Below are 72,089 nucleotides of genomic sequence, written 5' to 3'. Positions count from 1 at the left end.
CTCTCTATCCCTTTCTCCTTTTCTCCCACTCTCCCTCCTCTTTCCCTCTTCCTCCCTCCTCTCTCTCTCACACACAAACACTTTCCCCTCCCTCTTTCTCTCTCCCTCCTCCTTCCTCTCTCTCTCACACACAAACACTTTCCCCTCCCTCTTTCTCTCTCTCCTCCTCCCTTTCCCTCCCTCCCTTTCTCACCCGTACAAACACTCTACCTCTCTCCCTCTCTCCCTCCCTCCTTCCCTCTCTCTTCCCCTCTTCCTCCCCCTCTCTCCCTCTCTCTCTCCCCATCTCTCCCTCCTTCCCTCTCTCCCCGTCTCCCTCCCTCTTTCTCTCTCCCCCTCTCTCTTCCCCTCTCTCCCTCCCTCCTTCCGTCTCTCTCTCACCCTCTCTCTTTTCCTCCCTCCCTGTCTCTCCCTCACACACAGTCTCTACCCCTCCCTCCCTTCCCTCTCTCTCCTTTCATTGTGGTTTTTTTCCTGTCCATCAGTTGATCTGAAAACATGGAGATTTCTTCATTCTTTTGCTTTCTCTTGGCTCGTCTGCTAGCAAAGATTAAGAATGTTTACCAGCCCACTAATAGGGTATTGTGTCACCCTTGGAGAGCAAACAAATGAAGAACTGGGCAACGGGAAAATACGTAACCAACTTGGCTTCTAGTGAAAAGCTATTTTGAGAAACAATTCTTGAATTACTTTCATTTGAGAGAGCCGTATAGAATTCAAGAGGTGAGGCCGCTACTCCTCTTCAACCGGCGTGCTTTTTCCTGGCTTTTCGTGAACAAAGTTAGTATACGCGATTTCTATACAGCCATCTTGAAATCCTAACGCAGGGCCCGAGTTTTCACATTTATTTGCTCCCTGCTGTTGGAAAGCTGTTGGGTTGAGTTCTTACCTAAGAAGGAAGGTAAAAAAATGCATTTTTCAAGTCATGTCATCTAGGGAAGTAGGACAATTTTCTAGGAAGTAAGACAATTTCTTCCTTCACAGGTAGAAAAGTAGATTTTTCCAGAAAAGTAGATTTCTGGGTGTGGGACATTTTCTGATGCATGTTATACTTTCTCTGACGTTTGATCTAATGACTCCTTTCTCACTGCATGTCTTTCTCCCTTCAGGTTATCAGTAGAAATGTTTATAACTGTTCTTCATGGAGGTAAGTCAGCTCTCTCTGTTTTGCTTCTTTTATATTCTGTTTATGAATATAACAGAATATATTCTGCCTCTGGTTGAAGACATCAGTAGTTTTCCTAAAATTGCTCAGGTAGGTCTCGACTTACAACGATAACTGAGACAAGAATTGTGGTTGTGAATTGTGCCAGTCATTAAGCAGGTGACCAAGGGACTGCACCAGTGGTAAAATTTGTTACTACCAGTTCTGTGGGCGTGGCTTGGTGTGTGTGTGTGTGGGGGTAATGTGACTGGGTGGGCGTGGCCAACTTCTTTTTTGTTTGCTTTTAAAAGCATTTTTTCTACAACCTCTCCGGCCAAAGAGGTTGTAAAAAAAATGCTTTTAAAAGGCTCTGACGATCCCAGCTGAGTTGCCTGCTCGTCAGAGGCTTTTCTTTTCTTTTAGAAGCAATTTTTTTTTTTTTTGGCTTTTAACACATTGCAATTAACACATTGCTTCAGGAATCATCAGATTTATTGAGGTTCACAATACTGTTTTTTGACTGCGATAAAGGGCCTCTTGTGGGTCAACAGGCTAATGCAGTCTGTTATTAACACAGCTGCCTGCAATTACAATTACTGCAGGTTCGAGTCCCACCAGGCCCAAGGTTGACTCAGCCTTCCATCCTTTATAAGGTAGGTAAAATGAGGACCCAGATTGTTGGGGGGGCAATAAGTTGGCTTTGTAAATATACAAATAGAATGAGACTATTGCCTTACACAATGTAAGCCGCCCTGAGTCTTCGGAGAAGGGCGGGATATAAATTCAAAACAAAAAAGGCTTTGAATTGATTTGATTTGGGGTTCACCCAGTGGTGAAATCCAATTTTTTTTTTACTATCGGTTCCGTGGGTGTGGCTTGGTGGGCGTGGCAGGAGAAGGATACTGCAAAATCTCCATTTCCACCCCATTCAGGGGCCAGCCAGAGGTGGTATTTGCCGGTTCTTCAAACTATTCAAAATTTTCATCACCGGTTCTCCGAACTGCTCAAAATTTCCGCTACCAGTTCTCCAGGACCTGTCAGAACCTGCTGGATATCACCCCTGGGTTCACCCTTCACTGCACATACTGCAAAATTTGATTGCTGTTCATTGTGGTTGCTTGCCATTTGGGTTGATGTCCATTCTGCAGTTGGAGAAATGCGGCAATCTTTGTTGTTGTTTTTTTTCCTTCCTTCCTTCCTTCCTTCCTTCCTTCCTTCCTTCCTTCCTTCCTTCCTTCCTTCCTTCCTTCCTTCCTTCCTTCCTTCCTTCCTTCCTTCCTAGAACACAAAGCCGATCTTTTTAATATACACTGCAAAGTCCAGATCTTGCTAGATGGCATGAAACTCCGCTGTGGATACGAAGGTAAAGGTGACACAGCTATGAATTAATAGACCTCATCATCTAAAAATCGGGTTTGCATTTAAACCCAATTTCCGTAATAATGAGCTCATTTGAATTCACCATACATTTGCCTGTTGGGTAAAGATAAACAGGGACGTGCATGAAATAACGATTGACATATTTCTGAGGAAAGAACAAGGAAAATAGAAGTCCCCTGTAATTCTACCAATGTGCACTGATTTTGAACCTTATTTATCTTGGTCGGAAAGAATAAGAAGTCTATGAGGTCAGGGAACAATTTAAATAAGCCACTTAACATGTCGGTAAATTCTGAATTTCAGAGGAAATAGAGTTAGCTGATGAGAGCGGCCAAGTCAAGAATTTACTTCAAAACAAATATCACTATGCAACGGAACTTCTGGGAGAACGAGAGACGTACATACTGCTTCGTGTCACAAGTAAGAAACTTGGTTTGAATTTCTGCAGACTCCAAAGACAGTCTGGTGCACATGCCAAGTTGAAGACAAATTGCTTTGTTTCTCCAGAACTTTTATTTTTTATTTTATTTATTTTATTTTGTCACAACAATATATGTAGGTATCATACAAAAAGATTATATAGTAAATAAACACATATATGAGTAAATATAAGGAGGTATAAGCATATATATAGGAAGAAGAAAAGAAAAACAATAGGACAGGAACGGTAGGCACGTTTGTGCTCTTATGCACGCCCCTTATGGTCCTCTTAGGAATGGGGTGAGGTCAATAGTAGAAAGTTTTTGGATAAAACTTTTAGGATTATGGGAAGAGACCACAGAGTCAGGTAAAGTATTCCAAGCACTGATGATTCTGTTACAGAAGTCATATTTTCTGCAATCTAGATTAAAGCGGTTGACATTAAGTTTAAATCTATTAGTTGCTCTAGTATTATTGCAATTAAAGCTGAAGTAGTCTTTAACAGGAAGGTCATTACAATAGATGATTCTGTGAGTTAAACTTAGGTCTTGTCGAAGGCGATGGAGTTCCAAGTTTTCTAAGCCTAGGATTTCAAGTCTGGTGGGATAGGGTATTTTATTGTTTTCAGAGGAATGGAGAACTCTTCTTGTAAAATATTTCTGGACACGTTCAATTGTATTAATTAATCCTAAAACCAAGAACATACCATATTTTTTGTTCAGAATAATTGCATGTGGATTAGATTCACTAGAACTGCGATGGGGAACCCATGGCATGCGTGCCCAAGGTGGCACACAGAGCCATCTTTCCGGGCACATGAGCCGTCACCCAACTCACCTGCAGCTGTGCAGGCACACGCACCCCAGCTGGTGTCCGGGCCTCTAGTGTACATGCGCACAACTCAGGGGACCCAGCTGGTCTTCTGAGCTCTCCTGCACATGCGCACGCATTTGCTTGTGCACAGCACTTGCATGGGTAGATGGCATTTGAACATGTGCATGGCATACATGAAGACTGTTCGCATGCGCAGATGGTTCTGTCCCCCCACCTCACATAGGAAGACACACGAGCAAACGATGTCTACCAGTAATTTATTTTTACAAGCTGACCTGAATCCCTTTAGCAGATAAAAGTGCTGGCAGCTACTTTTCAAATGCCTGCCAAGTTTCTTATCACCTCTAGAAACAGGAGTCAGCATATCTGTAGTCCGTTGCTAGAGCAACCAAGAGTTCAAAGAGTAGTCAGAAGTCATTCACAAAGTCCAAGCCTTAATTCCGAAAAATATCCCATCTGAAACTCACGATATGCAGTTTTTGTCCGTTACAGAGCCTGCAGGGCAACCCCACCCACTTTTATCCCCTGTGGGGTGTGGCTCAGTGACTCAGCAATCTCTGGTCCTTCCACACCTCTTTGTTTACTGTACATGACTCTCCCTCCGATGCTGCCTGGGATCAATCCAAGATTGATTTTCATCACTCCCTATTAGTGGGTGCTCCGACATGCCTTCCTCCTGGCCTTCAGCTGGAACTTGAGGCATTGCCAGAAAGGAGGGTCCTGGAGAGGGAGGCCTTGTCAGCTCCTCCCCATCACTGTCAGAGTCATCTTCCTCCATGAGGACAGGCTCGGGAGCCAGAGTCACAACAGTGCAATTGTATGCGCAGCACAAGGGGGGCGCACATGAAAGCCGTGCGCATGCACAGATGGTGCGATTGAACACACAGCGCAGGGGGAAGAGCTGCGCATTAGCACGGATAGCACACGCGCACGCAAAGCGTGCAAAACGTGTATCTGTTTGGCACTTGGTGAATAAAAGCTCCATCACCACTGCACTAGAACAGGGGTCTCCAACCTTGGTCCCTTTAAGACTTGTGGACTTCAACTCCCAGAGTCCCTCATCCAGCAAAGCTGGCTGAGGGACTCTGGGAGTTGAAGTCCACAAGTCTTAAAGGGACCAAGGTTGGAGACCCTTAAACTAGAACATAGAATCAATAGCACTGGAAGAGTCTTTGAGTCCAGTGGTCACCAACTGGTGGTCTGTGGACCACTGGTGGTCCACGCGAAAATTTTGGTGGTCCACAGAAAGATTATTTGCATTTTTTATATTGCCCTAAATACTATTTATCTTTTTAAAAAATTCATCTTAGTGGTCCGCAGGATTTAAAGAGAAGAAAATTGTAGAAGGAACTACATAATGAAAATTTCATTAGCGCTTTAGGGATTATCTTTGAAGGAAGTAGGCAACCGGATTTAAAACACTGGATGTATTCAGATAAGATATTTGCCATCTGGAAAAAAAAAATCACATTCCGAAATAACTTTCAGTTTAAGGAGAAAGTCCTGATTAGTACACCTTATTCTGATTACTAGATTACAGTTGTTTCCATCTTCACGTTAATTGCTTTCTTACCACAGATGGAGAAAAACCTTCGGAGATTGAATTTAGGCCACTGTTGAAGGATGAGCACATCATTAACCCAAAGTTTCTAGGTCAGTAAACAATTTAGTTTCCATTTGTCAGTAAGACCAAAAATTATCTTGAAAATAAAACAGGGAGAGAAGAAAAAACTGGATTTCACTTGAATATTTTACGGATGAGATGTGTTGGAAAATACATATATATTTTATAGATGTATTCATATATATATATATATATTTCATGTTGTTTATTATTTTTGTAAAAATTCAAACCAATGAACAAACAAACATAATATTCTTTTCTTTTTTTCTGTTTTCGCCATAACAACAACCCTGTTGGGTGGGTTGGGGTGAGAGAAAATGACTGGCCCAAAGTCACCCAGCAGGTGCTCCCTAAGGCGGGATTAGAACTCAAGGCCTCCTGGTGATTGGCCCAAATTCACCCAATCAGCTTTCACGCCTAAGGCGGGACTAGAACCAGTGGTGAAATCCAATTTTTTTTACTGCTGGTTCTGTGGGCGTGGCTTGGTGGGCGTAGCTTGGTGGGCGTAGCTTGGTGGGCATGGCAGGGGAAGGATACTGCAAAATCTCCATTCCCACTCCACTCCAGGGGAAGAATATTGCAAAATCTCCATTCCCTCCCCACTCCAAGGGAAGGATATTGCAAAATCTCCATTCCTGACCCACTCAAGGGGAAGGATATTGCAAAATCTCCATTGCTTCCCCACTCTGGGGCTAGCCAGAGATGGTATTTGCCAGTTCTCCAAACGACTCAAAATTTCCGCTACCGGTTCTCTGAACTGCTCAAAATTTCCGCTACCGGTTCTCTGAACTGCTCAAAATTTCCGCTACCGGTTCTCCAGAACCTGTCAGAACCTGCTGGATTTCACCCCCGACTAGAACTCACAATCTCCTTGCTTATATCAACAGCCTCTGGTGGCTCAGACTGGTAAGACAGTCTATTATTAACAGCAGCTACTTGCAATTACTGCAGGTTCAAGTCCCACCAGGCCCAAGGTTGACTCAGCCTTCCATCCTTTATAAGGTAGGTAAAATGAGGACCCAGATTGTTGGGGGCAATAAATTGACTTTGTATATAATATACAAATGGATGAAGACTATTGCTTGACATAGTATAAGCCGCCCTGAGTCTTCGGAGAAGGGCGGGATATAAATGCAAATAATAATAATAATAAAAAACGGCCTGTGAACACCGTTATTCTAATTTTAAGCATTTTTGTAAATAAACTGTTGTCCTGAAACTGAATTTTAGGTAAATAATTACCATTCCCGCAATTAAGCTATTGGTTGTATTTCCCAGTGGAAAAAGCTAGGTTAATTCGGGTGAGCTAATCATGCCTTTCTTCTACATAAAGCAAAACTAGGAAGTTGCCAAGAGCACAAGGGACCCTCGCCAAGGATGAAATCCAGAAGGATTCACCGGAAATCAACCTTGGATATTCCCACTGCTGAAGGTAAGCTTGTTGTTATGAAAATAAAAAAAAGAGAGAAGTTTGGTTCATTAAACATTTTGTGATGCTTTCCCATGTAACCATATAAACAAAAAGATTTGTCTTCTGAAGCGGCTTAAATCTTATTTGGGGAAGTGTGCTTGTTAAGAGAGATCTTGTACCTTATCCACTTTCAACAAACCAAGTGTTGTGTCTGCGCCCCCCGAGCCGGGCCTCCTGCCAGAAAGTGACTTGGAAAGTGAGGGGAAGGGCTGTCAGGACTTATCTCGGGGAGCACCGGCTTCCCTGGCTCAGCTCTAGGAGCCAGAGGCAGGCCAGATGGAGGAGATAACGAGGCCTCCATCCCCTGACTCTTCCCTCTCCCCAGGCCACGCCAGCAGACCCAGCTGATGGCAATCAGGCCTGGCTGGACCCTAGGTTTCATAGGCAGGAGAGGCAGGAACAACAGAAGCAGGAGTGGGGCAGGCCTAGGAAGTGCTGAGTCATGGAGCCACACCTCACAGGATATAAAACCAGCGAGGGCTGCTATGCCTCTTCGTAGCAGGCAAAATCAACTGCTTAACTAAGAGCTGAAGTACTGTTTGTTCCTGGGTGACTCATCGGCAGTCACTTGGCATACACTCGCTAGTTTGCTGCCAGAGCTGATAGTGCCAGCTAATTAACATTGCTCGGATGGAGGCAAGGGGGGACAGAACACCAAGATACTTAGCGATGCTCCAGGATTAATACTTCCAAAATCTGATTGTTGATTCTTGGGAATCTCCAAGGCAGCTAACATAAAACGACGTTTAACAAGATTAAACGTCATCTAGACTTTTTATATTTTAACACATCAGATCAAGGGTGTCAAACTCAATTTCATTTAAGGCTGCATCAGGGTTTTGTTTGACCTCGGGGGGGGGGGGCAGGGTGTGTGTGGCCAGTTTGATGTCACTCATGTCGGGGGTACCTGTGGTGGCCTGAGCTCTCTGCCAGCAAAAATGGGCTCCTGGGCTCTGTTTTCGGCTGTGACAGCTTCCTGCAACCATCTGCCAGTGAAAACAGAGCTCGGGAGGGCTGTCCGCAGCAGTGGTCGGTTTCAAAAATTTTTACTATCGGTTCTGTGGGTGTGGCTTGGTGGGTGTGGCATGGCTTGGTGGGCATGGCACGGCATGGAAAGGATACTGCAAAATCCTCATTTCTTCTCAATCAGCTGGGACTCAGGAGGCAGAGAATAGATGAGGGCAGGGCCAGACAGAATTTTTACTACCGGTTCTTCTAACTACTCAAAATTTCCGCTACTGGTTCTCCAGATCTGGTCAGAACCTGCTGAAACCCACCTCTGGTCCACGACCCTCTTGAACTCCATTTTTGCTGGCAGAGGCACCGCGGACTGGTCCTTTGCTGTTTTCAGGGCAGCCCCGCGGGCCAAATCTGGCCCCTGGGCCTTGAGTTTGATGCCCCTGCATAAGATAGTTCCCATCCTATTCCCGCCAAGACCTAGTTTTCTATGTTATGTTCAGATAATATAAAGCACCAGTATTTTGCCATCCAGGAAAACACTTATTCAAGTAATCCAGAAGCAAAAATTCTCAAGTCAGATGAGAAATAACCATCTGAGGACATTACCTAGTTGGATAATGAACCATCTGCAAGAAAACCATCAAGCTCAGGACCTCACAGTTCAACCCTGAGCTACAAAAATTATATTTTGTTGGTTATAAATTGTATCTTTGATGGCTTCCCAAACATTGTAAACCAGCCCTTGTTTGCAGCCTGACATATTTTGATTTTTGTAGTGGCCCATTTCACTTACACGACTCGGGACAATCCGCAAGTTCCATCCATGTTTGATTTCTCATTGTTTCTTTCCACTGCAGGCATAAGAAACGCTTCACCCCATGGCAGTAGAACCAATGCTTCTCCAAAACAGAGCAAGAAAAACTGACTGGGTGGGTGAATTCATAACCCCTGCTATGTTTTTTTGTGTGGATTAGATGTGGATTAAATGTGAATTAGAGCTACTCTTCCTTCTTGCCAAACTAAAATTGCAGCATGGTAAGAGTCTGTAGGGATTCTCCATCATCCAGGTCGTGGTTGTCCCAAAGGTGCTTTTTCAGGAGGCAACTGGACTTCCTTGCTTTTTCTCTGAAGACCTTTCACTTCTCATCCAAGAAGCTTCTTCGGCTCTGACTGGATGGTGGGGAATGGAAGGATTTCTATTCCTGGCAGACAGCTGGTCATTTGAATCCTTAGTTGCAATGTATGGCTGTGAAGGTTGGACCATAAGAAAGGCTGATTGCCAAAGAATTGAGGCCTTTGAACTCTGGTGCTGGAGAAGACTCCTGCGAGTCCCTTGGACTGCAAGGCAATCCAACCAGTCAGTCCTAGAGGAGATCAACCCTGACTGCTCTTTAGAAGGCCAGATCCTGAAGATGAAACTGAAATACTTTGGCCACCTAATGAGAAAGAAGGACTCGCTGGAGAAGAGATGCTGGGAAAGATTGAGGGCAAAAGAAAAAGAAGGGGATGACAGAGAACGAGGTGGCTGGATGGAGTAACTGAAGCAGTAGGCATGAGTTTAAATGGACTCCAGAGGATGGTAGATGACAGGAAGGCCTGGAGGAATGTTGTCCATGGGGTCGCGATGGGTCGGACACGACTTCACAACTAACAACAACAAAGAAGGTCATTGAAGCACTTGGAGGTTTATGGTAAGAGTCCTGCTGGAGTCACAAATGTGTTGAAACTCAAATCCAAATTTCATAATAAACTTCACTACAGACAAGAATGCCTAAAACCGAAGCCCTAGACTCTCCGGGGTGTCTCTGTGTGTTTGTGAATGCAAATGTATGGTGCAGATGGGTCAAAATTAATTAACTAGAGAGATGCTGGCAAAAGTTAAATACACTCTCTTGGTCTTTCTCTCTTAAAATACAGTGGTTTCTTGTTTCCCTTTTTCTGCCGAAGCTTTTAAAGAATTGAACGAACATCTTGATTCATAATGAAAGTAACCTTTAGCAATATTTATTATTCAAGGATCAGCATGTCTGCCGTCATATCAATAACAAGACAGAGTTGAGTCGAGTCGAGTCGAGTCGAATAGAATATAATAGAATAGAATAGAATAGATATTGGAATGAAGAATAGAATAGAATAGAATAGAATAGAATAGATATTGGAATGAAGAATAGGATAGGATAGGATAGAATAGAATAGAATAGAATAGAATAGAATAGAATAGAATAGAATAGAATAGAATAGAATAGAGTAGAGTAGAATAGAGTAGAGTAGAGTAGAGTAGAGTAGAATAGAATAGAATAGAATAGAATAGAATGAATAGAATAGAATGCAGAATAAAAATAGGATAGAATAGAATAGAATAGAATAGAATAGAATAGAATAGAATAGAATAGAATAGAATAGAATAGAATAGAATAGGAGTATTGGAAGGAAGGATAGGATAGGATAGGATAGGATAGGATAGGATAGGATAATAGAGTTGGAAGGGACCTTGGAGGTCTTCTAGTCCAACCCCCTGCTCAGGCAGGAAACCCTATACCATTTCAGACAAATGATTGCCCAATCTCTTTTTAAAAACTTCCAGTGTTGGAGAATTCACAACCTCTGGAGGGAAGTTGTTCCACTAACTCCTTAGTTCCAGGTTGCTTCTCTCCTTGATTAGTTTCCACCCGTTGCTTCTTGTCCTGCCCTCAGGTGCTTTGGGGAGTAGCTTGAACTCCCTCTTCTATGTGGCAGCCCCTGAGATATCGGAACTTATCTGCTGAATTTTCTTGCATTCTCATGGGGAAAATATGTGAGCCAGGAAACTAACGAGCATTCTATAATCGGACTTTACCGTAATCATCATCAACATCAATTAATTCAACGATGTTATTATCTGCTTTATGCGTCATCCATTTGGCATCTTTGAGTTTCATGTTCTTCTATATACTTTGGTGTTGCAGCAGGGTTTCCGTTTTCATTCAATAATTGTTTTGGTATGTCTTCTAAGTGCAGGTAATAAAAACATAACACTGTAAATAAAAAAAGAAGATTTGCATGTGAGCATCTGTATTGCTTCATACGATGCTGAGAATCTAGAATGGATCCATGCTGCCTCTGTAATGGGATGCGGCAATCTTCTTGAAGAACAGAAGAACAGACACAGCCTAGACTAGTGGTATCAAACTGGATTCCATTGAGGGTCGCATCAGGGTTGTGTTTGACCTCGGAGGGGGGGTGTTCAGGGGGCATCGCCAGCTCAGCGTCACTCATGTAAGGGGTGCCTATGGTGGCCTGAGTACTCTGCCAGCAAAAATGGGCTCCCAAACTCCATTTTTGGCTGCACGGCCTCCTGCAACCTTCTACCAGTGAAAATGGAGCTCGGGAGGGCCTCATGCAGCCTTCCCGAGCTTCATTTTTGCTGGCAAAGGCATTGCGAGCTGGTCCTTCGCTGTTTTCAGGGCGGTCCCACAGGCTAGTTCTAAGTACCTCGCAGGTCGGATCGGGCCCCCAGGCTTTGAGTTTGACACGCCTGGCGTAGATAAGGGAAATTTCAGTCCAAAGCAAGAATATAATTTGAGAAAGCATCTCAGACTTGACCTCCCCCAGTTCTAGAGAAGATGAAGGGAACTCCGTCTCCTCCCTGATCTCCGGACCTTTAAACGCGAGCTCAAGACTTTCTTTTTTCACCAAGCGGGGCTGGCCTGATTGATTTTTAGTATGGGGGGGGGTTTTAGCGGGTTTTTAATAGGGTTTTAGTTTTTGAAAAAATTTAGCTAATATTTTAAGTATACAGCGGTTGAATCAGATTTTTAAATTTGTTACAGTATTTTAATTTGTTTAGGATTTCTGTTGTTTTATTGGCTGTACACCGCCCTGAGTCTTCGGAGAAGGGCGGTATAAAGATATGAATAAATAAATAAATAATAAATAAATAAAGAGCCAGTTTGGGCTAGCGCAGTGATGGTGGATGTTTTGAGCACCGAGTGCCCAAACTGGAACGCATGTGCGTGCGTACGAGTACCACACAGCAGCAGAAACCCAAAAACCAGCTGGCTGGTGCCTGCATGCCTGTTTTTGGGGTGTTTTTTAGATCATTTTTTGGGCCAAAAATGGCCAGAGAACAGCTGAAAAACTGCCTGAAATGGCCTGAAAGCAGCTCAGAACAGGCCCTGAAAACAGCGGGGAAAACGGGCTGTTTTTCGGGCCGTTTTCAGGCTGTTTTCCGGCACTCTGGTGCCCGCGAAGACCAGCTGGCAATGGCGCGCGTGCCCACAGAGCAGGCTCTGCGTGGCACCTCGGGCACGCATGCCATAGGTTTGCCATCAAGGGCCTAGTGGTTAAGGCATCCAGCTAGAAACTGTGAGCCAGAGTTCTAATCCTACCTTATGCCATCAAAGCTGGCTCGGTAAGTTTGAGCCAATCACCAGAAGACCGTGAGTTCTAGTTCTGATGAAAGTTGCCTGGGTGACTTTGGGCCAATCAACAGGAGAGTGTGAATTCTAGTTCTGGCTTAGCCATGAAAGCCAGCTTGGTGAGTTTGAACCAATCGCCAGAAGACTGTGAGTTCTAGTTCTACTTTAGACATGAAATCTGGCTGGGCCAATCACTAGGACACTGTGAGTTCTAGTTCTGCTTTAGGCATGAAAGGTGACTGGGTGACTCTGGTCCAGTCATTCTCTCAGCCCAATTCACCTTACAGGGTTGTTGTTATAAGGGAGAGGAAGGAGTATTAGGTATGTTCAGGGCCTCGAGTTATTTGTAAAAATAATAAAGGCGGGATACAAATAAATAAAGAGGAGGGAAGCCCATCCAATTTGCAAGCGTCTGTTACTGTAACCTTATAACAAAAGCAGTTTTAATATTCATAACTTTGGTATTAAGCTCTGGTCAACCTCAGTGACATCACCCTCTGTCACCGGTCATATTTTACAAAGCCAGTGATTAAGTTCAAACACAAAGCCAAAATCAAACCAAACCAGCTCTATTTTAGTTTTGCACCATTATCTGAACGCAGCCATTGTGGGGTATATTATTGCCAACATTTCTAGATTATTTTCTTATACAGTAGTGGCCAAAATTGTGGAAATTTCTGAAGTTTGATGGCTAATAACACCACTTCTTTTTTTGAGTTTGAAGATAATTATATTCCACTGCTGGAATGGCCTGGGAATAGCTTGGACCTTAACCCAATTGAAAACCTATGGAGCCGACTAAAGAAACTTCTTAGTCAGAAGCGACCCAGCAATAAAACACAGTTAATAGAAGCGATCATTCCATCTTGGTTTCACATTATAACAGCAGCAGAATTAAAAAGTCTCGGTTCACTCCATGGGAAGACGTTGTAAGGCCATAATTCATGCTAAAGGTTACCCAACTAAGTATTAACTGACGTAATCATTTTTGTATATCTTGTTTTTTCCTATGGTGATCATTTTTATATATCTCATTTTTTTCTACGTGTTTCACTTTTCTTTGTTATACTGTAACTGCTATTCTAATAGCAAATCCTTCATAAAAGTGATTGCATTACATTCTTGATTAAATTGTCTTTCCATTGATATGTAATTTTATGGTACTACTCCCCAAAAAAGTGGTGTTATGAGCTACTTTTAGAAAATACACTTTTCCTAAAAGGTTTCCACAATTTTGGCCACTACTGAAAGCGAGGAAGAGAATAAATTTGCAGAAGGACCCAAGTTATCTCTCTAATATCTCCAGTCAGAAGGACAAAGTTCAGAGAAAAACATATTTGTCACAGATGTCGGCAAATTGCTGGCCATTAGACTAATCCAGTCTTTCTCAATCGTGGCGCCTTTAAAATGTGCGGACTTCAACTTTCAGAATCCACCAGTCAACATGGTGTCAGGGGGATTCTGGGAACTGAAGTCCAAACATCTTAAAGGAACCAAGATTGAGAAACATTGGATTAGTCAATGCAAATCAAGATGGAAAAACATCTTAGGTGTATGAATATTCAGTGCTAGGAAAGAAAATACATATTTTGGATCTTCATTACCTCCTGAAACCTGAAACCACAGGAGGTTAAGGGTGACCTCTTTCCAGGTGCAGGTCAAACATTGGTCTGGAAACTGGACTTGTTATCATCCATCAAGCAATCTCTAAGAGCAACTGCCAGCAACTATCACCGTAACTTTTGAATGGGGTTATGTCAATGTGTCACGCTTATTCTTCTTAGTTCAGTACAATCGGCTACATGTAGAGACCCCAGATTAAATAGGGTTGTGTTTTTTTTCAGTTTAGGACAGTGGAACAGATTATACTGTGTTTATCCGTGGTTTGTTAAATGTGAGTATTTGTCTACTAAAGGCTTAATTTCCCATAAGGATTACTCTATAAATTGTTTTGGAAAAGCTTGTGTGTGGTTGTAGTAGTTTGCTCTTTTTCCCTTGAGGTGATAACAGTGGTTGTATTCAGCCAGTTTTCAGCCAGTTCAGGCGAACCGGTAGTGGCGACCTGTGGATGAGCCCCTCAGGTCGGAAGGCATCCAATATGCTACTAGGAAAGAGCAGAGGGCTAGGATAGAATAAAAAAGTTGGAAGGGACCTTGGAGGTCTTCTAGTCCAATCCCCTTCTGGAGGCAAGTTGTTCCACTGATGAATTGTTCTAACTGTCAGGAAATTTCTCCTTAATTCTAGGTTGCTTCTCTCCTTGATTAGTTTCCACCCGTTGCTTCTTGTCCTGCCCTCAGGTGCTTTGGAGAATAGCTTGACTCCCTCTTCTTTGGGGCAACCCCTGAGATATTGGAAGACTGCTATCATGTCTCCCCTAGTCCTTCTTTTCATTATTGAAGTAGATAGAAAGTACTAGGCTAGTACTAGTAGCACCAGAAATAACAAAATGACTGGGCCAAAGCCGAAAGCACGCTCAGCTGTGGAGATATCTGGTGGTGAAAGGAAGTCGGATGCTGTAAAGAAGGCCAGATCCTGAAGATGAAACTCAAACACTTTGGCCACCTAATGAGAAGGAAGGACTCACTGGAGAAGAGTCTAATGCTGGGAAAGACTGAGGGCAAAAGAAGAAGGGGATGGCAGAGAACGAGGCTGCTGGATGGAGTCACTGAAGCAGTTGGCGTGAGCTTCAATGGACTCCAGAACAGCGGTCACCAACCGGGGGTACGTGGACCACTGGTGGTCCGTGAGAAAATTTTGGTGGTCCACGGAAAAATTATTTGCATTTTTATATTGCACTAAATCAGGGGTCCTCAAACTATGGCCCCTGGGATGGATATAAGCAATGAACGTTTGTGTTGCTGCAGAGAGTCTCCCCCATCGGGGTCTTTTTGTGTGGGTCGGAGGGGGGCAGAAATTCCAACATGGGGTCCATTTCAGCCTCCTGGTGTGGGGCTTTGGCCAAAGGCTGGAGGGAAGTGCAGCTGGTGGTGAAGAGCCGGAGGGCCTTGTTCCAGTGGGACTGCATCATGGCCTGGAACTGGCTGACCATCTCAACCTGCTGAGCCTCCAGGTGCCAGTTCCTGGCCTTGCACTCCCACAGGTCTTCCCTCTGCTTGGAAAGCCTATGCTCCTAGTCCTCAGTGAGGTGCTTCTGCTGAGCCTCCTTCTCAGATCCAATTTGAACTGATCCAGCTGTCTTGCCAACTCTTTCTGGCTGCTTAGCTCTAACAACTGCTTCCTGCTGGGCCCCTAAGGAGCCCTGGCAGGCAGGCGAGGAGTGGCTGGGAGGGGAGGGGCGAGTAGAGGTTGGTAAGGCGCCCCTTGACTTGAGTGACATCAATTTGGCCACACCCACCCAGTCACATGACTACCTAGCCACGCCCACCCAGCTGGTCATTAGGCAGATCATATCAGTGGTCCGCGGGATTTAAAATTATGAATTTAGTAGGTCCAAAAGGTTGGGGACCCCTGTTCCAGATGTCCTGAAAGAGTGACATGACTGAAAACGTGAAAAATAGCCCCGTGTGTTATATTTAATTAATCAATCAATTACCTTTAAAATTAGGTCCGAAAGATTGGTGACCCCTGCTCCAGAGGCTGGTCTGGGCCAGGACAGCCTGGAGGAACGTTGTCCATGGGGTCGCGATGGTTCGGACACGACTTCGCAACTAACAACAAAATCCAGGTTTTCAATACTGCTTTGATTTTGCTCCAGTGGGTAGCGGGGAGAACTGTCTCTGTTTTGTTCTGATCGGAGCAGATTAAATAAGTCTGCAAGGCCGAGATGAAAGAGAAAAGATAAGGCACATTTTTTCCGATGTGAAATATTTGCAGACGAGTGTGTGTGTGTGTGCGTGAGAAAGAGGACACACGGTGTTTTCCGCTCATTCCTTTCGAAGAATGTGTTTCTATTTTGTTGGCATGGCTTGGGAACAGAAAGGATCAGATCATTTTGAAAACTCTTGTGTTGAGCAATCGCCAAATGTATGTTAAAGGGTACTCCAGAATTAACAATATGGAGTGCAGGAGATATATTCATGAACATGCACCCTAAACATTATTAAGTGGGAGTGATTATTATAGATTTAATAATAATAGTATTAATAAAAATAATAATAATATTATTAATATTATATATTGGGCCTCTGATGGCTCAACGGACTAAGTCTGTCTGTTATTAACACAGCTGCTTGCAATTACTGCAGGTTCAAGCCCCACCAGGCCCAAGGTTGACTCAGCCTTCCATCCTTTATATGGTAGGTAAAATGAGGATCCAGATTGTTGGGGCAATTAAGTTGACTTTGTATATAATATACAAATGGATGAAGACTATTGCTTAACACAGTGTAAGCCACCCTGAGTCTTCGGAGAAGGGCGGGATATAAATGCAAATTTTTAAAAAAAAGCCTTATGCAAACTTGGGCTCAAGGCTATGAAGAGGAATTATTTTATTCTCAAGCTCCTACCTTGCGTGTAGTTAGTTTTGTTTAAGTGACCTTTGGCCTATACAGTAGTGGCCAAAATTGTGGAAACCTTTTGGGAAAAGTTGTATTTTCTAAAACTAGCTGATAACACCACTTTTTTGGGGGGAGTAGTACCATAAAATTATATATCAATGGAAAGACAATTTAATCAAGAATGTAATGCAATCACTTTTATGAAGGATTTGCTATTAGAATTGCAGTTACAGTATAAAGAAGAACAGTGAAACACGTAGAAAAAACGAGATATACAAAAATGATCACCATAGAAAAAAAATGAGATATACAAAAAATATCACCATGTCAGTTAATACTTAGTTGGGTAATCTTTAGCATGAATTACGGCCTTACAATGTCTTCCCATGAAGTGAACCAAGTCTTTTAGTTCTGCAGCTGTTCTAATGTGAAACCAAGATGGAATGATGGCTTCTCTTAACTGGGTTTTATTGCTGGGTCGCTTCTGACTAATAAGATTTCTCCATAGATTTTCAGTTGGGTTAAGGTCAGGGCTATTCCCAGGCCATTCCAGCAATGGAATAGGATTATCTTGAAACTACAAAAAAAGTGGTGTTATTAGCCATCAGAGCTCAAAAATACACTTTTCCCAAAAGGTTTCCACAATTCTGGGCACTACTGTATACCTGGGAATTCAATAGAACAGTAGGATCCTTGGTGTTCTCTGAGCTTGGTTGTTTTCTCGCCGACATTTCATTACCAAACTAGGTAACATCATCAATGTACATCAGATGATGTTACCTAGTTGGATAATGAAACAGCTGCAAGAAAACAACCAAGCTCAGAGAATACCAAGGACCCCACAGTTCAATCCTGACTTACAAATATTCAAGTATTGGTATTGATTGAATAGGTTTTAAAACTAGAAACTGAGCCATGGTGGCGCAATGGTTAGAGTGCGGTACTGCAGGCTACTGCTGCTGACTGCAGGCTGCCTGCAATTTGGCAGTTCGAATCTCACCAGGCTCAGGGTTGACTCAGCCTTCCATCCTTCCGAGGTCGGTGAAATGAGGACCCAGATTGTTGAGGGCAAGAGGCTGACTCTATAAACTGCTTAGAGACGGCTGTAAAGCACTGTAAAGCGGTATATAAGTCTAAGTACTACTGCTATTGCTAGAAGTTGTCTTGATTTGAAGAATTGTCTTCAAGTCCTTTATTAGTTCATCATCTTCTGCAGTAGCCATGCTTCCTTTAATCTCTCATGAAATTACATCTTTCTCAATCTGAGGTCATCTTTATGGTAGAGGACAGGGAGGCTTGGAGGAACGTTGTCCATGGGGTTGCAATGGGTCAGACATGACTTCGTGACTAACAACAACAACAAGATCTATTTCCAAGTGAAGATCTCCAAAATGCTGGTTTCATTGAAATTCCTGCTAATGGTAGCCAATTGTCTTTTTCAGCAAGGAGACCTGATCATGTTTCACCTAACCTGCATAACCGTAAAAACTCGATAGAGGAAACAGAAATAGGACATTGTAAAAAGTGAAAGTGTAGGATGGAAACTTGAGTCACACATAAGCAATAAAATATGCAGAGCAGGTTGGACTGGTTTGGCTGCTGCCAGCGCAGCACAGTACAAATTTAACAAATTTAAAGCACCCGAAGGCCAGGCAAGGAATAATGGATGGAAACTGATCAAGGAGAGATTCAACCTGGAAATAAGGAGGAATTTTCTTGACAGTGAGGAAAAACCAACCAATGGAACAGAAGTTGTGAAAGCTTCATCGCTGGAGGCCAGATCAACCCAAGCATTCCTGCTGTCATTTCCATTTCATTTCAAAATCCCTCCAATCAAACAGTTGTCGATGAGGAAGCTTGGAGACAGCCAACCTTTTCTACAGTGGAGGACATGAGATGAAAAGGATTACGTGGACATCAAGTCTTCGCCTGCTGATCTCTTTCAAGGGGCTTCTGAGCAGCGGTGGAATTCAAATTTTTCTACTACCAGTTCTGTGGGCGTGGCTCGGTGGGTGTGGCGTGGCTCGGTGGGTGTGGCTCGGTGGGCATGGCTGGGGAAGGAGGATACTGCAAAATCTCCATTCCACCCCACTCCAGGGGAAGGATATTACAAAATCCCCATTCTCTCCCCACTCCTGGGGGAAGGATACTGCAAAATCCCCACTCCAGGGGAAGGATATTGCAAAATTCCTGTTCCCTCCCCACTCCTGGGGGAAGGATGCTGCAAAATCCCCATTCCTTTCCCACTCCCGGGGAAGGATATTGCAAAATCTCCATTCCCACCCCACTCTGGCATCAGCCAGAGGTGGTATTTGCCAGTTCTCTGAACTACTCAAAATTTCTGCTACCGGTTCTCCAGAACCTGTCAGAACATGCTGGATTTCACCCCTGCTTCTGAGTTGATGTTGCTATTTTAGACCTTTAATAATAAATCACAGTGGATGTTCAACCTCAGCTGCAAGTTGGAGAGACTGCCAAAGGGCTCTTTTTTTCTTTTTTTTTAAAGCAGCAATGCAACATTAAGGAAAAACAATTAAGCAATCAGGAAAAGAAAACAAGCAATTAGGTCTCCCTCATTTCCTTTGCATCATAAACCACAGAAATTGCTTAGTCCCAAACAGGCTACCTGTGCAGGAATGTCCTTGCACGGGTAGTCCTCAACGTACGACCAATGCAAATCCGCAACGAATGACAATTGAGCCCAGAATTTATGTTGCTAAGCGAAAAAAATCGGGAAGTGAGGTTTGCCCCATCTTACGACCTTTCTTGCCCCAGTTGTTAAGTGAATCATTAAATTAGTAACGGTCATTAAGGGAGTTTGACTTCCCCATGCGACTTTGCTTTGTCAGAAGGTCGCAAAAGGGGATCTCGCATGACCCTGGGACACTGCGACGGTCATAAATATGAGTCAGTTGCCAAGTCCCTTCCAGCCCTGGATTATCTTCTGAAGCTGCATCTAGTGTCAGGTTTCTAGTCCTTCCTTCCTTCCTTCCTTCCTTCCTTCCTTCCTTCCTTCCTTCCTTCCTTCCTTCCTTCCTTCCTTCCTTCTTCCTTCCTTCTTTCTCTCTCTCTCTCTCTCTCTCTCTCTCTGCCCACCCCAAGAACCCCCCATTTTTTGCCTTCGGCTATAATCGTCAGAGCCTTTTTTAAAATCTTTTATATCTCCTACCCTATAACAAGCTTCCCCCTGGACTCCGACAAATACCTGACCTTAGGACCTTCCGCCGCGAACTTAAAACCTACTTATTTCGTCTTGCTGGACTCGCTTAAATTTTAAATTATCAAATTTGATTTTATGGGTTTTAAATTTTTTGTAAATTTTAGAGAGTAATATTTTATCTATAAGTAGCCATATCAAATAGGTTTTTTAAGGGTTGTTTTTAGTTTTGTATTGTTGTTTTCTTTCTGTATTTTATTCTTGGCTGTACACCGCCCTGAGTCCTTCGGGAGAAGGGCGGTCTATTAATAAAAATATTCTATTCTATTCTATTCTATTCTATTCTATTCTATTCTATTCTATTCTATTCTTTTAAAAGCATTTTTTTTTACATCCCCTTCAGCCGAAAAAAGGCTTGGATGATCATGTGGCTCAGCTAGGCACGGGCGGGGGTGGGGGGCAGGATTTTTGCTACCGGTTCTCCGAACCACCCGCCGCCATCGCTACCGGATCGGCTGATCCGGTCCGAACCGGGAGCTTTTCACCCCTGGCACCACATCTATTGATCCAAAGCGGTCAACTGACTCTTCCCGGGGAGCGATTAACTCTGTTGAGCTCCGGCTTTGTATCAGCTTCTGCCAACTGTTAAGGAACCAGATATGACAAAACGCAGACTTTCTATAAAAAGACTTTTATTATCAAACTATATTTGTACACTGCCATCCAATGCGAATTGACACCTGCTTAGTTTTCACTGGGATCGCTGGAGAAGATGCCATTCTCATGCCGAACAACAAAAAATACAACTCTGAAGAAACCTTGTGCAAGTTGAGGGTCTTCCTTTTGGCTGTGAATGGGAAGAACAATCCTTTCGGTTTCTTTCATTCTATATACAAGAGACTTCAGGCTATGTACATATTCAACACTTAAAGGATCGGGAAATTAAAGCAGGAAGTATTCAAGTTAGTAATCCCAGGTTAATTCTTTTACAGTCCCGTGGTCCTTCTTCTTCTTCTTTTCTTTCTTTCTTTTTCTTTCTTTCCCTCTAGGGAGACGGTCCTGCTAACCATTGATATTGCACAAACACAACTTCGAAGGAGCGGCCCAAAAATGGCCAGTGACTATGGCGTCCATCGCTTTCAGTAGTACATGTTTTTATCCCACCAGCCTGTAGTCAAAGGAGAAAAAAAAACAACAGAAAGAAATAAACATTTTTTTAAATAAACAGGTTAGCTGGCATAATGAAGGCTACTAATAGGAGAAAATATGCAGAGCTCAGATTAGCTGATGGGGTCTTTGGTGCTTTGATTGTTTTCTTGCAGATGTTTCATGACCCGACTAGGTAACTTCATCAGTGCTAGGCGAGAGTGGGGTTTGCTCTTCGCGTATATTCAAAGATGATGTTACCTAGTTGGGTCATGAAACATTTGCAAGAAAGCAACCAAGCTCAGAGAGAACCAAGGATCCTGCTATGGAACAGATTGTTCTGACCTAGGCTTCCCAAGAGCCTGAAGTAGACTCCTTGTCCCGACAAAAAACCCTTTTTAGTAAGTTACTGTGAATTCCTCCCATTCACAACCAGCAAAGTCTTTCAAGGGAGAATTTACAGTCACAGACCTTATCGGGCTTGGAGAGCTGCCAGGCAGATATCTTCAGAACTTGGCAAGGAGTCTCGGAGAGTCACAAACCAATTAAGCGAACTAATTGTCTCCTGCAAATACCCCTCCCCTTTTGCTCCTCTTTTATTCCCTATGGGAGGGGCCATTCATCATCCACCTGTGGCCTTACTCCCAAGTCGACCCTTGTTCTTTAGCTGTTCCCTTGGTCTGGCAACTCTGCGCATGCACACACTGGGAACAGGCTCCAGCTGTTCTTCTGCCTCGCTGATGACTGACTCCAAAGGCAGCTGATAACTGTTATATCTGTGCCTCCAATGCAGCGCACTCATCAGAGCCTTTCCCAGATTCCAGGACTGGCCCATGTTCCTCCCCAGCCTCCTCACTGTCCAAATCTGAAGGACCAGGGGAGACATGATAGCAATCTTCCAATATTTGGGGGGCTGCCACAGAGAGGAGGGGGGTCAAGTTATTTTCCAAAAAACCTGAAGGCCAGACAAGGAATAATGGATGGAAACTGAACAAGGAGAGATTCAACCTGGAAATAAGGAGGAATTTTCTGACAGTGAGAACAATCAACCAATGGAACAGGCAGTTCCTCTGTGGCTCAGACTGCTAATGCAGTCTGTTATTAACAGCAGCTGCCTGCAATTACTGCAGGTTCTAGTCCCACCAGGCCCAGGGTTGACTCCGCCTTCCATCCTTTATAAGGTAGGTAAAATGAGGACCCAGATTGTTGGGGGCAATAAGTTGACTTTGTATATAAATATACAAATAGGATGAAGACTATTGCTAACATAGTGTAAGCCGCCCTGAGTCTTCGGAGAAGGGCGGGATATAAATGCAAAAAAAAAAAAGTTGCCTTCAGAAGTCGTGGGAGCTTCATCACTTGAGACTTTCAAGAAGAGACTGGACTGCCATCTCTCAGAGATGGTGTAGGGCAGGGGTGGTATTGACTTTTCTTAACTACTGACTTGCAAATGTGAGCAACCACCTCTGCGCGCACTACCTCCGCGCATTCGCAGGACCTTCTGCGCATGCTCAGAGCATTTTAAAAAAAGGACATGATGATGTCCGGGTGGGTGGGTGGAGTCTCCCACAGCCCCAGCTACCGGTTTTCCCGAATCGGGTAGAACTGGCAGAATCCCACCATGGGTGTAGAGTCTCTTGCTTGGGCAGGGGGTTGGATTAGATGACCTACAAGGTCCCTTTAAACTCTGTTAATCTGTATAATCTGTATCTGTCTAAATCTCTTTATTCAGGTGGGATTAAAAAAATCAGCTATCACATCAATCTTGGAGCCTGGACAGAACTGTCTAATCAGGGCAACCAGAAATGCAGAGTTTTAAATTCTGTTGAAACGACAACGGCTGTAAAACTATAACTGGCTGACTTAATGTTTTATGCTGCCTTTGGCTTCTCTCCAAACCAATGAAACGTTTATTAGAAAGTGAAATGGAGCCAAGTCTGCTGGCTTGCAATTCCTGGTGCCAAGGCAAAATAATAATAATAATAATAATCCCCGACCTGAAGGAACTTCTTACACCTTTTTTTTTTTAGCAATATTGCCTGTGATAATGAGCATTTAATTGAAATTGCAGATTCAGTAATATTCACTTGGGTTAGAATAGGTGTGGAAATTTAAATTGTGCATAAAACGCTACGGCAAACCTAGACAGCATACTAAAAAGCAGAGACATCACCCTGCCAACAAAAGTGTGTAGAGTCAAGGCTCTGGTTTTCCCGGTTGCAATGGATGACTGTGAAAGTTGGACCGTAAGAGGAAGGCTGAGTGCCAAAGAATGGAGGCCTTTGAACTCTGGTACTGGAAAAGACTCCTGTGAGTCCCTTGGACTGCAAGGCGATCAAACCGGTGAGTCCTAGAGGAGATCAACCCTGACTGCTCTTTAGAAGGCCAGATCCTGAAGAGGAAACTCAAATACTTTGGCCACCTAATGAGAAGGAAGGACTCACTGCAGAAGAGCCTAATACTGGGAAAGATTGAGGGCAAAAGAAGAAGGGGACGACAGAGAATGAGGTGGCTGGATGGAGTCACTGAAGCAGTCGGTGTGAGCTTAAATGGACTCCACAGGATGGTAGAGGACAGGAAGGCCTGGAGGAACGTTGTCCATGGGGTCGCAATGGACATGACTTTGCGACTAACAACAACAAAATAAAATGCTATGACACTTACTTCCTGGATATCGTCTGATGAATAACTTGCGCATTTCATCATAGACCCATATCAAGATGGCATAAGGCACGGAAACGAACCAATACTGAAACCTAAAAAAGAAAAGGTTGGGCGGGAATTAGGGAATTCTGCTGGGTGGGAGTTAGGAAACACACCTCATGGATATAAACTTTCAAAAGCAGGGATGATACTATACTACAATCACAGCAACGTGTAATTTTAATGTTGTTAGCCATCCAGAGTCACCACAAGACAGTTGGGCGGCCATATAAATTTGTTTTAATTGATTAATTCATTAACCTAACCACTAGAAGTTAAACTTACCGAAGAGGTGTGAAATTCAAGGCGTTGATGCTTCCAAGACCGTAACACAGAATCAAAGCTATTACTAGCTGTGAAACTATACCGATCCAGATTACTTTGTTCCTGCAAAATAGTAATAATAATAATAATACAACTAAGGATAATCACATTATTTATGAGATGTGCACATAGCAATAGCACTTAGACTTATTTACCACTTCATAGTGCTTTTACAGCCCTCTCTAAACGGTTTACAGAGTCAGCCTCTTGCTCCCAACAATCTGAGTCCTCATTTTACTGACCTCGGAAGGATGAAAGGCTGAGTCAACCTTGAGCCAGTGGGACTTGAATTGCCAAACTGCTGGCAATCAGCAGTCAGCAGAAGAAGCCTGCAGTACTGCACTCTAACCACTGCGCCACCACGCCACATGGAGAGCCTTTGATAGTATTAATAGAAGGTTTGCATGCAGATGTTAGAATGGAATAGAATGGGATGGAATGGAATAGAATGGAATAGAATAGAATAGAATAGAATAGATATTGGAATGAAGAATAGAATAGAATAGAATAGAATAGAATAGAATAGAATAGTTATTGGAATGAAGAATTGAATAGTATAGAATAGAATAGAATTGAACTGAATTTTTTTATTGGCCAAGTGTGATTGGACACACAAGGAATTTGTCTTGGTGCATATGCTCTCAGTGCATGTTACTATGCACACGTATGTGTTGGGTGGTCAGGAAGACATTATAAAATCCATGTTTGATCTGTTAGATGAGGTTTCTCTCTGTGCATGGATGCATTTCCTTCTAGGCCCCAAAGGCCCTCACTTTTGATTTTAAGGACTATACATATTTCTAGTTATTCAGGATCACATTCTTGAGGTGCCCCTGAGTCCAAATTTGAATCTTATGCTTCAGTCATGGGCAGTGATGCTACCACTGCATCTCCTGATGCTTTCTTGAGCCCAAGTTTGAGTTCCGAAATTGTTTGGACAACTTTGTGATTTTGTTTTTCGGGGCCGGGGAGGAGGTTCTGAGAGGCCACCTTCTCAGCAGCAACCAAGAGCGAGTAGCAATTAGCTTGTTCTAAAACTTGGAGATCCATGGAACCCACACAGCTTGCCTTCAGTTGTTGTGGGAGCTTCATCATTGGAAGCTTTCAAGAAGAGAGCGGACTGCCATCTGTCAGAAATAGTGTAGGGTCTCCTGCTTGGGTGGAGTGGGGGTTGGACTAGATGACCTACAAGGTCCCTTCCAACTCTGCTAATCGGTATCTACATCAATGGTGGGTTTCTACCGGTTCATCCCGGTTCGAGCAAACCAGTAGTGGCAGCAGCGGGAAGCTCTTCCCACCCACCCGCCCGGACGTGATCACGGACGCTCTGCGCATGCGCAGAAGCGCCACGCACGAGCGAAGCGAGCAAGCACATGCGCACGCTCACAGTTCTGAACCGGTAGCGAAGATAAGTGCAACCCACTACTGATCTACACCAACCTGAAAAGTCCTTGTTGGAAAATGGAGTTCCGCCTGGTCTTCCTGATGATTAAATCCGCCACTTGTTGAATGGTAATGCTGACAAAAAAGGCCGTGTAGCCCGTGTACTGCAAGTTTCTCCGTTGCTCGAAGGTCTGGAGAACATGGAGAAGGAAGAGAAGTTAAACGGCTGAGCTCAAGAGAGACTTTCATAATGAATGGATATAGAATGATTCTTGGTAAACTGTGGCTTCAGCATCTCCATCTCCCACCGTTTACAAATGGCAGCTGATGAGAGCCAAACTCAGATAAATATTCAGACTGCCAGGACCCAAAGGTGCTTTTTCAGGAGGCAATTGGACTTCCTTGTTTTTTTTTTCCTTTTGAAGACGTTTCGCTTCTCATCCAAGAAGCTTCTTCGGCTCTTCTCCACTCCTCTGAAAACAATAAAATACCCTATCCCACCAGACTTGAAATCCTAGGCTTAGAAAACTTGGAACTCCATCGCCTTCGACAAGACCTAAGCTTAACTCACAGAATCATCTATTGTAATGTCCTTCCTGTTAAAGACTACTTCAGCTTTAATTGCAATAATACTAGAGCAACTAATAGATTTAAACTTAATGTCAACCGCTTTAATCTAGATTGCAGAAAATATGACTTCTGTAACAGAATCATCAGTGCTTGGAACACTTTACCTGACTCTGTGGTCTCTTCCCATAATCCTAAAAGTTTTATCCAAAAACTTTCTACTATTGACCTCACCCCATTCCTAAGAGGACCATAAGGGGCGTGCATAAGCGCACAAACGTGCCTACCGTTCCTGTCCTATTGTTTTTTTTTCTTTTCTTCTTCCTATATATATGCTTATACCTCCTTATATTTACCCATATATGTGTTTATATACTATATAATCTTTTGTATGATACCTACATATATTGTTGTGACAAAATAAATAAATAAAATAAATAAATAAGGATAGTGGGGGAAAGGAAAGATTTATATTCCTTGCAGACAGCTGGCCATTTGCATCCTTTTAGAGGATCTTTGAAGAGGTTTATCTTTGTCTTCAGATCACCTGAGTGGTGCAAAGGGTTCCTGTAGTTTGCAATTTTTTTCCTCTGGAAATCCATTCCTACTCCCACACCATTCCAAGGTTGTTCATCCCAAATTGTACAGCTAAAAAGTCTGTTAGAGATTCTCCGTAGGTCATGGTTCTTTTTCAGGAGGCAAGTGGACTTTCTTGGGGTTTTTTTTTCTTTTGAAGATGTTTCGCTTCTCATCCAAAGTGTTTTCAACGACCCTCTAAAAGGTGCTTCAACAAAAGCGAAACGTCTTCAAAAGAAAACAAAACAAAACAAGAAAGTCCACTTGCCTCCTGAAAAAACACCTTCGGGACAACCGTGACCTGGATGATTGAGAATCTCTACAGACATTTGTTGAATGACAGGTTGGTATAAATCATCTTAAAATAGATGACTGCACAGTACAGAAAACACTGCAACAAAATAATACAAGTGTCATTGTATAACTGTATAATAAATAGCATAAAGTGGAATGAGTCCATTGAAGAAAGACCAAGGGTATAAGCTATTTGTTGTGGTCCACTGGCAGTCTGCAGAGCTGGCAGCAGAGTCGGACAGTAAGGAGGCTGGGGAGGAACATGGGTCATGGAGTCTGGGGAAGGCTTGGATGAGGGGTCTGCGTTGGAGGCAGAGAAAGGGCCATCTGGGAGATACGTGCTGCTTCTGGAGCCTCCAGAGTCAGACCTCAGCGAGGCAGAGGAACAGGGAGAGCCTGTTCCCAGTGCGCACATGCGCAGAGCTGCCAGAAGGCAAGAACAGTTAAAACAAAAGGGACAACTAGGGGGTAAGGCTTGGAGATGATTGGCCCCTCCTATAAAACTTAAAAGAGGAGCAAAGGCATGTGAGCCTTTGCAGGAAGTAACGTTATTAATTCTGTTCAGCTTAAAGCCTGAAGCTCTATTTGATTCTGGATTCCATGTGGCTTTGCCAATTAGGTCTTTGGAAGTGTGTCAAGGAAGATAAAGGTGGGTGATGATGAGCCTTATCCCGAAGGACTCTTTGCAACTATTGGGGACTCATCTGTGAATAAAGAGAATTCACAGCTGTTGCAATAAAAGAGGTTTTTGGGACTACTCGTGTGTTTTACTGACTCAGGAAGCCTAGGTCAGAACACAATTTTTCCTTATCAGCTAACTATGATGGCTTTATAAGGTGCCTTCTAAATTGGTAGCTGCACAGAGTGAAGGAATCCATTTGATCCTTCCTGGAATTTGATGGTTGACCTCAAGACTTACACTTACCAGCTCAATAAGTGGATTAGAGAGATTCCTGTGAAATGAATCACTGGAACTATTTTTAGATGTTCCACTCAATGCATCCTATATTACTAGACAACATAAGAATGTCATTGTACATACATGAAATCTAATCTTAGTGTTGTGGCCTGTTGGCCGCCGGCCCCTCCAGCAGCTGAATCTGAGGAGGAGGAGGTGTGGGAGTCAGAGGCCAGCATCAAGGCAACCTGAGAGCGCCCAGGGGGAAGAGGGAATGGAGCTGGAAGACAGAGAGACAGAGGCAGAGCTTGGACCATCCATCAGCCCTCAAATGGAGAGTCAACAGCCCCCAGATCTGGAGGTGGCTGTTGAGGAAGAGGAGGAATAGCTGGGTCCAGCGCCTGGTGCGTAGATGCGCAGAAGGCAGGGGAGAGGAGAGCAGTGGAAATCTATGGGCCGGTCCTTGGGATGGAAGAGCCACCACTGCTAGTGAAGCCACACCCTAGCTCTGGGGATAAAAGGAAGGGGGCAGAAATGAATAGATGTGGCATCTCCCTGCTAGACAGACTTGTTAGCCTGCTGTGTGTGTGAGACAGAGACTTTTTGCCAGGACTGCTGGCACCCCTAATAAAGGGACCATTTATTTAACTACAGAGGGTTTGTCCTGTTTGGGAGCCCGGTCAGAACACTTAGGAGCTGTGGAACCAGGAAATAAACCATGCAGGACTGGGCTTCAGACTGGGCCCATGCCAACAGCTCAGTCTCCCAACGTGAATGACTACATATTGTACGCAGACATGCAACCAACTGGAAAAGGATGTGAGACAAATTTGCCAGTGGGTGATGAGGGGAGCCGAATTCACTAGTTTCAAGGGCAAGGATTCAGTGACAATATGAAAGCACACAAAGCTATTTCCAAAATGTACCGAGACGAGACAGTGGCAAGAAACTATCGGTAGATCAGCTGCTGTAGAGTGGGTCAACTGGCAGAATTTTGCAGACAATGTCATACCATGCCTGGGGGAGTTTACTGACTAATGTTACTTAACGCTAAACTGGTATGATATAATGGATCAGGTTGTTACAGGTTTTACATAAGCAGGCCCAGGGCTGTCTCACTTGGCTCTTTTATGGAGGGATGTTTGTCGAATCTTGTCTCAGCTCAGAAAGTTAAAGGGGGCGATGGACCTGGTTAGGACGTGGGTGAAAGACTATAAGGAAGTCTCAAGGCTCTAGGCTAGGTAGGGAAATCCCCCCCCAAAAAAAATGATCTCGAAAAAATGCAATGCCAAAATACTCCCAGACTCTATGGAAGAAAATTACAAGGTTACAGAAGTCAACTTCAAAGAGACTAGGACTCTTTTTAGAAAAAAAAAAACAGTCTCTTAATGAATTTAGCACTGAAGACATTATTACCCTTGACCTATAGATATTGGGGTGTTGGGGGGGGGGAGGTTTGAATCAATGTTGACTAATGACAACGGTCTGGACTAGTCCTTGCTATCTTCTTGGCATCATCGTTGGGAGAAGTTTGTCCTTGCTTCAGAAGAAACTGAAGCTTCCTTCAGTTCTACAGAAGCTTCTTGGATGAGAAGCGAAATGTTTACAAGGAAAAAAAAACTCCAATAAAGTCCAGTTGCCTTTTGTAAAAGCAGTTTTGGGACAACCATGACCTGGATGACTGAGAATCTCCATAGACTTCCTTTTCTTCCTCCTTCCCTCCCTCCCTCCCTCCCTCTTCTCCTTCCTTCCTTCCTTCCTTCCTTCCTTCCTTCCTTCCTTCCTTCCTTCCTTCCTTCCCTCCTCCCTCCTTCTCTTTCTCACTTCCTTCATTTCTTCCCCACCATCCTGTCAGAGCTGAAGAAGCTTCTTGGATGAGAAGCGAAACATTTACAAGAAGAAGAAAAAAAGAACTCCTATGAAGTCCAGTTGCCTTTTGTAAGAGCAACTTTGGGACAACCATGACCTGGATGACTGAGAATCTCCATAGACACTTTCTTTGCCTTCTTCCTACAGTAAATAAAGGATGACTTCGCCCAAAGTCACTAGTTGGCTTTGGGGCTAAGGTGCGACCCAATTACCGTATTTTTCAGAATATAAGACTCACTGGACTATAAGACGCTCCTAAATTTACAGGAGGAAAACAAGAAAAAAATAGTTTTTGGTCTCCACGCATCATGTTTTTGCCCTCCCAGGCCCCCAGAACCACTCTGCAGTGCTCTTCACAGCTCATTTTTGCCAAAAACGTACCCATTCTTGGCCTTCAGAGTGCTTCTGGGGGCCGGGGAGGGCAAAAACACTCGTATTTGGTCTATAAGACAGACCTAAATTTTCACCCACTTTTTTGGGGGGAAAGGTGCGTCTTATACTCCAAAAACACAGTTAAGTGGAATCTTTCTTCTCCTGGACTGGTCCTTGTCTTTGAGTCAGCATAACAGATGCCTTCAACGAAAGAGATTTGCAACACTCTACCCATTCTTGTCCATAGCTGTCCGGCAAGTCAGCGTAATATTCCTCTTCCCATGGAATTCGGATATGCAGGAGAGAGTGAGGTAGCCAGCCTTGCTCAGCATAAACAGTGAAATAGGTCAAGAAGGCCCCAATGGTTTGGAGAAGGCCTGCAAGAGAGACGAAAGGATTGGTTTTTATAGAAGAAAGCTGATGAAAGAAGATTAGAAGAAGGTCTACCCCAATTGGAGTCATCTGCACCTCAGTTAGTAGGATCCTGGTTATTAAAGATGAGATATAAGTCTCCATGTTCACCCACCAAAGATCCACCCCAACTTCTACTCATTCCTCTCTCTGGTAAGAATTTCCCTTTCCTACCAATTTGCAAGTAGGAGTAGACTGCAAGCTCCTGGTTGACCAATCGGTCTCTTTTTTTGTGCCTCGGTTTCCTCTTCATGATGTCACTTTCAGCTTTTTCATAGGCCAGGGCAACCGAAGGAATCTGTACGAGGAAAGACAAGAAGTTGTTTGGAATACTCATACGTTTGATTGATTTGTGTACACAGAAAGGAGCTGCGGTGGGTTTCCAATATTCTTATCATTATTTCATCTCGTGCACATGTGCTTGCACTTGGCCTTGAAAAAGTGCCTAAATAGGACAGTATAGAGTCGGGGCGGGGCGGGGCGGGGGGGGCAGGCCCACCTGCAATCTCCACTACCGGTTCACCTGAACCGGTACGAACCAGTTGAATACCACCTATAGCAGGGGTCTCCAACCTTGGCAACTTTAAGCCTGGTGGACTTCAACTCCCAGTATCCATTGAAGAATTCTGGGAGTTGAAGTCCACCAGGCTTAAAGTTGCCAAGGTTGGAGACCCCTGACCTATAGAAAGTACATGCCAAGAAAGTCCAACCTACAATACCCCTATTAACCTAGGATGGTATTCAAGGAAGTACCAACCTAGTAAAACAACAGCCTAATCGAGAAACCACCAAGAACATTCTCACTGACACTGACACTAGTATATAAACAGAGAGAAAAACCCACTGCCTTCTAACCCTGATGATGTTACCTTGATGGGTCATGAAACATCTGTAAGAAAACCAACAAGTTCCGAGAACATCAAGGGCCCCACAAGTCTACCCTAGCCTTCTCCAACTTAATTCCCTTGGAATGTGACAGTTTAGTGAGACGACTGGCTATATAAGTTTGACAAATTCTAGCACTGTGGCAGTGAGATTTCTCTTTGGCTGGGAAAAATGGTTTCGGGTTAAGCTACAATCTGAGAATTAGCCCTTTCGATCTCAAAGGGACTTAAAATAAATTCGTGCTGATGTTGGCAGTTAAATGAGGACTTCTTTCATCATGTTTTGGGTATCCCTTTCCCATTTCGTTTTAAATTATTAACAGAAAATGGGAAGATAGCAGTGAGTATGGTTTTAAGTCGGGTGTTGCCCAATTGTTTGGATCAGGAGTCAGCAACCTGCGGCTCTGGAGCCGCATGTGGCTCTTTCACCCCTCTGCTGTGGCTCCCTGTCATTCAAAATATACGTCACAACCGCCAATGTGCAATACCCGCCAGCATGCAATTTTTTGAGCTTTTCAACCCCCGGCAGGCCAACCATGGATAAATCCAAGAAAAGAAAAGTTTCAGAAGAAAACAGAACGTTTAATTCAACGACATATGCTAGTTCTGTGGCCGCTCAAGGAATAGTCAGGCACGGGAAGGGTTTTTGTGGCTCCCGGTGTTTTTCTTTTCTGTGGGAAACGGGTTCCAAATGGCTCTTTGAGTGTTTAAGGTTGCAGACCCCTGGTTTGGGTGAACATGCATATGAGAAAGAAGAAGCTTTGTCTTTCAGAAGTCGAGAACTCACAATGTCTGTGCCCAGGTCAATAAAGAGGATGGTAATGGTGCCAATTGGAAGGGGTATGCTGGCGATGATGTAAATCAGGAAAGGACATAACTCGGCAATGTTTTTGGTCAGTGTGTACGCAATAGTTTTCTTCAAGTTGTCAAAAATCAGGCGGCCTAGAGCAAGGAGACAAGAAGATCATTGAGAGCTGCCTGAATACAGCAGGCCACCACCTGAAAATCTACAACTCCTTTATCGGTTTAATCTGAACACTCTGTCTGCTAGAACACAACCCCAAGGAAGCTAATGTTTCTTTGAGTGTCATTACATGCACTGAAAAAAATCAGCTTTCCAGCAATATTTCCAGGGGTAAGTCATTAGTATTTTCAATATGTCTTTCCCTTTGAAACTGCAACAAGAGTTTATTAATAATAATGATAATAACAGAGTTGGAAGGGACCTTGGAGGTCTTCTAGTCCAACCCAGGCAGGAAACTTTACACCACTTCAGAAAAATGGTTATCCAACATCTTAAAAATTTCCAGTGTTGGAGCATTTACAACTTCTGTAGGCAAGTTATTAATTGTTCTAACTGTCAGGAAATTTCTCCTTAGTTCTAAGTTGCTTCTCTCCTTGATTAGTTTCCACCCATTGCTTCTTGTTCTACCCTCAGGTGCTTTGGAGAATAGTTTGACTCCCTCTTCTTTGTGGCAACCCCTGAGATATTGGAACACTGCTATCATGTCTCCCCTGGTCCTTCTTTTCATTAAACAAGACATACTGAGTTCCTGCAACCATTCTTCATATGTTTTAGCCTCCTGCCCCCTAATCATCGTTGTTGCTCTTCTCTGCACTCTTTCTAGAGTCTCCACATCTTTTTTACATCATGGCGACCAAAACTGAATGCAATATTCTAGGTGTGGCCTCACCAAGTGCTTTTAACATTTCACATAATCTTAATTCTATCCTCTGTTTATGAAGCCCAAAACTGTGTTGGCTTTTTTGGCAGCTGCTGCACACTGCTGGCTCGTATCTAAATGGTTGTCCACTAGGACTCCAAGATCCCACTCACAGTTAGTACTATTAAGCAAGGCACTATTAAGGGTAGAGCTCATCCATGGACAACTTCATATCACTGCTGCAGAGGGGATGTTCTCAACATCTGATTCATTTCATGGAGAACAGTGAATCAAATGCTACAAATGTGACCAATTCCTGCTATTATATGAAGATAAATAACAGACAATACAGCTCTAAAAATTAAATGGATGGATGGATGAATTTGAGATAAACTGGGCTGAGTTTGGCCATGAACTGGGGCATATGACAAGTTAAAAACCAATAAAGGATGTTGTTCATCAAATATTGTGGCAATGATGGTTATGAAATTGTCTTCATATTTTCATAGGGATTCTTTTCTAGACATGTCCATTTTGCCCTCAGATACATCAGAATTCCATGATCCATCCAGCTTTAGCAGTCAAGTCCTTCCTCTTTCAAGGTATACCAACGAATCGCAGTGTGGGGATAAACTTACCTTCTTCAACTCCAGTAACAATGGATGCAAAGTTATCATCCAGCAAGACCATATCTGCTGCATTTTTAGCTGCATCAGAGCCAGCAATCCCCATTGCAATTCCAATATCTGCTTTCTTCAAAGCTGGGGAATCGTTGACTCCATCGCCAGTTACAGCAACTACCGCTTCCTGGAGGACACAAAGATTGAAGTGTATGACCTGTGGACTTCCAACCCTGTCAACTTTAAGACCTGTGGACTTCCAACCCTGTCAACTTTAAGACCTGTGGACTTCCAATCATGTCAACTTTAAGACTTGTGGACTTCCAATCATGTCAACTTTAAGACCTGTGGACTTCCAACCATGTCAACCTTAAGACTTGTGGACTTCCAACCCTGTCAACTTTAAGACCTGTGGACTTCCAACCCTGTCAACTTTAAGACCTGTGGACTTCCAACCCTGTCAACTTTAAGACCTGTGGACTTCCAACCCTGTCAACTTTAAGACCTGTGGACTTCCAATCATGTCAACTTTAAGACTTGTGGACTTCCAACCCTGTGAACTTTAAGACTTGTGGATTTCCAACCCTGTCAACTTTAAGACCTGTGGACTTCCAATCATGTCAACTTTAAGACCTGTGGACTTCCAACCCTGTCAACTTTAAGACTTGTGGACTTCCAACCCTGTCAACTTTAAGACCTGTGGACTTCCAATCATGTCAACTTTAAGACCTGTGGACTTCCAACCCTGTCAACTTTAAGACCTGTGAACTTCCAACCCTGTCAACTTTAAGACTTGTGGACTTCCAACCCTGTCAACTTTAAGACCTGTGGACTTCCAACCCTGTCAACTTTAAGACCTGTGGACTTCCAATCATGTCAACTTTAAGACCTGTGGACTTCCAACCCTGTCAACTTTAAGACCTGTGGACTTCCAACCCTGTCAACTTTAAGACCTGTGGACTTCCAACCCTGTCAACTTTAAGACCTGTGGACTTCCAACCCTGTCAACTTTAAGACCTGCGGACATCATGTCCAACCATGTCAACTTTAAGACCTGTGGACTTCAATTCCCAGAATTCCCCAGCCAGTCATGCTAGCCATGCTAGCTGGGAAATTCTGGGAGTTGAAGTCCATAGGTTTTTAAGTTGAAGTCCACAAGTCTTCAAGTTGCCAAGGTTGACCACACTGATGTATATTAATGTTCCAAATTGTTCCCTTCCTTGAATCCTGTTGTGTCGGCATTTGTGATTTGAGATCACAAATCTCAAGTTTTATTATGAATATTATGAAGAAAAATTACACTATCAAAAATGTTATTATTCTGCTACAGGGATGGCCAGAAGAATTATTATGATTATTTGAAAAAGTCAAGTCTAATCTTCTCCAACAGATTGTTGGTATGCATGATGTGTCAACATTTGAACTCAATTTTTTTTCCCTGACCCAAAGATAAGGAAGAATACTTTAAAAAAAAAAATAGATCGTAGTTTTGGTACTTGCTTTGTTTACAATATTTTTTTTCCAAATATTTTTCTCCCCGTTGATCTGTTTTCATTTTTTTTAACTATAATTTCAGCATGAGACAGAATTGGAACAATAAAATAAATTCTGCTCATTCCAAGCAGATTGATGCCTGATCCTGCTCTAGGCAGTTTGGAAAAGCAAAACCATTGTATCCATTCTACTAACATTTCAACGGGGTTACATAAGAGATGGTTAACCTTGCCCCAAATTGTCTCTTAATCATGCCCGAAGGAAGTAGTTCTACATTGTGGAATGAAGCTAAACTTCGGATCTTGTTTTGCCTTTTGCAAGTGGAAAACAACACAATTTGGGGGTGGGGTGTTTTTGCCATTTCTTCTGGGGTTGATTTGTGCAAGGCAAAAATGAGAGAGGGGGGAGAGAGAGAGGGAGGCAGTGGTGGGTTCCTCCCAGATCGCACCGGTTCAGGCGAACTGGTAGCAGAAGTTCTGTTTGCATAATATTTCACTGACCAGTCAACCCAGCTCCGTAATATCACAGGGAAAAGAACTGAATATCAATCAATCAGAACAGAGCTGGAAGGGACCCTGGAGGTCTTCTAGTCCAACCCCCTGCTCAAGCAGCAGACCCTGTATCATTTCAGACAAATGGCTGTCCACATTCTCTTCTTAAAAACCTCCAGCATCCACAACTTCTGGAGGCAAGCTGTTCCACTGGTTAATTGTCCTCACTGTCAGGAAATGTCTCCTTAGTTCTAGGTTGCTTCTCTCCTGGATTAGTTTCCATCCATTGCTTCTTGTCCCGCCTTCTAGTGCTTTGGAGAATAGGTGGACCCCTTCCTCTTTGTGGCGGCCTCTCAAACAATTCGCCGGGAATTGAAAACCTATCTATTTATCCAAGCGGGACTGGCCTGAATTTTAAATTTTTAAATTTTTAAATTTTAATAATTTTATTCAGTATTTAATATGGTCAATTTGACGGTTTTAATTTCGGCCTTTATTGAATAAGTTTTTTAATCGTTATTTTAAGTTTGTATATTTAACTGTTTTAATGTAGGCTGTACACCGCCCTGAGTCCTTCGGGAGAAGGGCGGTATAAAAGTTTAAATAATAAATAAATAAAATAAATAAATAAATAAATAAATAAATAAATTCAGGTTTAAAGGTATCAAAGAAGCCCTGTTAGTTTTAGTTTCTGAATGGGGTCATAAAATGTTAAGACTGGCATTTGCTTCTTGTTAGTATGAACTTAAAGGTTAAGTCCACCTCAGTGGTAAAATGTAAAATTTGTTACTACCAGTTCTGTGGGTGTGGCTTGGTGGGGGAGTAATGTGACTGGGTGGGTGTGGCCAACTTTTTTTTTTAACTTTTAAAAGCATTTTTTCTTCGGCCGAAGAGGTTGTAAAAAAATGCTTTTAAAAGGCTGTGACGATCCCAGCTGAGTTGCCTGATCGTCAGAGGCTTTTGTTTTAAAAGCATTTTTTTTGCCTTTAAAAGAAAACAAAAAGCCTTTGACAATCAGGCAACTCAGCTGGGATCGCCAGAGCTTTTTAAAAGCATTTTTTACAACCTCTTTGGCTAAAGAGGTTGTAGAAAAAATGCTTTTAAAAGCCTCTGATGATCCCGGCTGAGCTGCGCGATCCTCAGAGGGTTTTTTAAAAAAAACTTTTAAAAGCATTTTTTCAGCCGAAGAAAAAATGCTTTTAAATTTTTTTTTAAAAAAAACCTCTGATGATCGCATGACTCAGCTAGGCATGGGGGGCGGGAGAGATTTTTGCTACCAGTTCTCTGAATCACCCGCCGCCATTGCTACCAGATCGGGCGATCCAGCCTGAACTGGGAGCATTTCACTCCTGGTCCACCTCCAGATGGAGACCTACACATGACACAATAGTAAGTTGCAATGGAAGACTGTTGAGAGTATGGTGAGCTGAAGTAGAGAATCTCAACTGAAAAGCATCCATCCCTCTGACATTGCCATCAATTACATGGTGCCCAACAGTTTAAGAGGATGGAGCTACTAAACACCAATAGAATGTGTACAATAGATTCTTTGGCTTTGCCGGAGCTAAAAGCTACTTTGGATGTAGTTAGTAGCAAAATAAGAAGAGTGGATCTTTCAGAACAAGCAGTCAAAGAGCAAAACTAAGTGACCAAACCAGCATCGACGAAGCAAGTTTAGCTTGATCTTATTCATCTACTATAATTTGTTCCCTTTGGATCAGAAGTCATCCACTGCGAAAAGTAGACAGTGATGCAACCTCCCAACAGAGGTTCTTCTCTTCTCCATACCTGTCTTTGACAGCCTTCCACGATGATCAGCTTTTGCTGGGGCGAAGTACGGGCAAAGACAATCTCTGAATGGTGGATTAGGATGTCGTCCAATTGTTCCGAAGTCATATCCTTCAACTCCATGCCGTTAACCACAGCTGCTTTGGCCTCTCTACAAAACCAGACATAAAGGTAAAGGATTTACTGGTCAGCATTAGGTGTTAACTGGGGATGTGGCAGATCAGTGGCTAAGTCGCTGGGCCTGCCGATCGAAAGGTCGGCAGTTCAGCGGCTCGAATCCCTAGTGCCGCGTAATGGGGTGAGCTCCCGCTACTTGTCCCAGCTTCTGCCAACCTAGCAGTTCGAAAGCATGTAAAAGAATGCAAGTAGAAAAATAGGGACCACCTTTGGAGGGAAGGTCACAGCATTCCGTGCGCCTTTGGCGTTGAGTCATGCCAAGCATATGACCACGGAGACGTCTTTGGACAGTGCTGGCTCTTTGGCTTTGAAACGGAGATGAGCACCATCCCCTAGAGTCAGGAATGACTAGCATATATGTGTGAGGGGAACCTTTACCTTGCCTTTACCTTATTAGGTGGTAAACAACAATGTAGCTTGTTTAGTTCTGTCTTGGAATATTATGTAGGGTATATTAACTATCACAGTTTGCAAAACTATGGCTTAATGTTATTTGTAAGTGAGATTCTGTTGATGTAACCTTGCAATAACGTTACAGATAGTCCTTCTGGGTGTGCTGAACTACCTCACAAAACTGACAACAATCTTGCAAGTCTGAAAAGTACAGTAGTATCTCAGTACTCATCGTTATTTGGTTCTGGGAGGCACAATGAGTACCAGAAACGATGAATACCAAACCATAAGATTTTTCCCATAAGGAATAATGTAGTGAGTCACAAAGCAGCTGGCATCAACAACTTTTAGCTTGTGCGTTGAGTATCAAACAAACGATGAGTACCGGGACAACATTTTCATGTCAAAATAGCAATAGCAAAAGTCTAAATAGCATTTAGACTTATATACCATTTTATAGTGCTTTACAGCCCTCTCTAAGCGATTTACAGAATCAGTATATTGCCCACAACAATCTGGGTCCTCATTTTACCCACCTCAGAAGGATGGAAGGCTGAGTCAACCTTGAGCCTGGTGAGATTTTAAACTGCTAAATTGCAGGCAACCAGCAGCCAGCAGAAGTAGCCTGCAGTACTGCACTCTAACCACTGTGCCACCAAGGCTCATGTATTGAGTACCAAATTTGATGCGTTTCAAAGCAGTTGAGTACCAGGGTTACTACTGTACATTTCCCCCACCTCATCTTTACATCCAAGAAATTAGGCGAGGATCCCGTCTGAGATGTTTACCATGTCCCTATTCCTTCTGTGGGCTCAGCTGCGTCTTATCTGACTATTGTCTAATCAGCAGCTCTTCCTCCTGTCTCCCAAGGTGACTTTCACATACTATTCCAAGACCTTAGCAGGAGAGGTTACTTTCTCCCATCTATTTCTCTGCCATCCTTACCGTTTGTTCACCTGTTCAACAGGAATGTTGAGGCGCTTAGCAATGTCTTCCACTGTCTCACTGGTAGCTGAAATGATCCCCACACTCTTAGCAATGGCTTTTGCTGTAATAGGGTGGTCACCTGTCACCATTATTACCTGCAGAATGGATTAATGGTGAAAAAAAAATCAGTCCAAGTTGTGTCTCTCCTAAATACTTTCCAGGTCCACTAAAATAGACAATCTGCTACTGGTCATGACTTTGGGTATCACATTCCTTTTCAGAGAAAAATTTTCATCATGAAATAGGAAAAACCATTGAGTATGAATGTCTATGGAGATTCTCGGTCATCCAGGTCATGGTTGTCCCAAAAGTGCTTTTTCAAAAGGCAACTGGATTTTCTTTGTTTTCGGTTGAAGATGTTTTGCTTCTCCAAGAACTGAAGAAGCTTCTTGGATGAGAAGCAAAATGTCTTCAAGCAAAAACAAATGTCCAGTTGCCTTTGAAAAAACACCTTTGGGGAATTGGGTATGAAAGATCTACAACGAATTGTCCTTTTCGATTGTCATAATATTTAAGAGGATGCATGGATGCATGGATGGATGGATGGATGGATGGATGGATGAGATTGTTGAGTTTTGAAATTCTGCTTGTTTTTGAGCTTTGAGAAAATGGGTATGAAAGATCTACAACAAATTGTCCTTTTGTATTGTCATAATATTTAAGAGGATGGGTGGGTGGATGGGATTGTTGAGTTTTGAAATTGTGCTTGTTTTGGAACTTTGAGAAAATGGGTATGAAAGATCTACAATGAGTTGTCCTTTTGTATTGTCATAATATTTAAGAGGATGGGTGGGTGGATGGGATTGTTGAGTTTTGAAATTGTGCTTGTTTTGGAACTTTGAGAAAATGGGTATGAAAGATCTACAATGAATTGTCCTTTTGTATTGTCATAATATTTAAGAGGATGGATGGATGGATGGGATTGTTGAGTTTTGAAATTGTGCTTGTTTTGGAGCTTCCTGTGTTTTGGGGACTTATTGCTCCAAAGATTTTGAAATTTTTTTTTTTTTTTTTTTTTTTTGTTTACATTTATACCCCGCCCTTCTCCGAAGACTCAGGGCGGCTTACAATGTATAGGGCAATAGTCTCATTCTATTTGTATATATTTACAAAGTCAACTTATTGCCCCCCCAACAATCTGGGTCCTCATTTTACCTACCTTATAAAGGATGGAAGGCTGAGTCAACCTTGGGCCGGGCTCGAACCTGCAGTAATTGTCCTTTTATTGTCCTTTTATTTATTGTCCAATTATTGTCCTTTGTTACTTTGGGGAAAAACCTACCTTGATCCCAGCGCTACGGCATTTCATTACAGCATCTGGGACAGTAGATCGAGGAGGATCAATCATTGACATGAGTCCCACGAAACAAAGACCATTGGTAGGAAAGTTCATGGAATCCGTGTTGAATGTATAGTTTTCTGGAAATTCCTCTTCTGGCAGATGCAAATGGCAGAACCCTAGGTTCAAGCAAGAAACCACAAAGCAAACTATGTTAATAGTGGAAAAAAATGATATTCTAACAACCATCACATTTTATGGATCAAGTATCCTACTAAGGTATTTTATTTTATTTCTTATTTATTTATTTGTCAAACACAACAATATATACAAGCATGAAATAACCATACGAATTGGATACAATCAAAGGGAACATTAGGACAGGAACGGTAGGCACGCTGGTGCTCTTACGCACGCCCCTTACAGACCTCTTAGGAATGGGGTGAGGTCAACGGTAGATAGTCTTTGGTTAAAGCTTTGGGGATTTTGGGAAGAGACCACAGAGTCAGGTAGTGCATTTCAGGCATTAATAACTCTGTTACTGAAATCATATTTTCTGCAATCAAGATTGGAGCGGTTCACTTTAAGTTTAAATCTATTGTGTGCTCGTGTAGTGTTGCGACTGAAGCTGAATTTGTGATCCTCCCCCAGCTTCCTTTAACCTGCACTTAGTAATATCTAAGCTGAGTTTAATCTCTTGGGTAGCACATTATCTTGTTAAATGTGTCCAAGAAAATAGCCAGCAGACCACTTATGTCAGCAATACACAGTAAAAAAAAAGAAAGAAAGAAGGAAACCCAGTGGAATCAATTTATAGAAGCAACTTAAGCAACTGAACGCTTGTATCTTAAAAAGGAGTAAGTGGGCGGCCAATTGGTAATTAAGCTTACGTATTTGCTTTCCTCTGCTTGGTTTAGCACAGTCTTATAAATAAATGCCACCCAACAGTATTGCCAAATAAAAATTACGACTGTTTCTTTAGCACAGGGCTGGCAGCAGAAAGAGCAACTTGTACATTTGTTTGTTTACAGAAGTCTCGGGTGAATGATGAGATCTTCCAAGTTCTGAGCATAGAGATGTCTGAAACGAGTAGGATTTGCTAGTCGAACAGTTCAAAGGACAGTTTGGGGACATGTTGTTTTCACCTGTCATGGGAGATTTGGATGCTGCTGGCTGAAGCTCATTGGAGACATAATTCATATTTTTGGAATTCTCAGAATATTAATAGAAAAGAATATTTGTAGCTTAGGGTTCAGTTGTGAGGTCCTTGGTCTTCTCCGAGCTCGGTTGCTGTCTTATAGATATTTGCAGTTCCTTCTAGCACTGATGATGTTACATGAAACATCTGCAAGAAAGCAACCAAGCTCAGAGAATGCCAAGTGGCCCATTTTCATGTCTGAAGGACACCTAATGGGTGAAGATGCTCTAGGACAGGGGTGTCAAATTCAATTTCATTGAGGGCTGCATCAGGGTTGTGTTTGACCTCAGGGGACTGGGGTCGGCATAGCCAGCTCGATGTCACTCATGTTGGGGGGATCCTGTATTTGCCCCACCGCTCTGCCAGCGAAAATGGGCTCTTCTTGGCTGGAATGGCTTCCTGCAACCCTCTGCCAGCAAAAACAGAGCTTGGGAGGGTCGCAAACACGCTCCTTCTACTTACCAAGTACTCTCTCTCCCATTCCACCTAGGGCCAAATATGCTGTTTGGAACGCTTCCGTTTTCTCTTCATCCAGAGGCTCTTCTTTTCCGTTCACCAGCATGGTTGTGCATCTCTCTAAAATCCTTTCAGGAGCACCTTTCATCACCAGCAGGAAACGCTTGTCATTAGGATCTTCGGTTTCATGGATGGAGAGCTGAAGTCAAAGGAGAAGCAATGACTAAAATGCACTGATATATTGCAGGGTGGAGTCGGGGCATCTGAATGGAGCTGAGTGTTTACTGGCCGGATACCTTTCTTGTCGCCAATGCGGAGTTTTGTTCGGCAGATATTTATTTATTTTATTTATTTTGTCATAACAATATATGTAGGTATCATACAAAAAGATTATATAATATATAAACACATATATGAGTAAATATAAGGAGGTATAAGCATATATGTATATAGGAAGAAGAAAAGAAAAACAATAGGACAGGAACGGTAGGCATGTTTGTGCGCTTATGCACGCCCCTTATGGTCCTCTTAGGAATGGGGTGAGGTCAATAGTAGAAAGTTTTTGGATAAAGCTTTTAGGATTATGGGAAGAGACCACAGAGTCAGGTAAAGTATTCCAAGCACTGTTGATTCTGTTACAGAAGTCATATTTTCTGCAATCTAGATTAAAGCGGTTAACATTAAGTTTAAATCTATTGGTTGCTCTAGTATTATTGCAATTGAAGCTGAAGTAGTCTTTAACAGGAAGGACATTACAATAGATGATTCTGTGAGTTAAGCTTAGGTCTTGTCGAAGGCGACGGAGTTCCAAGCTTTCTAAGCCTAGGATTTCAAGTCTGGTGGGATAAGGTATTTTGTTGTTTTCAGAGGAATGGAGAACTCTTCTTGTAAAATATTTCTGGACACGTTCAATTGTATTGATGTCATATTCTCATTGTGTCCAGAGAGAGAAATATCTGCCTCTACAAAGAATCAAACTCACAGCCTCCTGATTGCGAGGCGAGAGCTCCACCTTTACGTGTGGGTCACACCAGGCCTGGGACCATAGTTCCACCATTCAGTAAAACCAGGAAAGGAAGAAGTTGGCTTGAGAGAGAAAAAAGCTAGTCCTTATTTAGTGACATTTCAATGTCACTGAACATTTAAATTAAAGCTACCCGGTTGACTCGCAGATCAATGTGATTGGGTATGTCTTCAAAATTGCAAGCCACTGTGCTGTTTTCTTTTTAGGTCTTAGATTCATAACCGACTTTGATTTAGCAGCTTAAGAGAACTAACACAGATATCTCCCTCATCTTTTATCCCAACAATAAATTTGCAAACTCGCTTCGGCCAATATTTTCCAGCACAGAAGATAGACTTAAACTGGTCTCCCAGTTTACGCGAAAGCACTTTGCTTTGTTATGAGTGTGTATACATATAGACAAACATACATACAAGTCAGCTTTGACTGATGACTACTAAGGATAGTTCCTACAGTTTTCTTAGGAAGATTTTTTTAAAAACTGGTTTGTCGTTGTCTTCTTCCTATAGCAAGATTTCCACTTCTAATTTCCATGGGTCCAACTACCGTATTTTTCGGAGTATAAGACACTCCGGACTATAAGATGCACCTACCTTTTTTGGTGAGGAAAACAAGAAAAAGAAATCTGCCTCCCAGCAATTTACCTCCTTGCAGCAAGCAGCAGAGGCCCATGCAGCAATCCCTGCAGCCTGAAACAGCTGAGAGTAGGGAGGCCGATCCAAGGGACAATCAACTTGTGTTAATCAGGCTGTGCTGAAGCTGAGATGGGCTGTTTCTTCTTGCTGCTTGCTGCAAGGAGGTAAATTGCTGGGAGGCAGAGGCCAAAGGGTGGGGGCCAGTAGGTGGGCGGGGCTACATTCGGTATATAAGATGCACCCAAATTTTCACCTCCTTTTGGGGGGGGAAAGGTGTCTCTTATACTCTGAAAAATATGGTAATTAAATAGTATAAGGGTTGAACTTCAGCAAACAGGATTACTCCATTTGGTGATCCTTGATTCGTGGAAGATCATTCTGGAGTCTAACAAACCTTTTCAACACAATGAATGGAACTATACATTAAAAAATGGAAAATGTTTCCCTGTCCAGTCATGTCCAGCTCTAAGGACCAGTGCTCATCTCCATTTTTTTGCCTGAGAATTACCTTCCCACCAAAGTGGTACCTATTCATCTACTCACTTTTGCATGATTTTGAACTATACGTGACCCCGGCTAAAATACAATCTCATTTTCTTCAAGATAATCTATTTTTCACCCAGGCATCTTGCAGTGTTTTAGTTCACAGGACAACCCAGAAACTCAAATGTTACCTGAAACTTGTTAGTGGAATTGAAAGGGATTTCAGCAACTTTCCGGTTTCTCTTCCTAATGTCCATGACGTCGCCCAAAACCACTTCTGAGAACTTTAGAAGAGCTGTTTCTGAAGCATCTCCCACGACTATTCTCTGGAGATTTTGAAAATTTACCTCAGTAAATATCTCACATCCCAAAATTATTGTGTATATTTTTGTCACATTAGCTATTCCCTTTATTATATATCTCTGCTTTTAGCCTCCATTAGAGAAGAAAAATACTATCTTTTTTCATGATAAACAATAAGGGACTTGTTTAAATGAATTCTGAAAAAGACAGCTTTCCACACTAAAAGTCATGTGGCTTCTAAACACTTCCAAATAGCATCTTAATATGGTTTAAAGACAAGGCCCACAATTTAAATTTTCCCCTCACCACAAGGGCAGATCTGCAACTTATTTGGCATTTTATTGATTTTGAGGGGCAAAATGCTTTTAGCCCATTTGTGATATGTCTGAATTTGGGATCAGAAGGTAAGAAAATGTGATATATTTGCTTGAACCAAACTATGTTTGTTCATAACACCAACAGATTCTTTTAAGGAAACATTTTATGTTGTTAAAAAAAAAAGCAATCACTCAGAGGTGGAAAAGCTCTGTTTTTCCAAACACTTGATGAACTACAAATCCCATCATCCCTATCTGTTGGCAACCCCAAGGTTGCCTACTCTTATCTTAGATGTTGCAAAATGAACTTTGTCTATGGAGATTCTCATTAATCGCAGGGCTGGCTTGAAATAATTAGTAATTTTAATTGCGGTTGATTATATTTTTATTTTTGTTTTTAAGTTTTAAATTCGGCCAAATTGAATTAGTCTTTTAATATATTTTTTAAAAATTTTATATTATATGTATAACTGTGTTTTATCTGGATGGAAACCGCCCTGAGTCTTTTAGGAGAAGGGCAGTATAGAAATCAAATTAATAAAATAATAAAATACAATAAATAATAATAAATAATCCAGGTCACGGTTGTCCCAAAGTGCTTTTTCAAGAGTCAACTGGACTTGTTTTTGTTTGAAGACATTTGGTTCTCATCCAAAAAGCTTCTTCAGCTCTGACTGGATGGTGGGTAATCCCTTGAAGCGAAATGCCTTCAAAGAAAAACCAAAAAGTCCAGTTGTCTTCATGAAAAAGCACCTTTGGGACAAAATGAATTTTCTGTTTCCAAATTAAATTCAGAAATCCAAAACACCTTTTAACGAAGTCTTTCATACCTTCATGATGGGTAGATTTTCTTGGCCTGGCCTAAATTCAGCCCGGTTACAAAGGGAGACGATTTTGGATAACGCAGCCCATGTGCCTGAAGTTTGGTCAAAAGATTGACCTGAAAACGAAAGGAGCAACAATTATTCTTTGATCAATAACAAGGTGTTGAGTTCCAAAACCCAAAAAAGAAAGGATAGGAGTCTTCTAAGCAGTTTCTTATATTGTTCCTCATCCATAGACGGAAATTTTGCTAAACTAAAGCAGACTACATGCATCGTAAAGCATATACTCTGGGAATTACTAGGGAGGAACTGTCTTCACCTTCTTTCTCCCACACAAACTGATCTGTCTCTTGCTCCTCTGGAATTCAGCCCCTCCCTGCTGGTAATCCAGACTATATTCCATCACACCCTTGTGAATTGCCCTTCTCTTCTAACCCTAGGCTCATTATTTACTTGATTGATCTTCACTGGTGTCCGCTGAGTAGATTTCGTTGTCAAACCACAGGTGAGCTACGGTCATTCGATTCTGGGTCAGCGTCCCTGTCTTGTCGGAGCAGATGACAGAAGTGGATCCCAGTGTCTCTACGGCTTCCAAATTCTTTACCAAACAATTCTTTTTGGCCATTCTCTTGGCGGTCAAGGACAAGCTTACCTATCAATGAAGGGGATGGAATATGTCAGGTACAAGAAGTCAGGAACTAGGATAGACCGCCTACTGCCACCAACAGCCTCCCATCGACCTGTGCGCTCTCACAGGGAGGGCCTCCTCGGGGTACCATCGGTTAGACAATGTCGATTGGCGGTCCCCAGGGGGAGGGCCTTCTCTGTGGGGGCTCCTGCTTCGCCAACTCCCCGACCTCCGGACCTTCTGCCGCGAGCTGAAGACTCTTTTATTCCATTGAGCAGGGCTAGCCTAAAAATGCTGTTTTAATGGGGTTTTAGATTGCTACTGTTTACTTTTTAGATAATTCGGCCATAAGTTATATTAATTTTATCTTGTTTTTAACTTGTTGGATATTGTGTTTTTAAATTGACTGTTAACTGCCCTGAGTCCTTCGGGAGAAGGGCGGGATACAAATATGATTAATAAATAAATAATAAATAAATAAAAGGACTATTTCATGCTACTTATAACAAGAGTCTAATCTACCAATGGTCAAGACGAATTGGCGCCAGATAACAGTCAATGGATTTCAAGGGGGGGGGGCTGGACTTAGGTCTCTTATGGGGGCATAGAGATTCCAAACTGATGTTGCTAAAACCCACCACTGATGCAGACCCAGAGTTCTGCAGAATTGCTGATGGTACAAGGGAGCAAGACATACTCACCGTCACTGTAGCTAACAGTCCCTCAGGCACGTTGGCCACAATGATGCCGATGAGGAAGATGACGGAATCCAGAACATGGTAATGCATTGAGACCGCAATGACGAAGAAAAGCACGCCAATGGAGATGGCAACGCCAGCCACAATGTGGACAAAGTGTTCGATCTCGAGAGCAATGGGGGTCTTCTCATTCCCCACTCCAGAGGCTAGAGAGGCAATCCGGCCAATGATAGTGTTGTCACCCGTGTTGATCACGATCCCCGTAGCGGTACCTAAGAGAAAGGATTGATTAGCAAGAAGACCAGACCAGTAGTTTTACCTCAGGGGTGACCTGAGGGCTCCTCCTAGGCCCAAAATGGGACGTGGGGGTGCAGTGCGGCCCCCGTTGCCTGTTTTCACTCCCAGGAGGCTTCAGTGAGGCCTCCTAGCCATGACCCTGCCTATTCCTGATGTTTCCTCCAGACATTCATGCCCACATATAAGTAGAGACCCCCTCCTGGACTTTGGATCAGAAAGATCCCTATGTTCCAGAAGATTGGGGGTGGGGTCAAAGATCACCTTCAATTTTCCCCCCTGTATATTTCTTTCCAACTTCAAAAGGTTATGACCGTGTACACTGGATTAAATGTCCATGTTTTGCCTTTAATAAAATATAAATAATAATGATTAAGGGTGGGAAGTCCAGCCTTGAACCTCACTGGGTTTGGCTCCAAAGTATAGAAAAACTATAGGTGACTTTCTCCTGGTTGCAATTTTAAGGTAAAGGTTCCCCTCACACATATGTGCTAGTCATTCCCAACTCTAGGGGGCAGTGCTCATCTCCGTTTCAAAGCCAAAGAGCCAGCACTGTCCAAAGACGTCTCTGTGGTCATGTGGCTGGCATGACTCAACGCCAAAGATGCACGGAACGCTGTTCCTATTTTTCTACTTACATTGTCTACGTGCTTTCGAAACTGCTAGGTTGGCAGAAGCTGGGACAAGTAACAGGAGCTCACCCCGTTACATGGCAGCACTAGGGATTCGAACCACTGAACTGCTGACCTTTCAATCGACAAGCTCAGCGTCTTAGCCCCTGAGCCAAAATGGCAAGGTCAGTTCAGGTAACATCTGAGATTGTCATGGCTGGGAATTGAACCAGCTCTAACAGGAGGCAGATGTGAAGCAACTTGCCTCAGGCAGCAGATCCTGGGTGGCATGTCGAGGCAGGAAATTGTTGTTTACTTTGTTTGATTGCAATTTTACTGCCTTGTAACCATTCCTTGAATTTTACTGGCCATTCTATTTCCCCAAAGAAGGGGCTTATGGGAATTTTTTTTTTTTTTTTGGCTGCCTTGCAGGTCAAAGATAAACTAAAAATGGAGTAGCCAAGAATGTTCTTTGAGTTCTACAGCAGAGACACGATGTAGAGGAGCAAACCGCCTTGAGCCTGAGTGACAGGCCTCATCCTGTCTCCGTCAATCCTCTGATACACCTACCTTCCAAGCAGGTTGTGGAATAGAAACCAATGTTTTTCGTTTCCAGTGGATTTTCGTGAGTAAATTCGCATGAACGAGACTGGGGCTCTGATTCCCCTGTCAGAGAAGAATTGTCCACCTGTGAAACAAAGACCAACATGAAATTATAGGTTAGGGTTAGGTAGGAGATTTGTCAAAAAGCCAATAAGAGTTGAAATACTAAAAAGGGCAAGAGACGATGGACAGATACAGAGGAACAGTTGAGGGCAAAAGAAGAAGGGGACGGCAGAGAACGAGGTGGCTGGATGGAGTCACTGAAGCAGTTGGCATGAGCCAACTTCACAACATAACATAACACAACACAACAACACAACACAACACAACTTCACAGCACAGACTTCAGAGGATAATTGGAACTGCAGAAAAAACAATGGCTGCCAACCTGCCTTCCATTGAGGACCTGTATACTGCACGAGTCAAAAAGAGAGCTGGGAAAATATTTACAGACCCCTTGCATCTTGGACGTAAATTGTTTCAACTCCTACCCTCAAAACAAAACTATAGAGCACTACACACCAGAACAACTAGACACAAGAACAATTTTTTCCCGAAGGCCATCACTCTGCTAAACAAATAATTCCCTCAACACTTTCAAACTATTCACTAAGTCTGCACTACTATTTTTTATTTTTGCATTTATATCCCGCCCTTCTCTGAAGACTCAGGGCGGCTTACACTATGTTAGCAATAGTCTTCATCCTATTTGTATATTTATATACAAAGTCAATTTATTGCCCCCAACAATCTGGGTCCTCATTTTACCTACCTTATAAAGGATGGAAGGCTGAGTCAACCTTGGGCCTGGTGGGACTTGAACTTGCAGTAATTGCAGGCAGCTGTGTTAATAACAGACTGTCTTAGCAGTCTGAGCCACCAGAGGCCCTCTATTAACCTTCTATTAACCTTCTCATCATTCCCATCACCCATCTCCTTCCACTTATGACTGTATAACTGTAACTTTGTTACTTGTATCCTTATGATTTATATTGATATTGATTGTTTCCTGATTGCTTATTTCTACCCTATGACTGTCATTAAGTGTTGTATGATTTTTGATGAACTTTTCTTTTATGTACACTGAAAGCATATGCACCAAGAAAAATTCCTTATGTGTCCAATCACGTTTGGCCAATAAAAAAATCTATTCTATTCTATTCTATTCTATTCTATTCTATTCTATTCTATTCTATTCTATTCTATTCTATTCTATTCTATTCTATTCTATTAAATGGACTCCAGAGGATGGTAGAAGACAGGAAGGCCTGAAGGAACGTTGTCCATGGGCTTGTAATGGGTTGGACACAACTTCGCAACTAACAACAACAACAACTTCTTAATATGGGATTTGCTTTATTAAGGATTAGAAAATAGAGGTAGAAATTAGAAAAATATTATTATGTATACCGCTACATAATATAATATATTATGATTACTATGTATACCTAACTGTTAGAAGTTGAAAGATTATTGCCATGTATATCTAAATAGTATTAGTATTGAATCTAAAGTAAATTGGCCCAGACAATAGACTAAGCACTTATGTATGTCAAAGAAAAAGCTAAAAATAAAATTAAAACAACAACATGAGATTATGGGAACCTTCCAGATCTTCAAGTATCATGTTACACAAAAAACTCTTAATGGTCCTCCTTAAGGTAGAACTTAACTAAAACAAATAGCAAAACTAAGACAAAGATAATTGAACTGCAACGTTTAGTATTCCAAGCATAATGGTCCAAGAAGTTGGATCAGTGAGTAAACATAATTTTTAGTTGGAAGCAAGTAAGAAGTTTTTCAATAAAGGACAGGAGTGAAGTGTGTGAAGAGAGAATACCTGTCATGTTTTTCCCCTTCTTCTTTCTATTTCCTTTCTATCTCCATCTCTATTAGAGATAAATGCTGGATTATTCTTCATTATAACCTACTGTATTTTTCAGAGTATAAAATGCACCTTTTTCCCACAAAAAAGAGGGTGAAAATCTGGGTGCATCTTATACTCCGAATGTAGCCCCACCCAGCTTCTCAAACGGAGGTTTCAGAGGCTGAAAAAAGCATCAGAAATGAAGCTTCAGAAAAAAGCCTCCAAACATAGCTTCAGAGGCTTTTTTTCTGAAGCTGTTTCGGAGGCTTTGGGAGGCAGAATTTTTTTTTTTCCTGAAAGGAGTTTCAGAAGTTTCAGAGGCGGGAAAAAAAGAAGAAGCAAAAAATAGCAAGGCACATTGCTCCCAACAAGGAACCTGTTGCTAAAATTCACCTCTGGGAACAGCTGATTGGGGGTGTTCCGGGAGGCCCATCCACCTGCCAATCAGCTTTTTTCTTATTTTCCTCCCCAAAAACTAAGGTGCGTCTTATACTCCAAAAAATGTAGTAATTGTTTGTTTATATTTTCACTCCACCCAACAGCTTAACGACCTATTTCTTTTTTTAAAAAAAAAATACATATGTGCCTTTCTCAAACTTTTTGGCATTTCCTGCAAAACAGTACAGCAATTAAGAAATATCTCTAATTCCTGGTACTCAACTTTAACTTACGTCATCTAAAACATTTTGATCAGGTAAACAAATCCAAAGTTGAAGTAGAGTTTATAACTGTTGTCACCTCGGTCTTAAGCAACTACACAAACACTTCAGAGAGGGAACACCTTTCTGAATTACAGCCATAACACAATAATTCCTGTGGGAAGACTTTTCTTGTAAAAGGATGCAACAATGCTCCTTGTAAAAGTTTGAGAGAGTCTCTTTGCTATTGAATAAACTTGCTCTTTGGATGGTTTAAATCCCATTACTTATTGTTCCCAATTAACGCAAAGATGCTACCAACAGAAGAGACTACTGATACTCAGGGTTGTCCTTGTCGCTCTCTGAGTTTGGCTGTTTTCTTGCAGACATTTCATGACTCATCTAAGGAACATCATCAGGGCTCGAAGGGAGTGGGGTTTGTGGAGAGGAAGAGGAGGAGGAGGAGGAGGGGGGGGGACATAGGGTTCTTGGTACTCTCCCAGAGCCCACTGTAACAACATTGTCAAAAAGGCACTAAGAGTTGTTAACCTAATCTTGCATAGCTTCTTCTCCGGTAATATTGTACTGCTAACTAGAGCAATACAAAACATTTGCTTGACCAATCCTTGAATACAGCTCATCTGTCTGGAACCAGCACTGCATATCGGACATAAATAAAATTGAGAGAGTCCAGAGATATTTTACGAGACGAATCCTCCACTCCTCTACCTGCAATAAAATACCTTATTCCACCAGACTCCAAATTTTGGCCTTAGACAACTTAGAACTACGCCGACTTCAGTTTGACCTAAGCATAGTACATAAAATTATCTACCACAATGTCCTATCTATCAACGACTACTTCAGCTTCAAGCACAACAATACACCAGCACACAATAGATACAAACTCAAGGTAAACCGCTCCAAACTCGATTGCAGAAAATAGGACTTCAGTAACAGAGAGGTCAATGCCTGGAATGCACTACCTGACTCTGTGGTTTCTTCTCCTAACCCCCAAAACTTTAAGCTTAAACTCTCTACTGCTGACCTCACCCCATTCCTAAGAGGTCTGTAAGGGGCATGCATAAGAGCACCTGCATGCCTACCGTCCCTGTCCTAATATTCCTTTTTACTTACTCTTTTCATGTATCCAAATTATGTTTATATTTTTACCTGTTATCTTATATATGATTGACAAAATAAATAAATAAAAATAAAACATTTCATTACCCATTTAGGGAAATTCAGTGCTAGGATGATGACGTTACCTAGTTGGGTAATGTAACATCGGCGACAAAACAACAACAACAACAACAAGCTCAGAGACCATCAAGAATTGCCTTATACACTGTAAGCCGCCCTGAGTCTTCGGAGAAGGGCGGGGTATAAATGTAAACAAACAAACAAACAAAAAAGAATCCCATAAAAAGATTCAAAATTCTGAGAGATGGTCTCTTCCTTTCCCACTCTGCTTGTAAACTTACCTTACAACCCTGAGACTGGATTAGTCGGATGTCAGCTGGTATTCGGTCTCCCCCTTTGATCTCAACGATGTCACCCACCACGAGTTGGTCAGCTGGAATTTCTCTTTTTTCCGCATCTCTGAAGACAAGGGCTTGCTAGTACGAAAAACATAGAGATGCTTTAGTTGGATAATTGACCTAACAATTATAATATATTTAGAGCAATTCATAGAAGACAGATCTACCTAGGGCTAAGAGTCCTGATATCTCACATTTACCCTCTAGGTCTGGGGTAGCCTGCCTCCAAATATCTTGCAGGCCATAACGGTGGGAAATAGATATGGGATGTCTCCATCTCTTGCTTAGCCTCTGTGAGAAACAGAGTGCTGGTCCAGATAGGCTTTGGTGTGACCCAGCAGGATCATTCTCATATGTTTATGTAACTGGGAACAAATGTGTTGACGTTTGTGTTTACAATACTCTATGTTGCCCCAAAGAAGCTTTTTCCAAAGGCAGCTGGACTTTCTTGGAGTTTTTTTTTTAATTGAAAATGTTTCACCTATCATAGAAGGAGGAGGAGGAGGAGGAGAAGGAGGAGGAGGAGGAGGAGGAGGAGAAGAAGAAGAAGAAGAAGAAGGAGGTGAAGAAGAAGAAGAAGAAGAAGAAGAAGAAGAAGAAGAAGAAGAAGAAGAAGAAGAAGAAGAGGAGGAGGAGGAGGAGGAGGAGGAGGAGGAGGAGGAGGAGGAGGAGGAGGAGGAGGAGGAGGAGGAGGAGGAGGAGGAGGAGGAGATTCTTGGATGAGAAGCAAAACGTCTTCAAGGGAAAAAAAACCAAGAAAATCCACTTGCCTTTTGGAAAAAGCATTTTTGGGACAACCTGGATGATTGAGAATCTCCATAGCCAATACTGTATGTTGCTCTCCAGATGTTCTGGGTAATCTCTATTTTTGAACTCCATATATAATGGGAACAGAGAGCTAACTCCTCTTTTAATTGTATTGACTTCTAGACCAATCTCGTTTCTTCTACCCACTCTAGGAAAATAGTAATAATAAAATGTCTAAGTACCTCTTCTTAGATGCATTAGTACACTAATCATTATTGGAAATTCACCTGTGGGATCATTTTGCCGAAGCTGGCCATTATGTTTGTGCTCTTAGCTTCTTGATAATAAGCGAACATCCCAGTCAAAATGACAACCAATGCAAGGACCACACCCAGGTAGAGCTGGAAAGGAAGATCATCCAGGTTAGAGAGAAACAAAAGCAATCTTTTACAGAAGCCTTCAAAAGCCACGAGAAGAAATCAGTCACAAGACAATGGCGATGTGGCATCTTCTAATCTGCATGCAGAGGAAACGTCCATCGCTGGAGGTCTTCAAGAAAAGATTAGACAGCCAATTGTCTGGGATGGAATAAGGTCTTCTAGGCAGGAGGTTAGACTAGAAGACCTCCAAGGTCCCTTCCAGCCCTATGATTCTATGATTGTGTTACTTACGGACCCCTCACATCCTGGACATAAACTGTTTCCACTCCTACCCTCAAAACGACACTATAGAGCACTGCACACCAGAACAACTAGACACAAGAACAGTTTTTTCCCGAAGGCCATCACTCTGCTAAACAAATAATTCCCTCAACACTATCAAACTATTCACTAAGTCTGCATTACTATTACTATTAATCTTCTCATCGTTCCTATCACCCATCTCCTCCCACTTATGACTGTATGACTGTAACTTGATGCTGTATCCTTACGATGTATATTGATCATTTCCTAGTATGATTCAATTGCTTATTTGTATCCTATGACTATCATTAAGTGTTGTACCTTATGAGTCTCAACGAATGTATATTTTCTTTTTATGTACACTGAGAGCATATGCATCAAAGACAAATTCCTTATGTGTCCAATCACACTTGTCCAATAAAGAATTCTATTCTGTTCTGTTCTATTCTATTCTATTCTATTCTATTCTGTTCTGTTCTGTTCTGTTCTGTTCTGTTCTGTTCTGTTCTACTCTACTCTACTCTACTCTACTCTACTCTACTCTACTCTATTCTACTCTACCCTACTCTACTCTACCCTACTTACTCTATTCTATTCTATTCTATTCTATTCTATTCTATTCTATTCTATTCTATCCTATCTACAAGGGAATCAGGACTCATGGTCATTTAAATAAATAATAATAAAAAAAGAAATTGCACAGCAGGGTGATGGAAATACACAACTTTGCTGATGATCGTCAGCCAAGTAATATAACTTCCATCTGCTTGAAAGTCAAATCAGACCTTGTGATACTATTCTCCAGAATGGGTTGAACCAGGAACTCAAAGATTAGGAGAATTCAGGTGTGCTAAGTTTAAAGTTTAGCAGCATTGAAAATCCACCCCTCCCTCCATAATATATGCCACCTTTACCCTGAGAGTTCTCCGCAATGAACTCCCGGGTCCTTAATTTTATCTACGTTTTGCTTTAGCTGATTCATAGCCATGAAGGGCCAAGCTAACCGGCTGCATTTGGGAGATCTCTCCTGAGTTTGAAAAGCTAAGCTGGTTGAAACCGGCTGACCGTTGGGCAAGACACCAAGTTGTAGGCTAGACCGAGAAGGTGATAAAACACCGCCGAGCAAAACCTTAACAAACACCTCATCTACTGCTGTCAAAAATAGTAAAGATCATACTTGGACGTGCCCATGAAATTACCGGGAACCAAGCTAGACTGAAAGCAGACTTATCCGCTTTATGTTGCAAGAACAACAGTAAAGATTTCCATAAAAACTTGCACTGTTGGCCATCTACCATCAAGTTCATTTGTTCCTGTTTTATCTAAGACACAGTCTTTGCTCCTACATCCAATAAAGATTACAACTTTATCGTGCCAGCTTTCTCTATTGCAGGAAGAAACGTCTTATTCCCTGGGTGCAACAATCATGAAATAATGGAGTCCCGGATAAAAATGTTATACAGACGGTCCTTGACTTACAACCAGAATTTCCATTGCCCAGCTCTTAGCAATAGCACTTCGACGTATATACTGCTTTACACTGTTTTGCAGCCCTCTCTAAACGGTCTGATCCTGAAGATGAAACTGAAATACTTTGGCCACCTAATGAGAAAGAAGGACTCACTGGAGAAGAGCCTAATGCTGGGAATGATGGAGGGCAAAAGAAGAAGGGGACGGCAGAGAACGAGGTGGCTGGATGGAGTCACTGAAGCAGTTGGTGTGAGATTAAATGGACTCCAGAGGATGGTAGAGGACAGGAAGGCCTGGAGGAATGTTGTCCATGGGGTCGCGATGGGTCGGACACGACTTTGCAACCAACAACAACAAAGCCTCTGTGGCTCAGACTGGTAAGACAGTCTGTTATTAACAGCAGCTGCCTGCAATTACTGCAGGTTCTAGTCCCACCAGGCCCAAGGTTGACTCAACCTTCCATCCTTTATAAGGTAGGTAAAATGAGGACCCAGATTGTTGGGGGCAATAAGTTGACTTTGTATATAATATACAAATGGATGAAGACTATTGCTTGACATAGTGTAAGCCGCCCTGAGTCTTCGGAGAAGGGCGGGATATAAATGCAAATTAAAACAAAACAAAACAACTAAACAGTTTACAGAGTCAGCATATTTGCTCCCCAACAATCTGGGCCCTCATTTTACTGACCTCGGAAGGATGGAAGGCAGAGTCAACCTTGAGAGGTTGACTCACTCAACCTGGTGAGATTTGAACTGCTGGCAGTGATCATATAAGTCTAAGTGCTATTGCTATTGCGGGGGGGGGGGGTGGGGGGGGAGAAAGCAGCATAAAACTCACATTGTCAAACGACGAAGCTACTTTTTGAGAATATTGGATGCCGAAAGCGATCCAGCAGAGGATGGCTCCAACCCACAAGAGGATGGAGAACCCGCCTATCATTTGCTTAAGGAACTTGATTATTTCCGGGGTCGACTTGGGGGGCGTGAGAGCATTGGGGCCATCGCGGGCCAGGATCTCCGCCGCTCGTGCACTTGTGAGACCCTGTAAGCCGACAAAGGAGAGAGTTAAAATTAACAGCACAAGATATTGAAAGTTGCTAATTTGGCTGAGATGGCTAAAATCTCAGCCTTTTTGAAAGACACTACACAAGAAAAATATCTAACTGAATGGAAAAAATGGATTGAATATACGCTAAATAGATATCAGATTAAGAGATATCAGATTGCTTTTGAATGATTAGGATGTATTTATCTTTGATTTGTATGGGGGAAGTTAGGATTTGAGAAGAAGGGGAGGATTATAATCTGTGTTAGGGAAAATTTAGCAAATAATAATAATAATGTTTTAATTTGTATACCGCCCTTCTCCCGAAGGACTCAGATAATTGTTTTTTTCTTTTGAACTATACCTTGTGTTTGTTCTGGGAAGTCGGGGCGGGGGGGGAGGGAGGAGGGTGGTTTTGGAGCGAGGGGGAGGGGTTGGAGTGAGGGGGGAGGGCAGTGGTGGGATTCAAGTAATTTAACAACCAGTTCTCTGCCCTAATGATTTCTTCCAACAACCAGTTCACCAAACTGCTCAGAAAGTTAACAACCGGTTCTCCCGAAGTGGTGCGAAGTGGCTGAATCCCACCACTGGGGGAGGGGGGGGGAAAGGGGGTGAAAAAAATGTTGTAAAAACTTTTTCAATTAAAAAAAAAATTAACAGCTCAGCACTCCTACAACTTCAAAAGCAAATCTGAAGTTGATGAGCAGGGGGACATTGACCCATCCGGTGAATTGGGGAAAGGAAATGTTAATGCAATTTAACATTGAGCTCATGTTGGTCTATCTCTCTGTGCTTGTCACATACACACAAACAGACACACAAACACACACACACACACACACACACCTCCAGCACACTCACCAATGGCCTGAAACTTAAGAAGAGGCAATTATGGATTACAATTGCAACAAACATTTCAAGAACATTATTTCAAGGATGAGAGCACAAATGCTATTTTTAGCGACACACTGAACTAAATAGATTTTAATAGCATTGCGCTACTCAGCCGTAACATTTATGAACGTTCTCTGGCCAATGTTTACTTACTTTAATGATGCTAGTCCCATATTTTTCTTCTAGTTCTTGAATGCTGAGTTTATGGTCATCCTGAAAAAGTAAGAAGGAAAAAAAGGCAGACGATTAAGGCTTTTTACTTATTGGTTTTATTAGGATAATGGGCTTCTCCATGCACCGCTGACTCCACACTTGTCGCAAATATAAAATACGTATCCATATAATAGTTGATTAGTTTCCTTTGTCACTTCTTGTTATGGTGCACCTGGGTTATTATAGCCCTCCCAAAATGTACTCTCTCAGGGGTCTCCAACCTTGGCAACTTTAAGACTTGTGGACTTCAACTCCCAGAATTCCTCAGCCAGCTTTGCTAACTGGGAGTTGAAGTCCACAAATCTTAAAGTTGCCAAGGTTGGAGACCCCTGCTTTATCTTATTAAAATTCTTTTAATCTACTGAAAAATCCTTCTAGGGTTATTCACAAATGTTAATGTCTCCTTTATCCAAAATTCCGCCCTGGCAAAATTTTGCGAGGATGTCTTGCTTAAACTGAAAGATGTACTGTAATCCCTCCTGTTCTTATCGAGAGATAAGATAACTATAACTAAAGCGGCAGCTGAAAGCAGAACCGGATATGAGGCCCAAACAATCTGAGTTATTAAGTTTTGGTGGGTCTTTTCTGAAGACTTGGCTGAAATGATAACTCGGGAATCCTAAATAGTTGCTTGTAAAAAAAAAACCCGTATCTTGGAAATTATCTGGCAAGAGCCAATTTTCCTCAGAGAACTAGCTAAATTGTCTGACTTGTTTTACACACAGAGGTGGTATTCAGCAGGTTCTGACAGGTTTTAAAGAACCGGTAGCGGAAATTTTGAGTAGTTCGTAGAACCGAAAAATACCATCTCTGACTGGCCCCGCCCCCATCTATTCTCTGCCTCCTGAGTCCCAGCTGATTGGCTGGGTCTTCTTTTGTTGCCCTGCTCATGGAGCTGGAAAGCAGGTTAGCAGGGTGGGGTGGAAATGGAGATTTTACAGTATCCTTCCCCCTGGAGTGCGGTGGGAATGGAGATTGTGCAGTATCCTTCCTTCCCCTGGAGTGGGATGGGAATGGAGATTTTACAGTATCCTTCCCCCTGGAGTGTGGTGGGAATGGAGATTGTGCAGTATCGTTCCCCTGGAGTGGGGTGGGAATGGAGATTTTACAATGTCCTTCCCCTGGAGTGGGGTGGGAATGGATTTTACAGTATCCTTCCCCTGGAGTGCGGTGGGAATGGAGGTTTTACAGTATCCTTCCCCTGGAGTGGGGTGGGAATGGAGATTTTACAATATCCTTCCCCTGCTACACCCACAGAACCGGTAGTAAAAAAAAAAAATGAATCCCACCACTGTTTATACACTATTGCATTGCACCAGATTAAGAGATCTTTTTTTAAATGATTCATTTTGTGATTTTTATGTGGGAATGAATTACGACCCAACACCAAAGTAAACATCAGTTGGAAATCCCACCTAGCAATACTAAAATAGATCTCAGCTTAAGGTCCACTGGAGCGCATAAACTTTCTAAATGCATTCACTCTCTAGTCAAGCTTGACTTCGGGAGGTTTCATGGAGACATCTCTGCAATTTTCTTGACGATATCGAAGGGAGTTTGTCCTTGGTTTCTCCCAAAATGTATTTTTCCCCCATTTTCCAATTTATCTTTGGCTACTCTGATTTTCCTATAGTTCTTCATCCAAGAACTAAGTAGGTGCAATCCAGGTTTAGATTTTTTACTAGGTCAGCTAAGTGCTGCCATCTAGCTGAATATTGAAATGTTGTATTGATTTGGGTATTTTCAAATCAGACCTGATCTTGGTGACTCGAGAGACAAAGTCCATGCACTTTCAGAAGTATTTTGTCCTTGCCTTCTTCTTCCTGGTCTAAGAGAAAGTGACTGGCTCAAAGTCACCTAACAGGCTTTGTGCCTAAGGCAGGACTATAATATAATATACTATAATAACAGAGTTGGAAGGGACCTTGGAGGCCTTCTAGCCCAACCCCCTGCCCAGGCAGGAAACCCTACACCATCTCAGTCAGATGGTTATCCAACATTTTCTTAAAAATTTCCAGTGTTAGAGCATTCACAACTTCTGCAGGCAAGTCGTTCCACTTGTTAATTGTTCTAACTGTCAGGAAATTTCTCCTTAGTTCTAAATTGCTTCTTTCTTTGATCAGTTTCCACCCATTGCTTCTTGTTCTACCCTCAGGTGCTTTGGAGAACAGCCCGACTCTCTCTTCTTTGTGGCAACCCCTGAGATATTGGAACACTGCTATCATGTCTCCCCTAGTCCTTCTTTTTATTAAACTAGACATACCCAGTTCCTGCAACCGTTCTTCATATGTTTTAGCCTCCAGTCCCCTAATCATCTTTGTTGCTCTTCTCTGCACTCTTTCTAGAATCTCAACATCTAGAACTCATAGTTTCCTCTTCCCTCCCAATCCGTCCACTAGACCGAACTTGAAGAAAATGGCCCTCTGCATTGTTCTGTTTTCTCTTGGAGGGGAGCAAGTTGCATCTGGTGAGGGCCAATTTTCACCAAGGTTAATGCATATATGGGAATTGCAAATTAGCAAAATAAACTATTCTTGGCTAAATTAGAAGAATGCTTTTTAGAGATAGAGATAGATAGATAGATAGATAGATAGATAGATAGATAGATAGATAGATAGATAGATAGATAGATAGACAGACAGATAATAGATAGATAGATAGATAAAGGTAAAGGTTCCCCTCGCACATACGTGCTAGTTGTTGCCAACTCTAGGCGGCGGTGCTCATCTCCATTTCAAAGCCGAAGAGCCAGCGCTGTCCAAAGACATCTCCGTGGTCATGTGGCCGGCATGACTCAATGCCAAAGGCGCACGGAACGCTGTTATCTTCCCACCAAAGGTGGTCCCTATTTTTTCTACTTGCATTTTTACATGCTTTCGAAACTGCTAGGTTGGCAGAAGCTGCGACAAGAACTGGGAGCTCACTGCCATTACACGGTAGCACTAGGGATTCGAACCGCTGAACTGCTGACCTTTTGATTCACAAGCTCAACATCCTAGCCCCTGAGCCACCGTGTCCCCAGATAGAGAGATAGAGAGATAGAGAGATAGAGAGATAGAGAGATAGAGAGGTAGAGAGATAGACAGATAGGCAGGCAGGCAGGCAGGCAGGCAGGCAGACAGATAATAGATAGATAGATAGATAGATAGATAGATAGATAGATAGATAGATAGATAGATGATAGATAGATAGATAGATAGATAGATAGATAGATAGATAGATAGACAGATAGACAGACAGACAGGCAGATAGTAGATAGATAGATAGATTCCTGCTGTTTAATGCTTGTTGAAGTAAAAGAGGGACTAAGAATAAATGTTGACTGGGAACAGAATCATCCAATATGGAGGAAAAGCTTCCGTTTTTCAAAGAATGAAGAGGAACAATGGGAAAGTACGGTTGCCCCATGGATTTAACTATGATCCTTCAAATTGGGTAAAGCTTAATCACAAATGTAGAGTCAAAGAAGGGACTTGGGAGATATTGCAACATTTAAGGTATCTTCTTATTCCCAAATTTGTTACCCCCTCCTCCAAACCCCTTTGAAACTCCAAGGTCTATTTTAATCCAAATCTAAAACATTTCCCCATTAGACTTCTTCAAGATGACTAAATGCCTTTCCTTCCCATCCTCCTAGACAATCCCATCCTCTCAGGAGTGTGGGGTAGGAGCGGGGTCTCCAAATTTGGCCACTTGAAGACTTGTGGATTTTAACTCCCAGAATTCTGGGAATTCTGGGAATTGTAGGAAGTTAGCACCCACCCCCCTCCTAGAAGAATGAAATATTTTAGAAAATATTTAAAAGGCAGAATATATTTCCCTGGATGAGAAATGGAGAAACATGTTTTAAGGACAAAGCAGTTCCCTGCAGCTTCCTGCCTCCCCCCTCCCTTTGTCAATAAGCCATTAAGGCTTCAGCCAGGCTCATTCATTCCCCCCATCTTTGTCAATGGGCCATTATCTGCAACACAATAGGACCCACCTAGCAACAGAAACTCACCACATGACACCTGGGAAGATTACATCAACCAGCAAGGCTAGCTAAGACCCCCACCCCCTGGGAGTCTGACAACCAATCAGGATACTCTTCCTGTGCCCCAGAAAGTTCAAAGCTCAGAAAAAGCATAAAGCCAGGGAGCGCACAGGATCCCTTCCCTTTTTCTGTTCAGGAACTCAAGCCATGTGAACCTGACCACCATTAAACCATCTTTCCAAGCAGCCTCCATGTTTCCAGTGTCTTTGTCCCCACTTGGAACTGAACCCAGATGGATATTTCTTCCAACAGAAGTCTTAGAGTGGCCAGGATTGGAAACCCGTGGGATAAGACACACACAAATGTGGAGAGCTTTTCATTGAAGGAGGGTAATTTAAGGAGTTATGGGTGGCATGAATCCATACGCATATGGATATGGATAGCTTCTACCAACCTCCAAATGCCCAGCAGCATCTCCAAAAGAACAATCTGCCAAAAGCAACACCACGTCAGCCGCTGGACAGATGTGTATCTAATTGAGATGGTTGCAAAGCCCGTGATAATGTTATTGGAGCAGTGTTTGCTTTGCTCTAGCTGAACCTGGCTAATGCAAGATGATTGACACATATTTGAAACCATCCGATACAGCCAGAACCCTGAGCCAAGATGTCAGAGCACTTCCAAGGAGTAATACGTTGAAGAGTTGGAATTTCTCTCTCTCTCTCTCTCTCTCTCTCCTCCCCCCCCCCCCTTTCTCTCCAAATGGATATTAATCTTCCTGATGAAATCTTGGGTGGAGCCTGACAAGCAAGACTTGGCATGAAGGAAGGAGAAAATTCAAGATTGCAACTGATTGGTATCTTCATTGTAGCAAGGATTGCAAATTGTTTGCAGAGGCATCTCAAAGTGTTTTTCGGGCTATCTCTACGGTTAAGGTTCATGGCATTGTGGAAGTGTTCGGAGCTGGAGAAGACCTCGATTTTCCTAATTTAATTGAATGGGCCAGAAGCGGATTACGCCTCTCTTCCCTTTGCACGATCTTGTTGCCTTCATTCATAGATCTGGGACCAATTTGTCAAAGGCGAAGGCAGCTTTGTTAAGCAGATCTGCTCTGGAACTGAAGTCTGAGGTTTTGTGGATAGAGGCATCGGCTTAACAAAATTAGGGTAATGATACTATTTGCCTACCTAATTGAAATGCAATTAACTTGCATATGGAACATCATTTGCGTTTGGAGAGTAAGGGCACCAAACTATTTGTTGTCCTAGAGATGAGTCATTTGAGAAGCAAATTACTTCCTGTTCCAAGACTGAAACTTTTGTATTAATAATGGGTCTTCCTTTAAAAAAAAAAATTCAGGAAAACAAGAGATCTTATATTCGATCTACCGACTTAGCCTTGTACAACCATAAATTAACAAGAATATATGCTGGTAATATATGCTAATTATGAAATGATAGATTGGGTAAAATGGAAAAGAAACTGAAAAGAAAGTATATGATATTAGAAAATTGGAGTTGCTCGGTTACCAAACAAGGGAAATATTTTACAACAAAGAAGAAAGAAAGAAGAGAGGAATAGAGGGTAAGATAGAGGAGGTGAAGGAGAGAGAGGAATGGAAGAAAGGGGAAGGAGAGGAAGAGGGGATAGGGGATAAGAGTAGGGGAGAAGGTGAAAAAGGAAGAAAAGAGGAGAGGAGTGGGGAGAGGAAGGGAAAGGAGGAAGGAGAGGAGGAGGAAGAAAGTAGGAGAGGCAAGGAGGGAGGGAGGGAAAAGGGGAGAAGAAGGTTTGTTGTGAAATGAAGGGAAAGAAAGGGTAGAAGAGCAACCCCAAAAGTAATTAAAATGTTTTATCTTTGTGATTTCTTCAGAAAAAATATGTATGATTATTTATGGACAAGAGAATGTACATTTACAATATGTGTATAAGAAAAGAAAAAATAAAAAAACTTTTTTTAAAAAAAGAAAAGAATATATGCTGGTATCGGTGAGTCACTTACCAAATCCAGCTCTCTCTTCAGCTCTTCAGTCTTGTCTTTCTTCTTATCGCCTTTCAAATCTTTTTCCTTTTCGTCTTCCTTGCATCCATCATCCACATCCTTGGTCCCACTTATCTCTATTGAATAGATATCCGGATTTTTCTAAAATGCAATTCAGCAGGAAAGTTAGTTGGACTTAAGTTAAGTTAAGGCGCCGGTTTATTTTCACGGGTCCATTAAAAGGACTCTGTCTTGCAAGCCAAGCCCCCCACCAAAACTTCCCTTTTTATTTATTTATTTTATTTATTTATTTTGTCAAGCATGCATTTTAGGACAGATACAAGTGTAAACATAATTATAAATACATGTAAAAGATAAGAATAAAATAAGGTTACGGTTTTTAAGGTTTGGGGAAGAAACCACACAGTCAGGTAGTGCATTCCAGGCATTGACCACTCTGTTGCTGAAGTCGTATTTTCTGCAGTCTACCTTGGATCCGTTTACCACGAGTTTGTATCTCTTGTGTGCTCTTGTATTGTTTTGGTTGAAGCTGAAGTATTCATTGGCTGGTTCTCCTTGCAATTTGGGGAACTGAGTGAAATTCTAGAACCCTTTTTTTGTAACAATCCTGCAAAACTTTAATCTGGACATGTGTCCTGAGTTAGCTGTTATTAGAATGAAGACCACGTGCTCCTCTGACCCGCCCCCCTCGGGTACAACAATTAATTAGAACAATTAATCAGTGGAACAACTTGCCTTTAGAAGTTCTGAATGCTCCAACACTGGAAATTTTTAAGAAAATGTTGGATAACCATTTGTCTGAAGTGGTGTAGAGTTTCCTGCCTGGGCAGGGGGTTGGACTAGAAGACCTCCAAGGTCCCTTCCAACTCTGTTGTTGTTGTTGTTGTTGTTGCATCAGTGTGGCCACCACAAGCAAAAACAATACAACAATTGGATTGCTGAGATCGCTGTTTTATCTTTCTTTGCAAACCCAGACAGGGAAGCAAGTGGATAAAAGAAATAAACCCCTACGAACTCAATGAATAGTTTATGTTTTACGGGTAGGTAGACTGTGTGGGATGGAGTTCACCGTTTTTATATGCATAACTTCCCAGATCGTAATTGATCTATAAAATTGCAATCCACTGTGTGAAACAACCAGCGAGTGGCTGACTCCAAACTCCATTCCTTTCCAGATTTTTTTGAGACTTAGATTATTGCACTGCTAGCCGTGGTCATATTTGGTAGTAGAGGATCCGTTCACCAGCTGCATTTCTGGTTGCCATAGCAATATGGGATGCAATTAAAAGCCCTTTAAAAAACCCTTTTGTTTTCATTTTTGAAACAGTCATTCGTATCATTTGTTTTTATTCTATTCTCGTACCATTGATAGGTCTTTTAATTATTTTTCTCTCTTGTATACCATTTTTTTCTCTAATTGGTATTACCAGGAGTCCCATCATTTAGCTTAAATATTCATAAGTTTAATTACTGCTTGAGGATTTTACAGGAAGGAAAATATTTTCAATTACAAGCATTCATTTCTCCCCTGGATCATCTCAAATCCCACCTTCTCCTATTTGGGATTTCTAAAGCGCCGCACCACAAAATCGGACTCATTGCATCCTTTTCTCCAAACTTAGCAAAAAGGAAAGAGCAACAAAGATGACCAGAGGGACTAGATCACGGGTATCAAACTTGTGGCCTCACGTTGCCGTCACGTGACTTATCGCCATGTTTTTTCCCCCCTTCACAGAGCTGGGGTGGGCGTGATGCATTCAGCCCCCAGGCCGCCATTTTGACACCCCTGACTGGATAAACTGTACGATGAACAAATAAGGGACCTCAGTGTGTCTAGACTAGAGTGACATGATAGCTATCTTCCACTACTTGAAAAGTTGCCACAAAAAGACAGGGTCAACCTATTCTCCAAATAGAATAGGGCAAGACAAGAAGCAATGGGTGGAAACTAATCGAGGAGAGAAGCAACCTAAAACTAAGGAGAAATTTCCTGACGGAACAATTAACCAGTGGAACAACTTGTCTCCAGAAGTTGTGAATGCTCCAACACTGGAAGTTTTTAAGAAGAGATTGGACAGACATTTGTCTGAAATGGTATAGGGTTTCCTGTCTGAGCAGGGGGTTGGACTAGAAGACCTCTAAGGTCCCTTCCAACTCTTGTTACTCTAATTGATTATCCAACCCATCATTCTGAAGGCAGGAAAAGAAGCAATGGATGGAAACTAAACAAGGAGAAAAAACCAAGTTAGAACTAAGGAGAAATTTCCTAATGGTGAAAACAGTAGACCAGTGGAAGGACTTGTCTCCAGAAGTTGTAGGTGCTCTAACATTGGAGGTTTTTAAGAAAAGATTGGACGACCATTTGTCTGAAATGGTATAGGTTCTCCTGCATTAGCAGAGGGTTAGACTAGAAGTCCTCCAAGGTCCCCTCCAACTCTTTTGACTTGGACAGGACCAGAGTTTTCTTATGCTGTCTTAGCCCTTAAGTTATAGAAACCTAAAGGCATAGAGCCAGAAGGGACCACAATGATCATCTAATGCAAATGTCTGCAAATTAATTAACCCATCATTAGAGATGACTATCCATTCTCTCCCTAAAAGCTTCCAGAGATATTCAACCGTCACCCAAAGATTGCCCCACTTATATTGCAGATCTCACCACCAGGAAACCTAAAAATATCTATTGCAGCAATGGATAAGCAACTCCGTTGTGTATTATGACACAGCGGCCAGCATCTATGAGTTCCTGGGGATCGGCGATCTCAGCTCTCTGAACTTCTGAACGCGCCACGGCCTTCGTTTTTAGATATTAGGGGGCTTCTTTCCGTTTCAGCAATCTCAGGGTCATTCTTGTGAGGCTGGCTGAATGCCAAGTGAATTTTCAAAACCCTTGAAATGAGACACGGATCGGGATCCTTTCCCAGCGCACACTTTTCAGATGACTGAATTCAAAGAAAAGCCCATCGTTCAGAAGAAGTTTCCGTTTCACCGTCTGATTTCTCCAGCCAAAAAGGCTGAGTTGCAGGTAGAGAGAGAGACGGATAATTGAAGAAGAGCTTGGACAGCCATTTGTCTGAAATGACAGGGGGTCTCCTGTTTGTGCAGGGGGTTGGACTAGAAGACCTCCAAGGTCCCTTCCAACTTTGTTATTTCTGTTCAGTTATTGCTTACATGAGATCTTGGAGAAATATTGTCATTTACTCTAGATAATCCTGAGTGACAGATGAGAGAGACCTAATTTCCACCTAATGCTTAGGTTTACAATTCTGCATCAAAATCAGAAGTATTTTATATAGTTTCTTTCTTTCTTTCTTTCTTTCTTTCTTTCTTTCTTTCTTTCTTTCTTTCTCTCTTTCTCTCTCTCTCCCTCTCTCCATCCCTCCTTCTCTCTCTCTCTCTCTCTCTCTCTCTCTCTCTCCTTCTTTCCCTCCCTCCCTCTCTCTCTCCTTCTCTCTCTCCCTCTCTCCCTCCCTCCCTCTCTCCCTCCCTCCCTCTCTCTCTCCCCCCTCTCTCTCCCTCTCTCTCTCCCTCTCTCCTTCCCTCTCTCCCTCTCTCTCTCTTGGTTTGCCTGAAAACCAAGCTCCTTAATCCAAAAACCCTCTTGGTAAATTTTTGTTGCACGTTGCCTTTCCCTCCCAAAAAAACTCATACATCTTCAAACCTCAGAGAAGCCAACTGTGAATTCTTCACCTTTCCCAAATTCCCAATTTACTCACCTTTCCCATTTTGTGACTTCCTCTTCCTTGGACCAGGGAAGGACAGGGGGAGGAGAATGGACTTCTTGGAAAGGCAGCTCAACCACAAAGACCTGGCTCAAAAGTACCAGAGAAGGTGCTAATCAGCTAGAACCCAGCAGTTGGAATGGAAGAGTTCTCAAGACTTAGTAACCTCCTAGCAGGTGATCTAAGGTGAGCTGGAGTCCTCTTCAAATTTAGGCATCCTTTGGATGAGGCAGGCTCACCTCCCTGTGGGAAGCATCTGTTACCTGTTGGCCTTTTTATGAAGGTAAGCTAAGCCACACCTCCTTGTCTTTTCCAAGTCATTCCAGGCTGGGCTTCACTCAACAGTAGGTGGAAGCATACCACAATAGTAGACAACGTCCCAGGTCAAAGCTGCTAATTATACTTTGCAAACTTTGTTCCCTTTGTTCCCGGGTTCCATAAAAGCATTGAGCCATTTGTTTCCTTCACCTTTTCTAATCCCGATTCTCCCTGAATTAAAATGAATGAAAAGGAAAGAGATCCATTGTGGATCTGAGTTTTCTTTTCTGATCAGGAAGAAGAACAATAGAATAGAATAGAATAGAATAGAATAGAATAGAATAGAATAGAATAGAATAGAATAGAATAGAATAGAATAGAATAGAATAGAATAGAATAGAATAGATTTTTTATTGGCCAAGTGTGATTGGACACACAAGGAATTTGTCTTGGTGCATATGCTCTCAGTGTACATAAAAGAAAAGATACGTTCATCAAGGTACAACATTTACAACACAATTGATGGTCAATATATCAATATAAATCATAAGGATTTATGACAAGGACAAGGAAGGGATTTACATACAAACTGGGGCCACTTCAGAAGGAACTTCGACTTACAACTGAGGTTTCCGTCGCTGAGCGAGACAGTTGCTAAGGGAGCTTTGGCCCCATTGGAGGACCTTTCTTGCCACCGTTTGTAAGTGAATCAATGCAGTTGTTCAGTTAGTAAGCCAGTTGTTAAGTGAACCTGGATTTCCCCCCCATTGACTTTGCTTGTCAGAAGGTCGCAAAAGGGGATCGGGACACTCCAACCGTCATAAGTGTAAGCAAGTCCTCCACTTATGGCCACAACTGAGCCCAGTGTTTATGTTGCTAAGTGAGAGATTTCTTCAGTGACTTTTGCCCCGTTTTACAGCCTCTCTTCTCACTGTTGTTAAGTGAGCCACTGCAGTTCTTAAATTAGTTGCACGGTTGTTTAGTGAATCTGGTTTTCCCATCGACTTTGCTCGCCAGAAGGTCGCAAAAAAGAGGATCGCATAACCCCGGGACAATGCAACCGTCATAAGTGTGAGTCAGTTACCAAGGGCTTGAATTTTTGATCAATAACAAGGGGAAGCTGCAACGGTCGTGCGGAAAACGGCTCTAAGCTGCTTTGTTTCAGTGCCTCTATAACTCTGAACGGCCATTAAACAGACTGTCGTAAGTAAAGGACTGCCTACCTGTAATCTAGTAGAACCACTCTGTATTATTAGGATCTCATTTCATTTGTGATTCCCCAGAATTGCTATATTTCTTATTTTGTAATCTTTACAGCGTAAGGCTGGCAAAACCAGATGGTTTGCTATTTAAGCTGTTTACCACAGACACTCTTCAACGGAATGGCTCCCATCTAGAGTGTTGTACAGGTTTGTTGTTAGTTGCAAAAGTCGTGTCCGACCCATCGTGACCCTATGGATCACCTTCCTCCAGGCCTTCCTGTCCTCTACCATCCCCCGGAGTCCATTTAAGCTCACGCCGACTGCTTCAGTGACTCCATCCAGCCACCTCGTTCTCTGTCGTCCCCTCCTTCTTCTTTTGCCCTCCATCGTTCCTAGCTTTAGGCTCTTCTCCAGTGAGTCCTTCCTTCTCATTAGGCAGCCAAAGTATTTTGAGTTTCCTTTTCAGGATCTGGCCTTCGAAAGAGCAGTCAGGGTTGATCCAAGGGACTCGCAGGAGTCTTCTCCAGCACCAGAGTTCAAAGGCCTCAATTCTTTGGCGCTCAGCCTTTCTTAATGGTCCAGCTTTCACAGCCATACATCACAACTGGGAAAACCATAGCTTTGACTATACGCACTTTTGTTGGCAGGGTGATGTCTCTGCTTTTTAGTACGCTGTCTAGATTTGCCATAGCTTTCCTCCCCAGGAGCAAGCGTCTTTTAATTTCTTGGCTGCAGTCCCCATCTGCAGTGATCTTTGAGCTCAGGAAAATAAAATCTGTCACTACCTCCCTTTCTTCCCTGTCTATTTGCTAGGAATTGAGAGGACCGGATGCCATGATCTTAAGATTTCTTAATGTTGAGTTTCAAGCCAATGTTTGCACTCTCCTTCTTCACCCGCATCAAGAGGCTCTTTAGTTCTTCTTCGCTTTCTGCCATTAGAGTGGTATCATCTGCATAGCTGAGGTTGTACAGGTAGTCCTTGACTTATGAAAGTTCGCTTAGTGACCGTTTGAAGTTATGGCCCTGAAAGGGCCTCTGGTGGCTCAGACTGGTAAGACAGTCTGTTATTAACAGCAGCTGCTTGCAATTACTGCAGGTTCAAGCCCCACCAGGCCCAAGGTTGACTCAGCCTTCCATCCTTTTATAAGGTAGGTAAAATGAGGACCCAGATTGTTGGGGGCAATAAGTTGACTTTGTATATAATATACAAATGGATGAAGACTATTGCTAACATAGTGTAAGCCGCCCTGAGTCTTCGGTGAAGGGCGGGATATAAATGCAAATTAAAAAAAAAGTGACTTAGGACCCTTTTTCACACCTATGACCATTGCAGCATTCCTGTGGTCAAGCGAATTACATTCTGATGTTTGACAACTGACTCACATTTAACGGTCGCAGTGTCCCGGGGTGGGTGGGTGGGCATGTGATTCCCCTCTTGCGACCCTCTTGGCAAGCAAAGTCAATGGGGAAACCCGATTCACTTAAGAACCGTGTTACTAATCTAGGAACTGCGGCGGTTCACTTAACGAACGCAGCAAGGAAAGTCGTAAAGCAGAGCAAAACTCACTTAAACAATTTCTCACTTAGCAACATCAACGTCGGGTTCAGTTGTGGGTCGTAACTTGAGGACTGCCTGTATTTATTATTCCGGGCCAGTTCTGGAGTTGTTCTTAGTGGGATTTCAAGAAAAAAATACGTGTTTAAAACGTCTGAACGGGCCCAGCTGCTTAAGCAAAAGGAAAGAGAAATTAGCTAAATTGCGATCGATGTCTTGTTTGAACTACAGCAATCAGCTTGGGATTTTCTTGTAGTAAAATATGCGGAACGGCTCTTGAAAAGCTTGTGTAGATTATATCTCTGTACCTGGGATCATATACCTTGCAAGGTTTTTTTTGCGTGTGTGTGTGTGTGTGTGTGTTTTCCAGTCTTAGTTTGCATTCTTTTCATTTGTTTCATCTTTATAGTTTTATAGTTATTATTTTTCTGGTTTGTTTCTTTTCTTTATACTCTATTAAGAAAAGCAAAATGTAACTTTAACAACAACAACAACAAAAAAAGGTGTAAATTTTGATATTGGGATAGGGGGTGCCATAAGGAAATAGGATTCCGAGTCATTTTCCCCCCCCTCCCTCTCTGTCTCTAGCACAGGGGATTGTTTTAAGAATTGAATTTGTTTGATTGGTAGTTTTGCTCGTTTGCATGGGTGTAAAACTTCTGATTATATCTCCATACAGCCACACTTCCTGGAACAAACTTTGGATTAGAAGAAAGCGAGAGATTTCTTTCTATAGGAAGGTATTGTCTCAAGAGGAAATGTACATTTTAAAAGTTGCTATCCTTTTCCCCAGGCTTTAAAGTTTCAATGGCTTTTTTTGTGGTATTATTTTTGAAAGTGGTTTTAGTATTGTCTTTTTTTACTCTTTTCCTTTTTTCCTTCCTTCTTCCTTCCTTCCTTCCTTTATTTCCTTCCTTCCTTCCTTCCTTCCTTCCTTCCTTCCTTCCTTCCTTCCTTTATTTCCTTCCTTCCTTCATTCTTTTCCTTTCTTCCTTCTTTCCTTTCTTCCTTCCATTTCCTTCCTTCCTTCTCTCCTTCCTTACTTTCCTTCCTTCCTTTCTATTCCTTCCTTCCTTTCTATTCCTTCCTTTCCTTCCTTCCTTCCTTCCTTCCTTCCTTCTTTTCCTTCCTTCCTTCCTTCCTTCCTTCCTTCCTTCATTCTATTCTATTCTATTCTATTCTATTCTATTCTATCCTGAAGATTAAAGTCATTGAAGAAAACTCTGGAAAAAAAATTAAAGCGAATTTTAAAAAAAGACGCAGACTGAAGATATGATGGTAAGTGATGACCAATCAGGGCCTTAGAAGAATTCAAAGAGAATAGAATAGAATAGAATAGAATAGAATAGAATAGAATAGAATAGAATAGAATAGAATAGAATAGAATAGAATAGAATTCTTCATTGGCCAAGTGTGATTGGACACACAAGGAACTCAGTGCATATGCTCTCAATGTACATGAAAGAAAAGATACATTTGTCAAGAATCATAAGGTACAACACTTAATGATAGTCATAGAGAAACAATATAAATCTTAAGGATATCAGCAACAAGGTTGCAGTAGTTACAGGCAAGCGATCCTTGAGGTGAAGATGTTGTCCTTTAGGTTAGGAAGTGTTGGAAGCACTTGTATAACCAAATGAACAATCCCATCAATGTATTGCTATCCAGTAAGAAAGTTTTTAGGAGCATAAGTCTGTAGGTGTGCATATGTTGCCAACAAAATGGTTTTGAAACTCTGAATCTAAACTGAGACACTGAAGAAAAACCCTTAAGCTATTCACACATTAATGTCCCAAGACATGCTTGTTACTTGTGCATGTAGCATTATCAACATGCATAAGTTTACCCCAAGGGTGACATGCTCTGGAGGTAAGGAGATTATTTGCTTACATTGAGAAAGAAAAGACATCTAGGTCAACATCTTGTGGCTTCCCAGAGCATTGCATTTAATCACTCATTCTATTGTTGGATTCCCATTCTCCCATCCTACCTAATGCGGTGTTCTACTCTGTCAATTCTGAACATGAGATGATTAATTC

General features: G+C 42.3%; 1 protein-coding gene across 1 annotated transcript; it reads right to left on the bottom strand.

Annotated features, from left to right (window-relative positions):
- Nucleotides 1-20,539: 20,539 nt before the first annotated feature.
- On the bottom strand, nucleotides 20,540-67,341 carry ATP12A (ATPase H+/K+ transporting non-gastric alpha2 subunit). Its single transcript, XM_058194583.1, has 23 exons — nucleotides 67,027-67,341; nucleotides 63,311-63,451; nucleotides 57,279-57,338; nucleotides 56,025-56,228; nucleotides 53,319-53,432; nucleotides 52,228-52,362; nucleotides 48,206-48,323; nucleotides 46,734-47,002; nucleotides 45,858-46,056; nucleotides 45,411-45,520; nucleotides 44,152-44,286; nucleotides 41,825-42,017; nucleotides 40,168-40,343; nucleotides 38,844-38,980; nucleotides 37,329-37,479; nucleotides 33,574-33,742; nucleotides 32,059-32,213; nucleotides 30,562-30,685; nucleotides 30,208-30,353; nucleotides 25,458-25,591; nucleotides 23,979-24,080; nucleotides 23,655-23,746; nucleotides 20,540-21,012 (listed from the first exon to the last, which is right to left on the bottom strand). The coding sequence occupies exons 1-23, from the start codon at nucleotides 67,033-67,035 to the stop codon at nucleotides 20,984-20,986; spliced, it is 3,102 nt and encodes a 1,033-aa protein (XP_058050566.1). The 5' UTR covers nucleotides 67,036-67,341; the 3' UTR covers nucleotides 20,540-20,983.
- Between the last annotated feature and the right edge of the window lie 4,748 nt (nucleotides 67,342-72,089).

This window comes from Ahaetulla prasina, chromosome 9 (genome assembly GCF_028640845.1).
Source record: "Ahaetulla prasina isolate Xishuangbanna chromosome 9, ASM2864084v1, whole genome shotgun sequence".
Classification (NCBI taxonomy): domain Eukaryota; kingdom Metazoa; phylum Chordata; class Lepidosauria; order Squamata; family Colubridae; genus Ahaetulla; species Ahaetulla prasina.
This window is presented reverse-complemented; position numbering and strand designations above follow the sequence as displayed.

Coding starts and splice junctions, on each gene's coding strand:
- ATP12A (XM_058194583.1), bottom strand. Junction 42,018..44,151: donor ATTCCACTAACAAGTTTCAG/GTAACATTTGAG, acceptor CTTTGACTTCAG/CTCTCCATCCATGAAACCGA. Junction 21,013..23,654: donor CATCAGACGATATCCAGGAA/GTAAGTGTCATA, acceptor CTTTGACTACAG/GCTGGTGGGATAAAAACATG.